At 39.7% G+C, this 72,089-nt stretch overlaps 3 protein-coding genes across 4 annotated transcripts in view; 1 reads left to right on the top strand and 2 right to left on the bottom strand.

Moving 5' to 3' along the window:
• Positions 1 to 14,824: 14,824 nt before the first annotated feature.
• si:ch211-86h15.1 (uncharacterized protein LOC558435 homolog) lies at positions 14,825 to 36,894 on the bottom strand. Of its 2 annotated transcripts, XM_066670183.1 has the most exons (7): positions 36,607 to 36,894; positions 33,912 to 34,360; positions 29,639 to 29,867; positions 28,580 to 29,415; positions 28,370 to 28,436; positions 27,972 to 28,125; positions 27,238 to 27,853 (listed from the first exon to the last, which is right to left on the bottom strand). In XM_066670183.1, the coding sequence occupies exons 1-7, from the start codon at positions 36,785 to 36,787 to the stop codon at positions 27,745 to 27,747; spliced, it is 2,025 nt and encodes a 674-aa protein (XP_066526280.1). In that variant the 5' UTR covers positions 36,788 to 36,894; the 3' UTR covers positions 27,238 to 27,744. The 2 variants fall into 2 exon arrangements, with proteins under 2 accessions (XP_066526281.1, XP_066526280.1); XM_066670184.1 differs by lacking the exons at positions 27,238 to 27,853; positions 27,972 to 28,125; positions 28,370 to 28,436; positions 28,580 to 29,415; positions 29,639 to 29,867 and adding exons at positions 14,825 to 15,356; positions 15,971 to 16,122; positions 24,718 to 24,815.
• Positions 36,895 to 55,633: 18,739 nt separating this feature from the next.
• myog (myogenin) lies at positions 55,634 to 57,209 on the top strand. The gene is made up of 3 exons (XM_066671366.1): positions 55,634 to 56,225; positions 56,889 to 56,994; positions 57,091 to 57,209. The coding sequence occupies exons 1-3, from the start codon at positions 55,689 to 55,691 to the stop codon at positions 57,207 to 57,209; spliced, it is 762 nt and encodes a 253-aa protein (XP_066527463.1). The 5' UTR covers positions 55,634 to 55,688.
• Positions 57,210 to 59,737: 2,528 nt separating this feature from the next.
• Positions 59,738 to 72,089, bottom strand: part of ppfia4 (PTPRF interacting protein alpha 4) — a 139,651-nt gene continuing 127,299 nt past the window's right edge. Inside the window, exons 22-30 of the mRNA XM_066671158.1 lie at positions 71,793 to 71,855; positions 69,598 to 69,624; positions 68,269 to 68,444; positions 67,750 to 67,847; positions 65,779 to 65,954; positions 64,851 to 64,919; positions 64,301 to 64,481; positions 63,038 to 63,128; positions 59,738 to 62,114 (exon numbers count right to left, since the gene is read on the bottom strand). Coding sequence (XP_066527255.1) covers positions 63,070 to 63,128; positions 64,301 to 64,481; positions 64,851 to 64,919; positions 65,779 to 65,954; positions 67,750 to 67,847; positions 68,269 to 68,444; positions 69,598 to 69,624; positions 71,793 to 71,855 — 849 coding nt within the window. The 3' untranslated portion in view covers positions 59,738 to 62,114; positions 63,038 to 63,069. The remainder of the gene's footprint in view (positions 62,115 to 63,037; positions 63,129 to 64,300; positions 64,482 to 64,850; positions 64,920 to 65,778; positions 65,955 to 67,749; positions 67,848 to 68,268; positions 68,445 to 69,597; positions 69,625 to 71,792; positions 71,856 to 72,089) is intronic.

Raw genomic sequence — 72,089 nt, 5'->3', positions numbered from 1 at the left:
CGTCTCTGAAGAACATGCTCTAGATTTACAAATGGAAATTTACAGATGAAACAAAAAACACTCTGGTGAAGCTGCACATGAGCTTAAGCTCACGTCCAATGCCAAACGTGGGCTAGAATGATATAAAGCATCAGTAGAGTTATGAGCTATTGAGCTCCTTCCAATATTTTGAGATGAGTTGGAGTGGTGTTTTTTTATTAGTTGTTTATATAATTGACGCCAAAGGTAGGAACCAGGAGCCATTATTGTACCTGCCAATCTTTTTCGGCCTCAGTCAATGAGATACTACTCTTCTTGTCAGTCATTTGCTAAGCCAGAATGTATGAAGCCAACATTTATTAATCCATCAGGAGTCACTTGCCTGTCATTTTCCAAGCAAAGGAAAAGTCAGTAGCATTTCTGAATAGCAGCAAAGCAGAATATGGCCATGCATTTTGCTGTACTAGCTTTTTTCAGTTTAAAAAAGAAAAAACTGTAGTATTAATTTGTTCAGATGAGATCTCGAGGGAGAGTATCTCACTGATCTTAAAAGTCTAAAATGTTTGCCACATAGGATTCCATTGAATAGTGTTTATGACGGTCCCGAACAAATCATCTGTCGTAATAGACTTGACTCCTGTATGGGTTCAGTACAGAACGGGATGACTGGTAAGCCTACTGGCCACAATCGGGACTGCGCAGATACAGACTCATTTCTAATCATATAAAAAAGCCACACACAACTCACCCCCTGGCAGCCAGCAGCTACAATCGAGTCACACAGCAGCTAGTTTTCACTCACCCCCCTTTGCACCTTTACACAAAGGATGGCTGTGATTGGACAGACTCAGACAAGGGGGCGGGACAATTCTAGTCTTTGAAGCAGAGCAAAAACATTGCTTTATTGTATATTTACAGACTGAAGCAGCCCACATTAAAGTGACTGGGTGGGCTTGTTTCACAGTTTATGGGTGGGAAGGCTCATGCAGTGATAAAGTATTTTTTTTTCATATTACGTCTCATTTAAAGACAGCATAAAAAGAGGAGAACCAGGTTCCAGCGAGTGTTTTTCCACTTTCTGAGCCGTCAGTGTACCACACACTCCACACACACACACACACTCTCAGAGGGACACTTCTTGGCTTTAGCTGTGGTCTGTGTTAGGGGGTCATCTTTAAGTCAGTGGTTGAGTTGGAGAGTATTCATTATCTAGCGCAGTGGTCATGACACACACACACACACACACACACACACACACACAGCTCTGTGTGCTGCAAAAGCCCTTCAGGCTCAAACAGCATACACAGAGCCGGAGTCATTTGGGTCATTTAGGCCAAGCTCAATGAAAATGAAAAATCAGTACGACTCCCTATGACTCCTGCGTTTCTAAGGCGATACACTGCGTTTACGTCTTTTAATATCTGACATACCTCCTCTTATGGGCATAACACCACATAAAACTAAAGTGCATAACATTATAATGCCAGATTTTTCTCAGTGCATATTCACTGGCTGTAATAAGCCATAATATTAAAAACCACCCTTGTCTCTACTCTCATTTTCCATTTGATCAGCTCCATTGACCAAAGAGATGCTCTCTGTAGGCCATCTGTTGCCCTGCATACTTTTTTAGCCTCCTTTACAGGACCACCACAGAGCAGATATGATTTGGGTGGTTGATCATCAGAGGAGTTTTATCTAAGGGTGTTATTTATATTTCTTTTAAACTGCATACTTTCAGTTTATTTTTTTATGTATTTATGAGAATTATCCAACACTCAGATCATACCTGCTCTGTGGTGGTCCTATGGGGGCCCTGGGTGTCTTAGAAAATGGTGAAACGGATCTAACAAAGTATGCGGAGCGACACATGGACTATACACTGTAATATTAGAACTACAAAGTGCTCGGGTAATGATCATGATTTACATGATTCACGGAATCTTTGCAGCTGGTCAAGTCTTAAATAAATGAGAAGAGAAGCCTTGACCTTGGGAAAGTTATGAAGTCTGCATCAATTTTACAGCAACACAAACCTCCGCACATATATCCCACTACACTCTAATAAATAATGCTTATACAATGCAAGATTCGAAATAAGAGTGGTAATCCAGGAGAGATAATGAATGCCCATCTGGAGGGATTTCTTCTCTGCTCGTGAACCATTTGATGAAACTGCTAAAGACCAGCTTGCCATGGCTCTCAAATGCTCCATCTGCTCTGAAGAAAATCAAAGTAAATCAAATAACAAACTATTCATTTTATTCCGTTTAAGGCCCCCCACGTAAACATAAGGCACTGAAGATGGAATGCTTCTGCCCCCTTGTGCTTGCTGCTGGACGCTACAGGAGAATGCTCAGAAGAAATAGATGGAGGCATGTCTAAACGTTGGTAGAGCTATGTTCAGGTGCGTCCAGTGGTGACTCAGATGCTCAGCTGTGTATCTACAGCTTATATATTATCCATAGAGAAGCATCAACTAAAATGGGACACAGAAAATGAGCCTATCACCAAGACAATTGCCAAGCATCAGCTTAGAGGGGTATAGATCTAGCAGCACTGGACTGTGGGGTAGTAGGTGTGTGTGTGCTTCAGTAAACTGAAGTCTTAAAGTCTTGTTTACTGTAATGTCTGCAGCACATTAATGATAAATACAGTACACAGGCATCCATTCACACTGGGACCACTACAGCATCCACAATGTGAAATGATAGGGGGAGAGTTGCGGAATGCCTTTATATAGAAGCTTGGCTATTGTTAGTCTCTTTTAGTGAATGATGTTAAATGACAAAAGTAAAAAATAAATAAACTGATTTTATACATCAATGTACTGATTCACTGCACTGATGTGTTTAATGTAGAACTACTCACAGCAGCAACTAATACAGCCACCAGATTATGAAGTTGTCAGGTTCTTGTTCAGTTTTTCCCTTCCACTTTAAAATGGTGCATTCATTACATTGAACTACAGGGGTTAGACAATGAAACTGAAACCCCTGTCATTGTAGTGTGGGAGGGTTCATGGCTAAATTGGAGCAGCCTGGTGGCCAACCTTCATTAACTGCACACTGCACCAGTAAGACCATGTTCATCCAATGGTTCAAACATTGTGTCCCGAAGGCGGTGCTGTGTATCAGGACGACAATGCACCAATACACACAGCTGGACTGGTGAAAGATTGGTTTGATGACCATGAAAGTGAAGTTGAACATCTCCCATGGCCTGCACAGTCACCAGATCTAAATATTATTGAGACACTTTGGGGTGTTTTGGAGGAACGTGTCAGGAAACGTTTTCCTCCACCAGCATCACATAGCGACCTGGCCACTATCCTGCAAGAAGAATGGCTTCAAATCCCTCTGACCACTGTGCAGGACTTGTGTATGTCATTCCCAAGACGAACTGACGCTGTATTGGCCGCAAAAGGAGGCCCTACACCACACTAATAAATTACTGTGGTCTAAAACCAGGTGTTTCACTTTCATTGTCCAACCCCTGTAGTTCTTGATGAGTTTTATACATTTTTGATTACGTTGTGCAGAAAATACAAATAGTCCACATAAAAATAACCGGCTTCTTATGTGAATGTCCTGTTCCACCTTAAAATCTGACAAATTACGTTTAAAGCACCTGAAACTTGAGTGTCGCCAATGCCAATTTAAGGTGGAACGGTAAAATTTAACATGAACATCTTCAAGTGAGTGATTTACTGAAGGCAATAAAGTGTTTAAAAAAAAATAAAACCTATATAGCTACTTACGCATAATGCCTTCTCTGGCTCTTCAGCTGATACCTTAATGAGGGCGCAATCCACGTGACCAATAACATGCGTGAGGCAGACAGAGGAGAGGTGTATGCTCCAGTGTAGAGATGTTTGAAATTGTATTTCAAGATTATTCCAGGCATGGATATTGTACATTTATTGGAACATTTAACATTAAAGGTAAGAAGGATAATAAAACATAAATGTTTAGACCCCCACACCCCAAACTGTTGCTTTTACCCTATTCTGGGGGTTAGAGTTCAAACCCTGACTATTTCCATTTTCACAATACCTTTATTTACACAGAATTAATAAAACAAAAATGACTTCGAAACATCAATCTAGAAGTGAAAAAAAAAAAAAAAACTTAATAACACAGTTATGACTGATGGAATAACAATAGGCAATGGTCTGATCCAATATTAACTGGAGGTGCACTTTTGCAGTGGTGATAAACACATTTATACCTTCATATACATAATTGTTATTAAAATACCCCCCATGCTTGTCATTTTATTGTAAGTTGTGTAGTAAATGACAGCTTTCATTTTTTTTAATAACCTAAATATGAAATATGAATATGAAGTATCACTACATTTACAATCTCTAAAACATAAACCACCATCTTTAAATCATCAAAACTAAACCCCACATACTTTGGATACAATATTATCCCCAAGAACTGAACACATCGATGCACGTATTTTTGCAGTAATGTTTTCTTGATGGAAATCTACAGATGCCTTGACAAATCCTTCTCGCTTGCCGTTTTCAAAGCACTTCATTTTTTTTTTTTTAAACATGATGACAATTTTCATTGTTCAGTTTACACAACAGTTACTATGAAATGACAAAAGCCAGACAAAGAGACCAGAGAATGTCTGGTGTTACACAATAAAAAATATTTTAAAACTGATTTTTACACCTTTATGTAATTCTTTTTAAACTGTCAATGTTAATTCCTCCCACACGATGTAAGAACACTAAATGGTTTAGGCACTTTTAAAAAACACTAAAACCCTTCTCTTCCATTCAGCTTTGAAACTAACACCAAACTCCTCACAGACAGTGAACATAGATGGGCTTCAAACCCCAGGACCCTGGAGCTGTGTGGCAGTGACACTACCTGCTGCAGCTTCACTTTGTCGCCCAACTCTTTTAGCTGTCACTAATGCCAAGTCATTTTAGTCAATGCACCTGTAACTCGTAGTAAAATTAGGATCTCACATCAGCTGTAAACATCAGTTTTTAGTGTGATCTGGGCATTGTTTCACATTTTGAGTGCTGGTAAGTGCCAGATAATATCCAGACAAATGAATATCCATGTGAGATGGATGTGGCAGCTACACTTTGGGTGGGAGATCTCTTGGTGGAAAACAAACCAGGTACCAGTAACCAAAAAGCGAGTAGAGCCGAGTAGTTTACCATGCAGTGGAAAAGAGTGTTGAACTGGATATGACTAAACCGGAGAGAAAATATCACATGTAATGTAAAAAAAATATATATATGCATGCTTAACCAAATCGCTCACTGCATTGAGAAAGAGGAAAAGCTGTTTCCCTGTTCCTCAACAGCTACCATTTTGGAGATGAGAGGTTTTGTCCCAACAGCGGTGACAGTAGGAGCGCTTGTTAAAAACATCTTGGCTGGAGATATTACACCATAACTGACCATTAATGTGAAATTAACTGTTCTTCACTGCAGGACAATATACTTTCACAGATGCCATTTACACCGCTTTACATGCTTGTTCTTCACACTCTGGTCTTTGAAACGTCTTCCACATTTCGGACAGAAGAAAGGCTTCTCTCCCGTGTGGATCCTCATGTGCGTTTGAAGGTGGCTGTGTTGTTTGAAGGTGTTACCGCAAAAAGAGCACTTGTACGGTCTCTCTCCAGAATGAACCCTGTGGTGGACCTTCATTTGAGATGACGATCTGAAACATTTTCCACACACCAGACAGTGATGTTTCCCTACAGTCTGATTGTTTATCTTAGTCTGAGGACGGTTACTCTTGCACTGGGGTCTTCCTTCATCCATAATCCTCTGTGTAAACAAATGCCTACAAGCAGAGAGAAGAACATCAATAAACATCATTTGAAGATGATTCCAATATAGACTGTCATGACGTTAACAAGCAGCACGATCAATTCCAGTTCCACGCGGTTAGAGCTACAGTTCAGTATGAGCCCAGTATTCCCAACCCCCACTCCACCACATACACACAAACACACACACCTGCCATCTGAAATTCAATGTGTGATTCTAATACAACTTAATTCTTGACCCCTTTTTTCTTCTTGGGTAAAAAAATAATCTGATGAAGTAGAAGAATGAATACAGAGCTGAGTCCGACTTTATCATTTTCAGAATTGTTGGGATGCTATGCAAAGTGTAAATAAAACAATACAATGATGTGCAAACTATTTAAACCTTATATTATATAGAAAGTAGTACAAAGACAATATTTAAAATGTTGAAACTGAGAAAGTAGATGGTTTTTGAAAATTAACAGCACATTTTAGCACCGTTCTATATGATATTAGGTGTACAAGTTATACATTCTCACCCTTTTTTATGGTAAATATTGTGTAGTATTAAAATCAACAATTGTCATTTCTTTCAAAAAATAAAAAAATAAAATTGAAGTATTAATACACTACATTCACAACCTCTAACTCTGAAATCACCATCTTTAAACCGTCTAAACCACAACTCTCTCATACTTTTCGATCCCCAAGAACTTTGATTGAAAATTGATTTTTATATTGAAGTCCAGTTTGATTTTTATATTGAAATGATCTTTTTAATCTTTGCCGTACGTGTTCTAAAAATCCTGCAGTCGCACTGAGGGAGACTCAGCTCTGCGGTGGTCCGTGTTAGAGGGTCAGTTTCGAGTCAATGCTCGAGTAAGAAGAGTATCTATTATCCAGCCCCATGGTCATGACCCACACTGTGTCCAGCACCGTGAGCTACAAAAGCCCTTCAGTCTCAACAACACCCACAGAGTTTAACAGAGGTCGAGTCATTCAGGTCACTCAGGACTACTGTAATGGAAAATCAAACTGACTTTTTCAGGAAGGATTGTAGCCTCAAATAATACTAACCTACGCAGTGGAGCAGAAGGTCCATATTTTAACATTTTTATCTCAAAATGCTGGCTTCCTCTAATGTTTCACTTCAAAATAGTGACTTATTTTCCTAAAGAGGGATTGTAGCCACTGGTCACTATGGATCAGAGATGTGCTCAATTAGTTAGCGTTTAAAGTTTATATGTTGTATTATGAGGCAATCTCTACAATGTCCAAAAAAAGAATCAGCTATTTACAGCAAGAACTACCAGTGACCTTAAACTCCTAAAACCTCTTCTCTAACCATTAAGACAAGCCTGTCCCTAGGTTGACTTGAGTGGGTGCAAGCTGAGCTATATTTTAAAATGATAAATAAATGCAAAAATATTCAGCAGTCTGAAACAAATGCAATCAAATCAGATTCATTTTATAAAGCACTTTTAATAACAAAGCTGATCGAAGTGTTGTACAACTGAGAAAATTTACGAGACAAGAAAATGACAAAACCATGGGACATCCTGATAGTATAACACACTGAATTTGATCACGAATAAAAATATGAAACAATTATATAATTATCACATTATTGTACACAAGTTTAGCACAGTCCTTAGCCAAATTAGTTCAGACTTTAAGTGAACTATTCCTTATCTTTAAATAAAAAATAGTTGAAGGCATAAAGTGGTAAGCAGTTGAATCTTAGTAGATTAGAGAGGCCCTTCAGAGGACAAATCATATAACTTTCACATGTACTGGATTAAAGACAAACTGCCGAACTGAAACAAATATCGAGATGCCATAATCTTATAGATACAGACTTATTTATGCCAGTGAGGAGTTGCAAACAGGACAGAATGTGTTTATTTCCATTTATTGGTCACATAACCAGGATGTGAAGTACTTGTCACACTTGAACAGAAAAGTACAATCAAAGTAAAAAATGGCTTAAAGCCACAGTTACACTTGACATGTGATTTTCACGTTACTAAGTGAAACTGGTGGAGAAAAAGACTGGCGAAGCATGCTGTGCTATTTTTGCTGTTAGCTAAGAAACTAGCAAACTCACTACCTATAAACACGAATAAACAAACATCACATACTATTGAATCCACTTGTTTCCAAAGTAGGGGATACAGAACTGTTGCGTTGGGGTGGTGGGTGGGCAGCAAGGCAAATGAAGGAGAAACACTGTAAAAGTTGTCACTTTATTCTTCTTCTTATTATTATTATTATTATTATTATTATTATTATTATTGTGTTTGTTTTTTTACAAATAGATGTTGCAGTTTTGTATGAATTATCCTCAATTTCAGCTGAGTCTGAAAGCAAAAGTGCAAGCATGTGTTCAAAATGTTGTCATTTACATAAGGGAGGCATGGCTGAAATATTTTAACCACTGATCTAATTGTGCACCAGGCTGCCTCACATCTACATACAATTTTATAATCAGCTGGGACTATTTTTTTTAAAAAGTGTTGTGTATAAACACAGCTATTATTCATTTCCACCCTTTTGGATCTGCATTAGAACAGGATATGTGAATTCTACTGAAAAGAATGAGATTTTTCTTGCAAAAATTCAGCCAACTAAAGTCAAGTGATCATGGTTTACTGCTTTGTGGTCTATGAGAATACTGTTGTATAGAATGCTGCAGTGAGACCAAACCTGAATAAAATCAGGCAATCACTAGTCAAAATAAAAAAAGAAGAAGTTGACACTGAGCAATAGTGCCCCATGAAATGTGACTAAAACTAGTCTAACTTAGACATGAAGACAACCAAGAAAGAGTCACATTCTCCAGAACATTAGGTTACAATATAAGATGTCCAGTGTTAAGAGCTCCCCTTGATAAGAGGATGAAGGGTCATTAAGTAAGGCTGTAGTTTGGTTTTTCGAGATGGTGTGACAGAACAACAGCCAAAGGACTTATGAGGTACTATGATCAGTTCAAGAAGAGAAGGAGACCATGTCAAATCGAGTCAGGAAAGCCAAGCAAAATGGTTACAGGGATAAGGACCGAAAGATATGGCCAAAGGTTTTCATGGGAGGTTTGTCCCATCATTTGACGCGGTAAATGCTTCTACTCTTCTGAGAAGTTATTAGCAGATGTGAGGATTTATTGCATTAAGCCACATGAACATTAGTCAGGGACTGTCAAATTATCCAACGGATGGTCATTTGTTCTGGATTGCCAATGCCATTTGGCAATTGGCATACAATTTGTCACAGGGAGTTTCCTACTTCTATTGGTCAATAGTTTCTATGGAGAACAAACTCAGCATGTACAACTGACAAATTAATGTAGACATGTCTACAAACCTTTGGACATAGATATATCTATTCAACTCAAGGTGTATATTATCTAATTGGCTTTGCTTAGTTCACTAAAGAAATGATTGTATAATCACACCAAAAATCTTAAATATTGCAGAGAATTGCACATGATGAACGCTTAGTAAGAATTCTTAATTAACACGTCAAAGCCTCAAAAAGCCTATAAATTTCTAGTTGGTGCCCTTTGTTAAAGATACTTTTAAACTGGCCAATCCACAACGTTTTACATGCTTGTTCTTCACACTTTGGTCTGTGAAACGTCGTCCACACTTAGGACAAAAGAACGGTTTTTCTCCTGTATGAATCCTCAGGTGCGTTTGAAGGTGACCATTCCGTTGGAAGTTGTTGCCACAAAAATGGCATTGGTACGGCCTCTCTCCGGAATGAATCCTCTGATGAACCTTCACATAGGTAGAAGAGCTGAAACACTTCCCACACACCACACAGAGATTTTTCTTAATTCTCTGATTGTTGGTCTTATTCTGACGAAGGTTACGCTTGCATTGTTGTTTCCCTTCATCCAAAATCCCCTGGGTAAATAAATGCCTACAAGCAGAGAGAAGAGCATCAATAAACATTATGGGAAGGTAATGCAAACACAAATGTGAGAGTAAGTTTTTTTTTTTTTTGTTTTTTTTTTAAACAAGTGTTGCAATCGATTCCATCTCCCCTCAGCTCAAATTCAGCTTGAAATTCAATGTGCAATTCAAATACCACTATGCCGCCATTATGCCACTGTTTCAGACAATTATCTTTTTCTCATCTCCTGGAAGAAAATGGTCTTCAGTGTGAATGTGAGGTGCTAATCATCCTGGTTACTTTTCAGAGGAACAAACACATTTCAACTCAAATTCTAGAACTTTGGACACTGGAACAATGATGGTGGTTGAAACGGCACAAAGGGTTTCTTTGCAATTAGTGTTTTAATTGTGGTTAAGGTATTGAAGATCTACAGAGGTCTGCTGCTGTTCTCAAGACTGAGAACTGAACTGAAGTTGGTATTCTCTTGTTCCATTGCATGTCTGAGTGCCATTGGTGCCAGCAGGTGATAATGTCCTAGTGGTTGTATTATTTGACATAATAATTGCTCCGCAAAAAAAGAGAAAAAATTAAAACCAGTGGTTTTGGTTTCTTCAATATCCAGTTGCTAACAGACTTCAATCAAAATCTGTCCTTGAATTTTCTTTGCATTCTTCTGGTATAATGAAATGGAAGAAGACTTCCAGGAGCATGAACATTTTGCCATGAGGATAGTATGTGGGAGCACTCTTCTAGTCCTTTCTTGACTGAGCAGGCATAACAGCAATGCACAAATGACTACGGTCACGAAAATCTGTCTCAGCGACTTTATGGTTTTACAAACACCAAATAGGCCAACCCATGCTTGCCCAAGAAAAGTCAACACTGTGCTTCATTCTATAGCACCAACAACTGACATTCAACAGTCTGCATCCTAAGTGATCTAACAGGCCATCTCATTCTGACAAACATTCCCAGTCAACCCAGACCAGCTTTTGCTATATCTGAAGAAAGGTCCACATCACTCAATTGCATCTGCCACAGCTCAATATAAGCAGGGTGTTTCTCTTCCTTCAACTTTGTGGTTAGTGCCACTTACTTAGCAAAACGCTACACAAATCTAGCATGCGAACCCACAAAGTCAGGGACTTGGCCAAGGGCATCATCAATGGGCAGAGCACCTTAAATGGAAAGCATATTAAGATTAGGTTTTCCACAGCCAAACTGCAATCTACCATCCTTTTTTAAGCCCAGTCACATCAATTTATTTTGCCAACGGCCGTGCAATCTGCCATTTTTCCTTGAGGAAACAACATGGGAATTTAAATAGGGGTAGCCTTTCCCACATATGTATTACCATCTTTCTCTCTCTCAAAAACAGACTGTGGTTGGTCACTCCATCCATCTTAAGCTCTTCTAGAGTCAGTCCACAGTTCTTCATCAAAAAACTGGAGAAAAGTGGGTAATTCTTCTCTTCAGCTTCCAGACCTAACAGGCCTGGCATTGGTATTCATCGTGTGGAAACTTTTCTCTGCATCAGTTTCCTTTACATTCAAGTTTTTCAGTCTAATTGGATGATCTGGACCATCGTTTTGCCCTTTTGAAGCAGTCTGCCATGGATTTCAAATCGGGCCAAGCTACAACTCACTCGCAGCCGTCCCCCCACCACCTTCGCCATCAGCAGTTTCAAGATAAATTTCAAGCTTGCATCCGTAATACTCCAACCTTCTTGGGCTTTTATACACACGTCTGGCAGAACTCAAGACGGAGACTGTTAGCACTGTGCACTCAAAATCCTAGGGCCTACTTGGCCAAGTACATTTTAAACTTTCTCTGCTACGCATGTACACATGTGTATGTATGGTAGATTTTGTACATCTTGTTAAATGTAGTGTGATGTTCAAAAAAATAGGCAGGGACATGGTAACATGGAAACACATGTTAACAACATAGAAAGGTAACTCCACAGACAGAGACACAGAGAAGGAGAAATGAATCATCTTTAAACATTTCCAGCTAAAACTCTTGCTCGTTTCTAACTTATCAAAATCAACAGGAAATATTTGTGAGAGAGAGAGAGGGATCCGAGAGATAGATCAACAATAACTGTTAAAGATTTTAGATCAATTAAAAATATATATATTTTGCATATGAAATATAGATGCTGAAAATGGTTCTGCTATGAAACTTCTTGCATATTAAGAAATATGGGACTATAAATAGAAGAAAACTTGTTTATTTTCTATGTAAAAAAAAAAAGCAACATCAAAATACAATAAACAGAAATAAAACCAAACCAAAACCAAATTGAATTAAACTAAAAAATGAGGACAAACTTGCAACAAATAAATAAAAAAATAATAACAACCAATAAATTGTAAATAAAAACATGATGGCTGCTCTATTTGCACCTAGTTAATACCTTGACCTTTTTCATGAGTATTCTAAAGCATCACGATCTTGAAGTAAACAAATTTATCATTTCAAAAAATCAGATAACTTACCCGGCACCTTGGACCACAGTACCAAATAGTGTAGTGCAGTAGTCTGAGGTGTACATCTATAACATTAAACCACATCTATATATGTAGTTATCTTACACATGTCGCAACATTAAAATATTTATGCAAATATATCCTTAATAAGGACAGTTGGTCACATTACACAGCTCTGTTTGTGCAATTCTATCAAAAATAATATACGGACAAAAGGTAAGATTGAAAATAAAGTCAAACAAATAAATAAAACTTTAACAAGAGACAAACATCTACACAGACGTATTCCAACAAACAGCAGGTGTCAAAGCACTTCAAAAGATTCAGTTTACTTAAGCAGATTTTGTGAAAATGGACCCTGGTTGAATAAAGTCTTTACAGAAATATATGTTTATGTCAGTTGTAATGAAAGGCTTATGTAAGTGTGATGTACCTTTTTTTTCAAAAACAAGTAGCACACAAATCAATAAATAAACAATTGTTTTGTAATAAACAGAATATATGTGCAAATAGGAGTTAGGAGTGTTGATATAAACAATAGGAGTGTTGATATAAAACAAATAAATAAATAAACAAACAAACAAACAAACACAGGGACCAAGTATTCGCTGGAAGATGAACAATGCGTCAGCATGTGACCTTTCCTGAGATAGAAGCCACACTTTAGGGTTGTTTTTGTAGTGTTTTTAAGGTGGTCCTTGGTGTTCTGGTGTCTCTGTGGAGATGTGAGAGGAAGGAGTAGTGGATGACAGAGACAGCATATAGCACAGAAATCACTCTGGAGTTTCACCCTGGATTCTGACCCAATGTTCAGGACCCCCAGAAAGCAGATATGATTTGGGTGGTGGATTATTCTCAGCACTGCAGTGACACTGACATTGTGGTGATATGGCAGTGTGTGTTGTGCTCTCATGAGGCGATCAGACACAGCAGGGGTGCTGGAGATTTTAACATGTGTAAACTCACTGTCCACAATATTAGATACACCTGTTTTGTTGGTTATAGATATAAAGGCAGAGACAGTAGCTCATCTGTTGCATCACAAATTGTGCTGACTGTCCTCTAGTCCTTCGTCAGTGGACACAGGACACTGTCGGCTGGATGTGACAGGGAGGGGTTGAGCGTAATAGAGAGTAGTTTGAATGCATAATATGAGATGTAACTGACGTATATTTGAGCGCGAACTCATCCCTGAATAACAACCCAATATGGACATAGGTGGTATCACGAGAATCTTAAGAACCTGAACTTTAATAATTATCAAAAAAGTGTGGAACCTTCATTACTGTGTGATTCTAAAGCTGTGCAGTTTTCCTTCGAAACTGCACAAAAACAGCTGTAACTAAAAAATGCTTTAGATATATGTTATGAAAATGCACAAGCTCCTGTCCTATAGGCTTCAGAATATATCTCATCTTGCTGGTACTACATCCCTAGGTGGCGGTGTAACCAAAAAAACCTACACAACCAGTTGCTGTCCAACTGTAGCACCCCCTTTCTGTGCATTTTGGTCACATTTGCCACAAAACTTCAGAGTATTGACATACACACGTATCAAGTTTTGTTAGATTTGGGCTAAGTTTGTTTGAGATATAGTTCAAAGAGTGCATCGAGCCCCGACCATGCATATTTGTTGAATAAGTGCCGCAACAGCATGTCAAAAGTTCAAATTTTTAAAATTTATTTACCTACAGCCTATACTGATTGCAAAAATACCAGTTTATTGATAGGACAAATTTGGCTCCATTTTCACATACCTGACTTTTGTGAATAAACTATGCATTTGACAATAGTTGTTATTGCAAAGTTGTAAGACACTATGCAGAGTACTCAGTACAACAAATTGCCTGTCGATATGTTTAATTTTTGCTGAGATATTTCATATTTCCATTTTGAAATTTTGAATTTCACCCACTAGTGGCTATCATTATGAATATTTCTATGTGCTTAGGAAGTGCTGCCATGGACATGCCATTCAAGTGTCATGATGATTGGACCTTGTTAAGATTGTTAAACAGCTGCTGAAATCTGATTGGCTGATGGTGGCCATGTTTTTTCGATTATGACTTCATCATCATAGAATCATACCGATCGTCATGTCATTCGCACAATCCTGTGAAGGGTAACAGTTATGTTATTGCGCCCCCTAGGCTTGCAGTTGCACAACCAAGTAATCGTAACTTCCAACCCTTATAGGGATCAAACATGTGCAGTATCGTAACATTCGGAGAAAGCATTTGTGAGTTATAGCTGTATTTGTTTGATTTTTGGAACGTGAGCTCCACCCCTGTATTTGGGCAGAGTCTGGATAATTATTAAATGTTCAGGTTCTTAGGATTCAGCTGATACCACATATGTCCATATTGCGTACATTTCCAGGAAATAGTTTGCGCTTAAAAATTTGTGTGATTTTGCATATTATGCAAATTAGCTCAAAATCTAAGCTGGGCAGAGCTTATGGGTTCTTGAGGCTTTTTTGTAGGGTCTGACCTGAGAAGTCAGGGAAAAAAAAAAGAATTTCTTCTCTACGTCACACGGAGTAGGAGATACAAATGTCAACGCGCTTGAGTTAAGTAGATTTTATTTGTTAATAACGACCTTTCATACTACCGCTACAGTAAACAATAATAAAATAAAAATTACACAGTGCAGTCCTTAAAGCTAATCCACATTACATTAGAGTTCTGATGAAAAACACCAGTTTTAAAAGGTCTCAAGTCTAAAAATATGAAAACAGTCAGTAAAAAAAAAAAAAAAAAGTAGAAGCAGATTCTGAATTTCTAAAATCTCAGAAGGTGGGGAATAATGGCTCTCAAAGAGCTGCTTCTATAAAAACACTTTTGAATCCTTATTGTTGAGAATTTTCAACATGAGCCCTAACATGTCTGTTACATGCACTTCCGTCACTGAACCTCTTTCCGCAGGTGGAACAGCTGTATGGTTTTTCTCCTGTATGGATCCTAACGTGCACGTTGAGGTGACTTGATTGCCTGAAGTTTTTGTCACAGAACTTGCAGTGGTATGGCTTCTCTCCCGAATGAACTCTTAGATGAACTTTCAGCAGTCCTCGAGAGGCAAAAGTCCTCCCGCACACTACGCACATATTAGCTCCCACAAGGCTAAGAGCTTGAGGTTGACTTCGGTACATTTCCAAGGTATTCTCCTCAGTCCTGCTCCTCTGGCTTGCCTGGAACTCTTGATCACAAAAAAACGAAACAACATTAACAGCAGTAGCAATGAAGTCTACCGTTCACATTTTATCAAAGTGAATACATCTCTATTTCATTTGTTTCACAGGCCTGGTGTGATCTCATTTTGAGAAAACTTTGTGGTCAGTTTATTAAAGATTTGTGGTTTCCACTGCTACCAAAACAATACCACATCTTAAGCTACAAACTACACTAGTTTTTATCCGTTCATAAAATTACGCCATGGTCTTTTGAAGAGGTTCAATGCTCCTTGGACTCTGGTGGTTAACAGAACACTCCAGCAAGAGCTGGACGGAGCAATAAGTAATAAAATCTCTACAGATCTGTGTGAGCTGGGGCGTGGAGCTGTAACTTGAATATACAATGAGTAAACAACGCTTAACATTACCACTGCCGTTGTTATTATGGCATTTGGCAACATCACTGGCTACAACACAGGGGATGTTTAGTGGAAAACCAACCAGGTACCAAGCGAGTAGAGTAGGTACCATCCAGAGGAAAAAACGACATAACATTTAACTAAATATTCTCATTAAAAGACAACATCTGGCCTTGTGAGACTACATCTGGCCACGAGACCACATCTGCTTTTGTGCTTACGTGTCAGAAGGCTTTCTCCTTCATGCAGCTGCACTCTGCCTGGAAGTCTGTCCTTCCTTCTAAACAGTCTCTGATTTTCGATCTTCTGCTCCATTTTCCTTTCTCTTCCAACTCTTGGTAGTTTGCTTATTCCACGAGCCCTTTTCACATGTCTACAATCGACATTGATTGAAATTTAGCAAAAACTTTTTGCATACATGTTATTTTAAAGTGATGAGATCAGATTTAACCCTTTAACAGCCACTCTTGACATTCAAAGTGCTCTGGAACTGTTCAGTGTTTATAGCTGAAGTTGTAATGTGACTGAATTAAATGATGGGACTGTGACATTTGGAGTAGAGCAAATAATAATGAACATCAATAACCACATCACTGTACAATCCGTGTGAGAAACGAGCTGCGATCACAACTTTATTGCACTGTTTTCTTAAAGACAATATGTTCATATTACACTTCTTATAACTGCAACAGTGTAGTCCCATCTGGCATATAAACACAATACCTGTCTGACAAAAAGACAAGGGCACACCAGGTGGGATCATAAAAGTTTGGGAGTGTTTTGAATGTGTGTTAAGATCAGAATCAACGACACTGCAGAGAACATGAGCTATTAAGTACCTCTATGCAACAGCATAGGAGATAAATCACTTGGAATCACTCTTGTGACTAATATCACCAGGTTTGTTCTCATAAGTGCCTCACTGACCCCACAACAACTCTTTATTCCATGTTCTCTTTACACTTGCAAAGAGCAAAGATAGTCACTGACAGATTTCTGAAAGCCTGCCTCCTCTGAACAGGGATTTATTTGTCACTATGCCATCTCAATTTCACAATTATCACTACAAACTTCACTATCAAAATCTGCAGGGCCATGCAGTAGAGCAAATGCCTTCTTCCTCCTAGAACAGGAAAAGAAACAGACGACAGTGTTTCATTAGAGAAAATCCCAATTCTGAACACACATGATTTAAATTACAAATTGTGACATTTATGCAGAACTATTTTGTAGTGACGTATTTCATAAACTGAAATTTATCATGAACAGATATCACAGATATAAGAAAGCTTTTTATGGGGGAATTTTTATATTTATATTATTAACTTCGCCGCTCGGCATTCAGCCTGCACCGTTCAGCTACAGTATGATCACCTCCATGATTCTGCACTCCAGCGGCACTATTTTGTCTGATCCACTCGTACTGGCACCACACAGTGTCACTACAGAGCTGAGAATGATCCAGGAAAATCATACCTGCTCTGTAGTGGTCCTGTTGGGGTCCGGATCAGATATGGTCAGGGAGATGATTAAATGTTTTGGCTGATTGGTGTATATTATCATCTTCTTAACATGACACTTAATCGTTCCCATCATGCAGCCCTCTATGACATCTGACAATTTACTATTAGAAACCCCTAATGATTTCAAAAGGTATAATTTTAAGGTACAAATTTTGTGTAGTGTTCAGGGACTCCTACTTTTTGAAATGGGTGTTGCTTTTGTTCTTCCAGTGAATACAATTTATTAGATATGAAATCGAATTGTTGTATTAGATTTTCTGCAAGAATCTACAGATTTAAAAAAAATACTATTGAAACTCCCATTTTTCAGTGCATGTGCAGGTTAAAGGGCGGCACGGTGGCGCAGCAGGTAGTGTCACATTCGAGTGTCCGGGTGACTGTCTGTGAGGAGTGTGGTGTGTTCTCCCTTTGTCTGCATGGGTTTCCTCCGGGTGACTGTCTGTGAGGAGTGTGGTGTGTTCTCTCTGTGTCTGCGTGGGTTTCCTCCGGGTGACTGTCTGTGAGGAGTGTGGTGTGTTCTCCCTTTGTCTGCATGGGTTTCCTCCGGGTGACTGTCTGTGAGGAGTGTGGTGTGTTCTCTCTGTGTCTGCGTTGGTTTTCTTCCGGGTTACTGTCTGTGAGGAGTGTGGTGTTTTCTCCCTGTGTCTGCGTGGGTTTCCTCCGAGTGCTCCGGTTTCCTCCCACGCTCCAAAAACACGCATAGGTGGATTGGCGACTCAAAAGTGTCTGTAGGTGTGAGTGTGTGTCGCACTGTGTAGGACTGGTGCCCCCTCCAGGGCGTGTTCCTGCCTTGCGCCCAATTATTCCGGGTAGGCTGCGGACCCTCCGTGACCCTGGATAAGCGATTACGGAGAATAAATGAATGTGCAGATACCCTTCCATTCCACAAACTGTGAAATAAGACCATCCGGTCAGTTTTAAATGAGCTGCCCAAGTCTGAATCATGGGATAAAATGAGTCGTACTGATTTTGTGCCGCTTCTTATAAAAAGTGAAGTGATTAGTGCACAAAGTCGAAATTTAATGGAGCAAAACAAAACAAGTGAGAAGATTGAATTGCACTAATTAAATAGGGCAAAATCTATAATGGAGAAGAAAAAAGGGAGAACCAAGCCAACACAGCCAAAAATCAGACATTCTGATTCTCAATTTACTCTAAAGGGCTGTTTAGAGAGTGGGAAAACACTGCTGTGGTGTTTAATGCCTGCGTTATTTAGACCAAATCATGTCACAGATAATTCCCTTGTGGAAACGTTTTAGAATACGCTCCATTTAAAAGTTGGAAACTGAACAGATATAAAGATAAATGGCATTTAAAAATTTTGAGTGAAGCTTGTCATGTACCTAGACTGCGGAGCTTAGACGGCTGTTGAGGAAATCAATGCAGTCAATCTGAAGCTCCTTCACTCAGCGTTGACATTTTGAGCAGAAGCACTGCAGCCCCAGACTGGTATTGAAAACTGAAATGAATAAAAGGAACAGCAATTAAATAATCCAAGCCATGTAAATCATAAATGATATATGAATGGATTAATCAATAATAAATATGTCCATCTAAATCTTTAGCTGTGTTCCTCAAAGTTTTTAAACTCCACAAGGCTGAGAAAAGTTTAGAATGACCTGGTTGCTTCTACACTCCATTGATCAGCTTCACTTACCAAACAGGTGCCCTTTGTAATCCTACAACTGGACTATTAACCACCTGTTGCTGTGCATACATTTTCAGCCTCCTTTAACGCTGTCCTTCAGTGGCCAGGACTACCACAGGCTGGACTGAGAATAGTCTCATGCTCACACAATAACACACCAATACCACAACAGTTTCTCTGCACTGTATTGGTCCTGACCACTGAAGAAGAACAGATGGACTGCAGGCTTTAAATGTACAACTACGAACTTCTACTTAAGTGCAACTATACAGACATTTTATAAAGTAAAATGTCATTCCAATATTATGGCTGATCCTGTATATAGATTATGTGCAAAAAAATACATTAAGACTATACAGAGAACATTTTTAAAGGAACATGATTAAAAAGGAATAAATATAAAACAGATCTTACATGCACTGGTGAGGGACGGAGCTTTTCAGTTGACATCGGTGATGCAATTGGCTGGCTGTTCTTTTCTAATTTTTATCATCCAGTACGTAAAATCTCAAGACACTCCCCAGTCCATCCACGTTCAAGGAGGTTTATATAACGTTTACTAATTTCAATAAACAATATTTCTGTTGTTTCTTACTTGTTGACACTGTTCATGAAGATGCCATACTGCTATGTCAATGTACCTCCGACCCACATTTTTGGTCCCTATCACACAATGCTACCAAACTGGGGAAGGGGAAGGCTATCACCTGCTTCCTATGAGACATGTGAAGTCATCATCTCAAAGTTGTCACACTGTTATGCATCACTGTACAGCCCAACACTGGAGGAGAATTCGTCCACACCCACAGAGAGTGAGACTAATTAGGCTCCATACTCTGGGCCACAGATGAACTCGCTCGGAACTGAAGAAACTAAACAGATCAAACTTAGGGTTGTTCAAAACAGATGTTAAGGACATCTGTTTCACTTTGCTATTCTGTCACCTTGCATTCAACATTTAGGATCAGGGTCGTGTGATCCCACTTGACAAAAATGACAAAATGACACAGTTTCCTCAGTGTTTGAAAAAGTGTAATAATTTATTTAATATTGTTATTACAGAATTAGCAAAATAAATTAAAAAAAAAAAAAATCACAAAATAGATCGGCCATGGCAGAGCATATCTGCTTTAAAGTGCAGTGTTCCAGAGACAGTCTTTAACAGGCAAATTTAGACAGCCAGGGTTTCAAATGCCATAAACCAAGATAAGAAAGAACTCCAATCAGCTTGTGGCGTGGGGGTTTAAAGTTAAACGCGAATGGCGTTGGGGTAACTGGAGATGGAGGTGGAGACTAATAGAATATTTGTCTAGTAAATTAATGTGTAGAATTGTAGCTAAACCATTTGTAAGTGATTAGATTTAGGAGTTTGATTTCCTGGACATATGTCATGTCAATGGATGGGTTTAATCAATATCCAAAATCAGACTACAAGGGAATGTGTAAAAATAATAATAATAATAATAAAATAAAACAAATAGCCAAATACAATCTTTCGCTCATATGCTCTCCTGCTTGCTGCATACAGCATGGCGTGTCTGAGACAGAATTGTGGACAGACAAAATTCTGATTGAAATGATTAGGTGGTAAGTTATCACTAATCCACTTAAATCCAATATAATTATAAGTAAATAATCAAAAATTCACCCAGGATCCTACAAAGTCTGAGGTTCGACTTACTGTAATGAGACCAGCTCACCGTTCAACAGTATTCTGTATGAAATTTCAGGAAGCAGTTGCTTTGCCTGGTGAAACAAAGGTGTGCGTTACATTTAACGCACAAAACTTTGGGTATGCCTTTGCACCCAGAAACTTTGCATCTTCCTTTCTTGCTGCTCATTGTCGGCCAGTGTGACTTGCTGTCCATCCGGATGTCTGGGACTGGGGCTGAGGCAGTGCATCCCCTGGTTCTCTTGTAGAGGACTGGCTTCTTTTGGGATTTGAAGGCGTACAGCCTCGTGTTCTCAGTTCTTCTCAATTCACTGTGATCACAGAGTGTCCTGTAGGGGAACCAGCATGTCACCACGACCAAATCCTCCATCCTCCAAATCCACTAAACCTCCACTAATCAAATCTTCCCAAATCTGGCAGAGAACTCCACCAAATCCCTCATCGCCGCTCTGTAATTTCAGCTTGCCAAGAATTTCAAAGTGCAGACACCAAGCTGATGTAAAAAATCTAGCACAAAGTAGGGCTGATGGATTACTGCCTTCTGTCAGTTCACCTTGGTGACGGCCAAAACACAAATATGAAATATGCACAAAAAAGGAAGACCTATTCATGGCAGGAGGTAGTAGTTCTCTGAAGACAAGCTTAAGAAATTTACACACAAAAACAAACACAGGGTCAGAGGGAATTAGCCATTTAACATAAGGCTTGTTAAATGGAAGGTTTATCTTTTAAACATTAAAGGCAAATGCATAGTTATTACAGAAAATGATCAGTGTCCTATGCTTTATGGTAGTGTTCTCAACCTGAGTGTGTTTACAGCTCATGTGTAATTCAAAATATTAATTTCATTAGACAACATGAGTTAAATGCCTAAACCTAGTGACAGAACCAGGCATTAAAACCCATCTGTATCTAAGGGAATGATGAATAGCTTTTGTTGAATCAATTGTTGAATATTTCACAAAAACTACAAAAATGTCATATTGGAAAATGTGGAAAAAGGTAAAATTTTGTTGGTAGAAGTGTAAGTTTTGACTTAAAACCCATTATTAGCTCCACTTCATTAGCAATGTCAAAAGGCATCTGTTTCTTTAACATTTTCAATACTGATGCTCAAGGATACTCTCAAGGTTACATATTCAGTACCTTTAGAACTGTACATAACTGTACTTTATTATGTTGTAACTGTGGATTTTACAACTCTGTCGATTTCATCTCCACAACTTGGTTTATTATTTGATTCATTGTCTGTAATCGCTTATTCAGTTTAGGGTCGTGGTGAGTGCAGAGTTTCTACACATTTCTATAATAAAATCACACAAATATCCACTGCTCAAAATAACGCAATGTAACTTTAGGGAATACAACTACACTTTAAAACCACTGTTATACCTTTAAAAGGTACATTTACACTGTTTTTACATTTTAGTGACAATAACACACTTTCACTAGTGTTGAAGTATTGAGAGAGATAACTTTGGTATCAAACCAACGTATATCATACTGGCTATTAACTAAATGTTCTTGAACATGATCACTGCGGAGCTAGAGAAACTATAAGAACATTTCCAAAGCAGATTATGTGATAAGACTGCAGTCTTAAATGCTCAGTAGAATACTGAAATACTAAATATGAGTCCAGATTTCTTGCTCAGTTAAACCAAAATCTTTCTTCAAAGCACAGAATGCTAATGTCACATTTAGCTCCAAACCAAATTAGACCACTGACGCTACAGTCTGTCTATTCATTAATCATGTCAATCTATCCAGATCATATCGGATATCATATGGATTCATATGGAAGTATGGAAAAGCACATTGCCAAGCAATAAATAACATGACTGATATACAATTCAGAAAAATTGTAAATTGAGTACCTTTACAAGCAACAAAGTGACCTCAGGATCTGATGTGGTTTTACAGTTGGATAATATCAAATATGCCATTAAAAATTTACATAAGCTTCTTGAATTTGGAAATATATATTTGTCTAAATTTTCAAGCATTGAGTCAGACCCTGAACATTAATGCACTGCCCTCCTGTAGGCATTGTTCCCCTAGATTCCAATTAAGGACAGGCTGTGCTTTAACATTTCATTGTTTTATACATGATTATATATATATTATATTACATATACACCCCCCCCCCCCCCGAGAATTCAGTACATGTGAAAATAAAACAGAAGGATACACTCAGCTGAAAGAAAACATGGCCATTCTTTGCATCATTAGAACCCTAAAACAAGGTTTAACACAGCGCCACCCCTCCTTCACCTACTGCTACAAGCACAGGGACCCACTGTGGCCTGCTCTCAGTGCCACTCTATTTTCACCTGTAGCCTGTTAAAGCACATAACTGATATTAAATTTTAAATGTTCTCATAAATGTATTACTGTGTTTAAAACATTCAATTTAGACCTATAGTTATTTGTATTTTCTATATATTTTTGTAATTATTTTTAGCCTCATTATGCAAAAATTCAAGCAAGATTTTGCCTTATGCCCCTGGAACCGAGGGAGAACCAGGGGCCACATGTTTCTGTGGTAAAAATCATAGATGGTGGAGGTTTCGGTTTCATAACGGATGGTACTTCATCTAAAAAGACTGATAACCACTGTGTTCTAAATTATAAAAAATTATGTTCCAGTGGAGGATTAAATGTACACAAGTTTTTTGTTTGTTTGTTTTCTTTGTTATAGGTACAACTTAATTTACCTTACTATATATATTAATAAATAACTAAATATATTAATTAATATTTAGGTTTATGATAATTCTTTTCATAGAAAACACTTTAACTGAGCCAAACACATGCATACAACTTTACATTTGATATGAATTCACCAAACACCCAAATGCAGATCATTCATTCATTCATTATCTGTAACCACTTATTCAGTCCAATTTTTTTAATTGTTTGTTATAAAAACTAAACTTTAAATGTCTAAATCCTTAATTATTGAATTTTGGCAGTGCTTTAAATACTAATTTCAGAGGGTGCTTTCATCTATTTTAATCTGACCAAACATTGAACCGTTTTATTATTTATAACTCAACACATTTCTTAATTCTTCCTAAAACAATTAATTATTTCTGAAGTCAATTCCCACTATCAGTCAGGTTGCACTATAAACGTCGGGCACATTTGTGGATCTGGAACCTTTCTGGTTTAGTGTAGGAAGCAAATAAAAAGATGATGATAATAATAATAAGAAAATGAAAAATTAGGAAAATTAGAAGTATTTTTGGAGCCTGTGTGCATGTGGTGCAAATGCATAAAGACAATTGACCGTTCTGAGTTCTGAATGAATATTTAGGCTTTACAGGGCAACTCACAGAAATGACGCTATTTTTAGCAGATGTTTTTTTCCCCCTTGTTTCAGTTATAAAACATTGCAGCTTTAGGAAAAGCAAATATGTTAATTTAAACAAAACACCTTATTTAAATGCATAGCTGTATTCAAGCACCTGTTTAGCATCGCAAACGGCATGTGCTGCATGCAAAGTATACACAGCATGTGTGAGATGTATTAGTAAATAGGTCACCTTACTTGACAACTTGCTATTTTTCCAAAGTGAAGCTCTAGTTTGTTATTATAAGACGTTGAATGCGCAGGAACTGCATATGACTGATAGTGATTGTATGGTTATGTCCACCATATGTAACTCTGTAATGTGTACAGTAGCACATTAGCATAAGGTCACTGGGCCAATATCCTATAGTCAGTTTAAAACCCATCCTAGAAGTGTATAATGTTGGATTTGATGCAGGATTACTACATTTCCCCCAAAGATATTTCCACAAACCTTTGGCCATATAACGTCATCTACCTACACAACAACAACAACAAAAAAAAAAACATAAAGCTCAAACTGTAAACTTGTGCTGCATGCATGAATGTGCAATTTAAAAAATAATAAATGTGAAAACTTAAAATCCAGAACCTAAAAACTGATGCACATTGCACACCCACTTTTCAGGAAGTAAGTAACGACCTATTGATATAATCTCTTCTTTAGTTCCAAATCATGCACAATATTCAATATAAAACCTACTATGCAAATGAGTGGACAGTTAAAGGGTTAAATAAACGAATAAACACATAAATCAATCAAAACATACCTTTCTCTCCGCTGGGGGAGATCTTTGTCCTGTCCCAGTGGATCGTAATTATTAAATCTCCTGTGGCGGGCTGATCTGGCTCTGCTGGGTAATGAAAACTGTAAAGGAAGATGTGAAAAAACAATTACACTTAGATTTTAACCCACAGTAGTCAGTTATCTGTGAAAACTGAAGCATGGGGTAATGCAAATGTTAATTATTTTAGTCAAACAAGCCAAAACAAATTCACTATATAATTTTTTTTGGGCTATGTATCTATTTACATTTGGCTACATTAGTTACTGCTTGTCATTGAAACAAACTAAAATGTGGCATCACACATCTCCAGGGTCCTGGTGTTGGTACAAATCCTGCCTCGAGTCACTGTCTATCAGGAGTTTGGTGTTTTCTCCAGGTGCTCTGGTTTCCACCCATAGTCCAAACACACATGTTGGTAGGTGGAATGACATTTCAAAAAAGTGTCTATGGGTGTAAGTGCGTGATGCCCTGTGATGAACTTTCGACTCATCCAGGGTGTGTTCCTTCCTTGCGTCCAATAATTCTGGATAGGCTCCAGACCCTCTAAAACACTGAACGGAAATACAGTACCAGTAATAGAAAATGAATTAACATTATTAAATAAATTAAGCATTTAATATAAAAGTTATCAATACAATTACACTGGAACACTAAAGCAAACCAAATCAACTACCAAGCTCCAAGAAACACGGTATCTGACGCAAATCTTCTAGGAATTAACTGCTTCCAGAATGTTATTAAGCAAAGATGTATGGTCTATAGTTATGTGGTTGGCACACTCAGCTAAATAGCACCTGTCCTGTCTTTATTGAGTAATAAGATTACTATAGTTTTGTCTATCATTAGAGTCTGGCACCTTTTATTCCTGAATGTTGCAAAGATTATTGACAGGAAAAGAGCCCCCTAACAGGCAAAATGACCTGATAATATGTTTCAGTTACAGAGCCATTTTCACACTCAAGTCATTTCCAGGTCAAAACACAACGCAAAGAAAGAAGCAGAATCATGGAGTATAAGTACATTGCGATTAAATGGAAAGCAATGAGGAAACAGTGACAGATAAGATTAGAGAGACCTCGAGAGAGATTTGTTTTTAAGTTTGAGCCGAGGACATTCTGAAATGCACTTTGATGAAGTAGTTTGGGAACCTATGGAGGGGCAAGTCCATGACTGTCTTTGAAAGTTATGAGGAATAACTTTCATTGAATATGGAAAGGGTCAGGAAACAAGGCCAGTTTGAGGAGAATAAACAAGGACTGTTGTTGATATGATATTCAAATGACAGCGAGGAATCAAATGAGATACCGTTTTTACAGTTTTTGAGGAATATCATACAAATAAAAGCACTTTTGGAACAGAGGTGCTAGAGCGGATATAGCTGATGTGTGTCAGTGTCAAAACGAAAACCATGCAGATGAATAATAAAACTTACTATAAACAAACTTTTTGGCTACATATATAGGCCAGCAATTACTAAAATGTTTAGAAAAAAAAAATTCATGTGTCCAAAAACAAAGGCTTTTTTAGCCTTTGAGATTTCCCTGTGAATACGCAAGTTATTCAGATATTATTCCAACTTCTTAAAACATCAATTCTGACAGCAACTATTTGTTCTACTGCTGTTTGGCAGTGGCTGAGAGCCAATCAGAATTCAACTGACAAAATTCCAATAGTTCTTTTATGCACTGGTTATGGGGAGAGTATTCCACAAAGCAGGGATTCTCAGTTCAGGCAGATAGCCTCCAGTCAAATGTGTCCAACAGGAAAACAGATGAGGTTGCAGTCATACAAGACATTCCTTAGCGGTGGGTTTAATTTCTCTAGCTCATAAATAACTTATAAATTCTGCTTTGTGGAACATTCCCAGAAATGTGGCATGATGTGGAATGACAATAAAACACAAGAAACAATCTGAATGAAAGTATGACATTTTTAAAGCATCTAATAGAATTTAGATTTTCTGTTCAAGAACTTGCCGATCAGAGTGACAAAAAAGAGATTGCACTACAGTTTACTGTTGAGCTAAACAGAGAAAGCCTGCTTTTTCAATGGCCCCTGGGACTTTCCAGTAATAAACATGTAACTTGAAACTCTGTCAGGTTTTCTCAGTTTATTTCAGCTGTTCAAGAAAGAACTCTTGACAGCCATCATCTGGAAGCCTTGTGGCAGGAGTAAAAGGAAGTCCCCAGCCACAGAATATCAATGTGAATGACAAAACTACATGGTGAACAGGTCATATGCCAAATACACTCAACATCATATGAATGTGTTATTGTATTTTTCTGCTGTTATTGTCTGAGATTTTCACAGGGCTCTTTCCAGTCCAGGGGTGTACAACGCCATTCATCCTTATCCTAGTATTTATTTACTTAAAATGGAATCCATATTTAGTTTAAAATAAAAAAAAATAAATAAATAAATAAATTTTAAAAAATTAAATAAAGGAGAAAAAATTCTGTATGATTTTAAAATCATTTTTGATTTAATGCATAAAACGTACAGTATTAAGCAGAAGTCAGTACTTTTCATTATTTCATTGTAAATAAATGGCAATCACTACTGTAAATTAACTAAACAAATGTTGGTCTTTTGCATAATATAGAGATGAATAATTCATAGACTACATTAGTAACTTAATTGGCGCTGTCCAAAAAAAACACATCTCCATTTCTGCCAGTTTATAGTTTACCATGTCATCTGAACTCCCGCTAAATTGTGTGAAATTTTTACAAAGAATGGACCAATATAAACGCTCCAAAATAACATGGAATAAAGTAATTTTTTTTACATTAAATTTCAGTAGTAAGTTTCCCCCATCTCTTGTAAACATACTATTTTGGAGATACATTTTTTCTTCTTTGGACAGGGTCGCTATGCCTAAAACATGACATCACTAAATCAAAGTATGTGATGTTTGTACAGCACTACCCAAACATGTAGTGTGATTTCCAACCAAGAGAACATACACACTTCAGTTTGCAAAGATTGTTCGAATGTCCAAGTGTCCGGCTAATCACAAAGTTCTGAAAGGAAATTCAGCAACTTAGAATATGGATAGTTATTTCTTCTTTCACTCTCCACGTTGATTCCGTGTCCAGGAGAGATTCCCAGGACAATTCTGTTGCACAGAAACAGACAAAGATATAAAAATATATAATATTAACGTCTCTAGAATGTGTCTATACCAGAAAAGAGTCAGTATAACTTGTACAAACAAGAAACGTCAGAAAACTAACCTCTGAATAAAGTCAAGTGATAATGCTGCATCCTTTGGATACTGAATATTGAGCACAAAGAAGAGACTAAATAAATAGCTCAGTGCTGTCAACGGGCAGCTTACATGGTCGTTGACAACTGTCTGGTCTACAACCATCTTATAGCATTCATTACCTGAAACAAGAACACACAAACACGCCTTTGGCAGTTTGCTAGTTAAAGCGCTGATAACACACACTCACTGCAAACTTAAACTCACATATTACAGGTTTACAACTACTGACACTTTTGCTGCTGTATAATTTCTTTGCCCATACATAAGCGGTGATAACAGGACCACGTTCAAATCAAAAGACCATGCACAACTGCTTGAAAGTCAACTCTCTTGTCTTGTGCTATGAGAATATAACTTCCTTACCAAAAATTATGACACATGGAGTGATTGGTAATCTCAGATTTGGGTCCATTTTTTTTTCGATCATTCCCTAAAGCATTAAAACATACGTACAATATTAAACAAGAACTTTACAAAACAAGCTAAAACACATACAATGAATTTGATTTTGAATCTGACATTGTTGACACTAGCTTACCATTACAATAATACAAGCATAATGATGATCGTCACCTGTTGTTTTATCAGTAGCACCCCCATACTGTCACCAAGATATCTCCCAACGCAGGACAGTAGCTCCAGCGGGTTTTTAAGTGTGTCCTCTGCAAACTGAGTTGCTTTCATTTGCACCAGATAGTTCAGTATCTTCTTCCCTTTTTTGGACAGTTCCTCCCCCAGCTTCTTTAAAACAGGGACACCAAGCAGTCTTTCCGTGTGATCAAAGAAATAAGTCGTCTCAAACAAGTAGGGCCATTCATTTTTCAACTCAATTACAGTTTTATAATCTCTGTTAATTGAGGAGCGTTGCATGGAGTACGTTTCAGCCATTAGCTTTTTGATACGAGCCTCTGGAAGCGTTTTTAGTGCATATGAATCCTGAAGCTCTGCTTTTTTGTCTGCTAAAGCTGACTCATCCTCAGTGTCTGGAAGATCTGGCTGCTGCGCACAGTCATACCTACTATGATGTTTGGATTTCCTAGCACCAGCATCTCCATCTGCTGGCCTTTTTAACTTCTTTGTCATGCGCCTTGTAGAGTTATCCACTCTGTTTTTCATTTGTTGCAGTAAAAAGTCATATCCATTGGTAGCAGTGCTGTTTACAGATATATCAGAAAAAGATTTGGGGTATTTTTTAACAATCTCTTGGGCGATTTGGTGAAGAATCTTTCTTGGTCTCTTATTTCCGAGGGCAAGCAAGTCACTGATAATAACACGCACCATTGCTCGCCTTAATGATGGACACGGGCGTTTTTCCTCTGTCATAGCTTTTGTAAGTTCTGCAGGAAATTTTTCCCATGGAATCTGAAAGTATCCAGAGGTTTCACTTAATGAAAATCCTTTCGAAAAGCCTTTCCCAAAAAAAAAAAAAAAAAAAAAAAAACAGAGGAAACAAATTTAATTTGCATGTCATTAAAATATTCAGTAAATTAAAAAATGTCTTCATCAATTATCTTTAAAACAAATTGTCATAAAAACATATTACGAAAAGCTCATTCTCATCTCCTCTGAGGATCCACCATACACAAGTCAGTAGCACACAGATCAATTAATACAAAATTACTTTAAATTTACCTGCCCTAAACGCCCTGATCAGTTTTCTTTGGTGCAACGGCTGTAGAATCCCTTTCAAGTCATCGGAGGTTACCAGGCTGAGATCCTCAGTTCTAGAAACTCCAATGAACTCCAGCCGCTCCATTAATGATTGAAGACGGACCTCGGGTAACGATGGAAGGACGGTCTTAATCAGTGATAAGGCCTCCATTAAGGCAGGTCCTTGAGAGGGAAGAGCAACATTCCACCTCTGTGGTAAAATTTCAGAGGGGTACAATTATCAGTGTCATGTAATGTACGCATCGCTACAAGCAGTGCTCTCAACTTCAAACATGCGGCTCAGAAACATGTTCAGTAGAGGTGTGCATCTCTCCGATAAATGACGAGCCGATACGTATCTCAGTTTGATATTTTATATAGTTTTGATATTTTAAGTTGTACCGATCCGGTTCGATTGAGTGGGATACTGATACGATTCAGTTCACTATAATAGAGTGCGAAATCATTTTACATTATGATTCATAAGTTAATGCTAAAAATATGTTTTTGCTTGCATTCAAATAGATTAATGAAATACTAGAGAACAAGTACAGTGCTGTATTAGACATGTGAATTCAGAAAAGTGTCTTGTTTATTAATGTAACACATTGCACTGAAAGAACTTTATAGAGCCTCTTTGACATTGAAAAACAAACAATATTCCAGTTCACTATAGGCACAAATTAGGGTTAAGCCTAAAACTTTCAGAGGTCTGTCTAGCATCAGATCAAAGAACAATGAGCTACTGAGGTAGAACACAGAAAAAACGAAAATGGCAAATTGTAAATATTCATATACAATGTTCACCAAGGGAGTGTTGAGGCCAGAGAAGCACATAAACACCAAACTGAATGACAACTGTTAAATCTGGCCATTGGCCCGTTCATGCTACAAATAGATCGATTCTGAGGTTTGTGTACCGATGTATTCGGATCATTTAAGTCAAAACTGGTTCAGATCAGTTTTATATTTTTTTTTTGTAGCATCCCCACCATCAACTCAAAGGGAAGCCTACTCATTTAATTATTACTTATGATAATATGTTCAAGTATAACTAAGGAAAATTATAATTAAAATATACAACAGCAAAAACTACCTCATTTTTACCAGAGGGTTTTCCTCATTCTCAGAGATAATTCTGACGTGGTCCTGTGCAACCAACCCACAATGAAACCTTAAATATTAATACCAAAAACAAAGAATTCCAAAGGTATGTTTATTTGAGGTATAATTTTGTGGAATGCCGACGATGTATTTAAAAAGGTAAAAGATGCTGTAAAATGAAATATGAAATGATAATTAGTAAAACCATTGACACTTTGTGAGCCCTGGAGAGAGGTCTGTACCACATTCATTTATTTGGTTTTTCCTATTAATTATATTACTGTTTTATTATCAGACACTGATTTTAGCTTCATAATTATAAATAAAATAAATAAACGTTGTCAACACAAAAAGCCAATGAATGACATCAGAGAAAATTATTTAAAAACTGTGGTAGCAACTGCGATATATGAAGAGTTAATGTTAAAGCGGCCTGTGTTAAAGGTTAAGTTGTCGCCCAACAGTGTGAAATTTTGAAAGCCTGAATATATGATTTTGTTCTCTACAGGGACTAAATATAAGGTTGTGGTAAGTATGACAGACAAACCTCTGCTTTCAATAATGCTGTTTATTAGCTGTAAACCACAATATTTACTGCGCACTCCTCTATAAAAGTCAAAAACATTTATTACTGCAGGTCCAAAAGGATGTGTTGTCAAGTCAAAATCTGTCTCTGCTCCAGGTTTTGGAAATTCGTCCTCATCCTTTGTATTGTCCAGCTGCAAATACATATGTACAAAATATTAAATTTTTAAAAAATGTACTACCTGGTTTTAATTTTTTTAACCCTATATATGCCACTGCATTTCTTTTAAACAACACCTACATTGTAGCTGGAACATCGTCCTCAAGAATTCCTTCCAAGACTTTGTCATGAGATGCGTGTCTCTAACTAAAGCTGCCCTGAAACCCTCAGCAAGATCTTGGGCCTCTCCCTTCGTCAGTGCACTAAAGATTGTGACCTTGGTTTTGGGTTTTTTGGGCTGCTGCAAGAATTCTTTTGGGAGACATCTTCCAACCTATAAAAACATTTTGAGAGTTATCCAATTCTTGAAAAGCCCCCATTATATACAATATTTAAACTTTATAACTAGCCCTTAACATAATTAACTTAACTTAAAAAATACTATTAAACTGGTAGTTAGGGTTAACCCTGAGCTGAAAACTACTTCTGAGCAAGAAAGGTTTTGGACAGGAATATACCTCACCTTTTATCACAACAACTATGTGTTATTTAATTACATCAACACTACCCCTCTATACAGTTCACCATCAGCCATATTTGGTTGCCTTTAAATATACACGTCTATTGAATTTGACACAGGCAATTTCTTCTGTTCCTTTTTTGTATATGGAAGGGGAGATTTACAATTACAATTTATTATTACAAAATTACAATATTATAGGCATAAGATCGTTTGAAATCCAGAATTACCGTAAATTACCAAATAATGATGCTGCTGTCATGCAAAGTCAGAGTATTTACATCAGACAGAAAATGAAGAGAACAAAAGTTCTGTGGCATATACTTTTACTGTGATTAACTGTTTAACAATAAATTATAAAAATTATATAAAATAAACCATAAGTGACTGTAATAAATCAGCAAAAACACCTGACCACCTCACGCTCACAAGTCTAGCATGGTTCAGTCCTCTCCTCAAATCGGACTAATCTCACGTGAGTTGACAGTCATTTCAAGTCTCTCACAACACTCACTCAGAGTAAAACCACACACACATTCAGATTCTCAGGGGCTTTAAGTAATTTCCAAACAATATATAATTAATTATAATGCATTTACATTGGAAACCAGTCCTGAGAGGTCAATATCATAGTTTATTTATCAATAATAATCTTTACATATTCCACAAAGTGCTCTCATTTATTCTGTAGAACACAGTCAGGTTCAAAAGTGACATGATTTAAATTATTCTACCTCCTTTGCTCCTTTCAAATTTTGGAATTTCATGACGATCCCAGCACAAAGCTCTTTGCCACAGCGGATTTCTGTGCAGCTCCTTGATGTTCTGAAAAGGCTTTTATTCTTCTACTTACTGAAAAGAGGAAAAGTAAGGCTGAATTTTTACAATCAACACAGACAACATTTTCCAGAATTAGGACCAGATTCACTATCCCTCTCTTATTTGTAAAACAATGTTATAAACTGTGTACTGGCTGTGTGTGTGTAGCACTGTGTTTGTATACAATTATCTACCATATTAAACATACTTTCAAAACATGTCAGAAATCTTACTGATTTTTGAGTGTCAGCAATTATAATGGAATAACATTAAGCATATAATATATGCTTATAATATTAATAAATAGATTTTTATTATTTAATTAAACTGTAAATATATTATTTTCCCATCATTACTTTTATAATTAACCTCAGTGACAAAACAAATGTGCAATCAGTACAAATTTAGACATTAGAGAGAGGAGGGGGGAAAAATAATTAGAAATAAAAGTCAAACAATCAAAGATTTATTCATTTTTCCCCCAAAGGAAGTAGACATTTCTAATAAAGCTTTACCATAAAGAGACAATTTAAAGGCATGTATTTTGAAACTTATTTTACCCTTATTAGACTTGTATAGAGTTATATAATTACACTCATCATAACTTCTGAAATTATAATATCCTGGTTTAAAGGGAAACAAATAAGACAAATTAAAAAATTACAAAAAATGTTTACCTTTGAACATTTCACCAAAAACAATCCCGGTGTTCACTGGTTTACACTCGTTGTTGACTTCCACTATCGATGAGAACTGAAAAGGCATACTATTGAAACACACAGTGGAGACTAATGTACCTCTGCCCACTGGGAGCGAGGGCACAATCAGGTCCAAACCTTCAATAAGAACATGACTGAAAATATACTCTACCAAAAATCTGAGCAGGAAATTAAGGAACATTCTGAACTAAAGCCTCATTTAAGTTTTGATAATAAATGATATACCACTGTATAACTTCAAAAATAAAAAGAAAACATAAAAATATAAATACAATTAAAAGAGCCTGGTGCTAAGCAGGTTATGGTAGAACTTTTTCAGCCGCATGATTTAAAATTCCAATGACAGCCAGCGAAAATATTACAGAACTCTCCAAGAGAGCCGATAATTTACTGAATGTAGTAACTTGCCTTAGGCTGCACAGCCTTGTGCACTGACGATAGTCTGTGGCTGTCCAGCTCATCTTCAACCCCGCTTACATGACTTGATGCAATAACGCTGCATGGATCTGTAGCAATGCTGGGTTCACAAAATGTGTCTGATCTCAAATCAGGCACTGGCTCACTGGGTTCTTCTTTAATCTGCATGAAAGGACCAGCAGGAATTAAAACATCCAAACTGCTTTCTGAAGTCTGTGCATGGAACATTTCTTCCATTTTCTGTTCACTCTGCTGGCATGGCTTTGGAGAGGTGGGTTCTTTAGCCAAGGTTATTTGAGGCTGAGATCGTTGGGCGTCTTCCTGTGCAGCACTGAGCTCCAGCTTCACCTGAATTTCCTCACTCTGCTGATGCCATGGGTGTTCAGAAACTGGCTGACTAACACTGGACTCGTCTTCATGTATGATAGGGAGGCTCTGCTCTGAAAGAGGATAATAAACATTGTCTCGTTTATCATATTAAACCCATGTTAAACACATTTTAAACAAAATAATCCAGTTCCCTTGGTTCTTAATGAAACATTGGTGGCTTGATTTAGTGAAAACACAAATTCCTCTTTGTGCCAGTGGCATAAAATATACTGCTTACTTTCATAATGAGGAGGAAAAGGCCATTGTATTGTTAGCCATATAAGAATTATCGTCATGGAGAATCCAATCTAAAAAGCACTTTAGCCACCAGTGCATTTCTCTGCTTGTGACATGTGCTTTCATTCATACACAGGTCATTTACTAGCTTCAGTAATCGTGTTATATCACTTGTGTATTGTTTCAGCATACAAAAGACTACAAGCACAAGTTTATATTATTTTGCCTCGTTCTTCTCACCCTGATTACCAAATACATAATCTGACCACGCTGACCCTGCGCTAATAGATTGTTGAAGGCTTATCTTATATCGTAATTGTTTCAAAATTCTCTCTCTGGTTTGGCTTCAACCAGATTTAAGCAGTTTTGGTCTGAAAATGTGAGCTGATTACAGACCACAATGAATCAAACCAACTGCTTCAAGTGTATCCCAAAAAAAAAAAAAACAAGACCCAAACTGCCCTCGTTAGGGTGGTTAATGACCTGATCAGGGCTGATGTATTTACTTATCTTATTAGATATTACAGCCGCTTTTGACACATTCTGCCATAGTCTACTACTAGCTTCTCTTGGTAATTGGATTGGCATCAGTTTCCTTGACTGAGGGTTATAGATCTGTCTCATACTCGCTGTTATGTGATGCCCCTCATGGCTCAGTCTTTGGGCCAATGCTCTTTTATTTAATGATTATACTCCCCCTTAGTGACATCAGGTGGCTTGGGTTGCAGTTTTGTTGTTTTGCAGATGTGTAAAAAGATTTACATACATCCACTAAACCTTCACATAGATGACCACCCATGGTTATGATTCATTATTTAACTAATTTGAGGACATAGATGAAGGAGAACTTCCTGAGCCTGAATAGTCACAAGACTGAGGTCATAGTAAATGACTGGGAACTTTGGGCTTTCTATACTGGGTTTGAATTGCCTCCTCTTAAACCCAGATTAGGAATCTGGGATTTAAATTGGACTCCACGCAGTCTTTTGAATCTCATACCTGAGATTACTTTCCCCTTTTAAAGAGCCTTACTAAGACCCATCACTTTCTTTCCTTTGTTGCTGCTGAGACTATTATTCATGCTTTTGTAGCACACCCAAAACTGGTTACTGCAAAGCTCTACTACATGGAGTCCCTGCTTGTGTTTTGAACAGGTGAGGGTTCTGGTTCTGTGTAGGGAGTATGGTGCTCTACAAGATTACAAAATGTGACACCAATAAACGGTCCAGGGTTTTTATAAGTTTAACCTTTAAATGGCCACATTGGCCTACACTTTGAGGAAATGCCGACGGAAGGTCTGGATTTGCATGTTCTGATGTGCAGGTGCTCTGGCCGCTGGCAGCTCACTGTAGAGGCGTAGTCTGGGGAATTTACACTGAAGCTGATCTAGATGGCTGAGTTTTGTTGACAAATGTGACAGTTATAATTTTTTTTTTTTAAACGGGCCTCTGCTAGTCGTGTTTACACTGAAAACCTGTGGTGTTAAACCCTCGCAGGTGACTGTACCTGTAACTGTGCTGTTGTGTTTGTTTATGTGATACGTCAGAACAAGATTCCAGAAAACCGGCTTAGGACAAAACCAAAAACTGTCCTGACTTTCTAGACGTCCATAAATTACGTTTATGTCCTAAAGAAGCAAAAGAGCAGTGTTCATTGGCCACATTTATCATTATGTCTATGGAAATATGAATATTGGAACCAACATATGTACGTGCGTGTGTGTGTTTGTGTGTGTTGCTTTTTTATGTTTTGTTGGAGGTGGGGGGTTTACACAAACGCCATATTGGATGCAATTGAGGATGGTGGGCTAATAAACTGGCCTTTAACCATTAGCTATGTAATTAAACAATTACTTCGTCGCCTTTTTCTAGAGAGAAAAAGCTTTGTATTAAAGCTGTATAAATACTTTACAATGCACACTACCACGTCGTCTTTTACAGTTTGTGATGAATGCCAGTCTTGCTTCTTTTGTTTACTTGGACTCCCACAGCTAACACACCGCTAAAAACAATCCCCCTGTCGCCTTAAATTTCTCCAGTTCACATAAACCAGGATTTACCCCAGTGTTTAGAAGACCGACCTGAGTAGAAGTCGATTCCCGCCTCCAGCAGCCTTCTCTTCAGGAGCTCGTTCTCGTGTCTGGAGCGGGAAATCTCTTCTTGGTACTCGGTAACGGTCACCTCCACCGCTTTAAAGATTTCCTGAGCGGCCAGCGTTAACCGCTCCGTCACGAAAACGCTTAACGTCTGTAGGTTTGCCATGATATCCCCCCAGTTTTATTATTGTTCTTATTAAACAGACAAAGCTAACAAGGCTAAACTAATCCTCTTAGCAAAGACTACAGTGTTTCCATCTACTGCCGCGTTGTTCTTCGTTTTGTAGCTGTGAAGGAGAAGCCCTCTTCAGCGACATCTACTGAGCCGGTGAACAAAAGAAACAAACCCTTCAGTGCAGATCAAAATACAGACCAAATGCTTAAAAAGAATTCAAATCTTCGCTATAATTGATCACTTTATTCAGTAGGTTGATTCTAGAGTTGATGTATAATTCAGACACTGAACGTTTTAGACATTAAGCTTTATTTTTTTTAATATTTTTATTTATTTTATTTATATTATTATTATTATTATTAGTAGTAGTAGTAGTAGTAGTATTTATTTATTTATTTATTTATTTATTTATTTTTAACTAACCTGCTTGGACATATGTCTCTACCACTTTCTGCGATGCCTGATTTTGTCTCCAGGATGGTGTAGTGTGAAATTATTTTCTGTGATAATCTTTTTGTGAAAAACCCTATCCAGAGTTGCAGGTATTCCAGTGTTATTTCAGAGTGGTTCTCAAACTTTTAGACCAAGTACCACCCATTACACGTGTCGTCTCTCTGGGATATGCATTGTTTTACACCCTTTTGGTACCTATGGCTCAGATATGGGCCTCATTTGGGCTTTATTCTAATCTGGGTTTTATTTAAACTGAATTGTGAAACCTCTGAAAAAGTTTAAATTTACACAAGAAAATGTTTGATTTTCAATTATTCGATAACATCTTTTTCAGTAATGTTGTTACCTGGCGTACACCTCAGGATGCTGCTCATACCACAGCTGAGAACCATTTTGGAATGTTTCATCCTTGTGAATGGTGCTAATGTAGCTGCAAACTTGTGCTACTTGCCATAAGGCGCTTTGTGCCAGTGCATGTTAACCATATTAAAAATTAAGGATTTTTATCATGAATACTTTAAATGTAGCTAGCAGAAAACATGCTAAACTCCTCATCCACAATGCAAAACCTTGGGCTACTCCAGTGTGTTTAAATCCAAGAAGCTATTAGCTGTAGAGCCTGTGAGGTGTTTCAATGAGGGACATATTTGTGCAAGCCCCACAAAGATCAGGAAAGGCTTCATTTTTGGCAGAACAGTTCTATTTTAACAAACTAGGAAGTGAATTTCTGGAGATGTAGCTCACACTGACATTTGGTTAATTTTGTTTTGTTACATACAAGCGATGCTACGCTCCGGTTTCCTCCCACAGTCCAAAAACACACGTTGCAGGTGGATTGGCGACTCGAAAGTGTCCGTGGGTGTGAGTGTGTGAGTGAATGTGTGTGTGTCTGTGTTGCCCTGTGAAGGACTGGCGTCCCCTCCAGGGTGTATTCCCGCCTTGCGCCCGATGATTCCAGGTAGGCTCTGGACCCCCCGCGGCCCTAAATTGGATAAGCGGTTACAGATAATGGATGGATGGAAGCGATGCTACAAATAAAAATTCCAATTATATGACTCTATGGTGTGTGTTAGCTTGCTAACAATGTACAAGTTGGGAGTGTACCATTTTGTGATCTGTGTATTCAGTCTGTGATTGTATTTTTAAATAGTGATATACACGTTAACATAGCTAGGAAAGTAGCAATATCCCTAACCTAATGTAAACATGAGTTAATTTACCTGCATTTTAACTAGCTAGCTACCATCCACCTAACCAGCCTTGGCCAGGCCTGCAGACTTTCCTGCAAGTATACACACTATATATACACTACAGGTTTGAACTTTAAAATAATATTAATAAAAGCAAGTTTTATAACTAGTAAAACATTCTCTCTGCATACAACATTAGCATTTTATCCCTCTCTCTGTAAACATTATTTTTGTATACAGACATGGATAGAAACATCATATACTGATCAATTTAACTCCAAATAGGTACACATTTTACACACACACACACACACACACACACACACATGGTTGTTGATACAGTATTAGTGTGGCTGGGTGCATGGTGTACAGTGGTGAGTATTTGAATGGTGAAGAATAAGTCATTGTTTGACAGGCCCAGCTGTCCTCTCTGCTCTTCCTCACGACAGGGCCTGCTCAGCCACCTGCCCTCCATTCTCCAAGTATGGTAACAAACTCGCTCTCCAGCCTACCTCACATTACTGCCAAAACACATTACTATATTGCTAATTGCCACTATGCCCAGTACAGCATTTCAAAAAAAAATCCCTTCTTCTAACGTTGTCGACTACAGTGGTAAAGGTAATAAAAGACCACCAAGAGACTCCAGCTTTCACTGTGCTGTCAGCAGCAGGGCTGTTCCTTCTTATAAAAGTAGTATTCCACCAGAAACCTTTTTGTTGGAATTATTCTTATACAAAATGAGGTGTTTGGAGAAGTGGGGAATCCCATGTAAGATATTCCTTAGAGCCTCCAAATGTTAAGGAACAGCCCTGACCCTGAATGAGTTGCCAGTTGAACCAATAACATTTAAACAATGTAATGGATGCCAGACTCTGGGTTGGTCTGTGAACTCACAAGGGAAAATCCCAGCCTGCACCACAGACTCACCCGTTTGTTGTTTGGGGGGGTATGTTATTGTTATTTGTTGTTATGTGTGGGTAAGGGGTGTTGTTGTGTATATTGTTATTTGTTGTTTTGTCTTTGTGTATATTGTTATGTCTATAATGAAGGTGTACAGTGTTTGTTCTTGTCATTATCCCCCAAACAGTGCAACACATCAGATATTTTCCTAGACAACACTGAGATCAGATAGAGAAACAAAGGAGACTTAGCATAAGTCTCCTACTGCTCAAATGTGTGAGATAAAGACCTCATGTGTCTTTGAAAACAAATGTGTCATGTGTCCAGCGAAAACTAGGCTCAGATTTGCCAGATGAACTCAACCCTACTCTCCTTTATCTCCTTTGACTGCTCTCTCGTGTCTCACGTCTGCTGAGCCATTACAGAGCAACCTATGAGCAATACTTTGTTTCCTCTAGGACTTTACCGTTCTATATGAGGGGATTTAGCATCCACTGAAGAAGAATCACCTTTATTATCCCCCTGTGAAATTTTTTCTCTGCATTCCACATATCTATGGTAGTGAACACACAAACACACACTCGTGAGCAATTGTTCACACTCACTAGGTCCAGTAAATACACACAAAATCAGAGCAGTGGGCTGCCAACGCCTTCAGTGCCCAGGGAGCAGTTTAGAAGTGCTCTAACTTTAAGGTCATGGCTGCCCCCAATTTTGATTTTCCCAGGTCCTGGAGCCAGACCTCAATGGATACCTACAGATGAGAGCACATGGAAACAGTGCTTCACAGAAGTGTATAAATCAATGAATTAACTGCCCTGGCCTGTAGGACATCCCACACAATGGTGTGAAGTGCATTAATTTTACACTACCTACCAATGTACCGAGTTTCATGTGTAAATCATATGAAGTTAAACAACTGAGTACAAAGAAGGTGCTTTGTTCCTGGGCATATAGGAAATTTCGCAAAGTTTTCATATTTTTATATGAAAGCCTTTACCCTGTTTTTGAGAAATACTACATGAACATGCTCTCTGAATTCAGATGGCCTTGGAAGATATATGGCAATGACACTGTGTTATAGGGGTATTACAGTATGAATATCCTTTATGCAGTTCAGGGCATGGTCAGTTATTTAAAACCCTGACCCTGGTGAGAGTGGAAAAACAGATTAGTAGACTAATGGTGACGTAGCAGACGCCACAGTACTGGTATGAACATGCCACAGACATGTCAGCACAGCTACGGCATGACTGCCATTTCTATGCCATCTCAACACTCCAGGAAAACACCCAGCCGCATGCCACTCCCTCATTTGCTCCTAGACATGCTTTTAGAATCTCTTGAGAAATCTACAGTAATGCATTTTTTAAGCTATGTTTAATTCATGACACTATTCTATAATAGGCCAAGAGTGACAAAAATGTGTGGAGTGATACATATCTCTCTCCCTCATGAACCCTTCAGTGGATGGTTCAGTTATTTGTAAATGAGTTGGCCATAGGTGGATTCCACCTGTTTTAGAGGTCCATAAGTTGAACTATACAAGTCATTTTTAATCCTACAGGTCCATACGCTCAAGATGTAAACATTACGGGTTTGGTGTGTTGAACCTGGCGGATCTTCAGCATCTGTCCTAGATAATAGTAGCATAGACGCTATTTCCTAGAGTCATACGTCCAAGCCAAGAGCCACTTAGAAACCTTTATGTTTAAGAGTGTGCAAAGTGATACTGTTTGTGAGTTTCATTCCTGGAGGTCAGTGGCCCTGAGCTGTTTACATTCGGTTCAGTTCCTGTCTCCTCAACTTAGTAACCATATCTTCAGAAGCGTGAACATTCTCACCCCCATTTCAATGTTGTCAGACTATTTGGTCTCTCCAGAAACCGGAGCACTAAATTTGTCCCCCTTGCTGACATGGGAGAAGGTCAGCGGAGCCGGAGGCCAGATTTAAACACAGAAAAGCCAAGGAGAGAAGCTGGACGGACGTATTTTTGTTCAGCCGGTAAAGCCTGGGAGGAGGCTCAGCTTTCGTCAGTGTCCCATCCGGAATCTGGACTTGGACGACGAACAAAATCTAGGCCATCGCAACCATAGTTTCCTCCAAACAATCGGACGCCATCCCTCCAGGGCCTCACCCCTACTGTAAAATGGAGAGCATGCTTATGAATATGAAGGCGAGTCCCAGATGTGTAAAGTCATAACTGTATTGATTTCCAAGCACTCCAAATATGCCTAAGTTGGAATTCAGTGTCACTGCTGGGAATGAAAAACGTCTCTTGAAAGCCAGGGCAGGATAGCAACACATCTCTGTAATTCCCTATGTGAATCCCTCACGCTATACTTAGCAACACTGTAAAATAATAAAAGCAGTTTCCAGTCTCTGATCATAGATTCATAGACCTATTTGTGGATCTGAGTTCAGTTCATCCAGTTATGAATTACACGGCTCACAGAGCAACAAAATGGCAGTGTTACTGACAAGGATGGTGAAACCATGTGAAATCTCTGCTCAATCAAGAGCACTATGACTGTTGGATTATGAAGTGTATTGTGGCGGCACGGTGGCGCAGCAGGTAGTGTCACACAGCTCTAGGGACCTAGAGGTTGTGGGTTCGATTCCTGTTCCGGGTGACTGTCTGTGAGGAGTTGGTGTGTTCTCCCTGTGTCTGTGTAGGTTTCCTCCGGGTGACTGTCTGTGAGGAGTGTGGTGTGTTCTCCCTGTGTCTGCGTGGGTTTCCTCCGGGTGACTGTCTGTGAGGAGTGTGGTGTGTTCTCCCTGTGTCTGCGTGGGTTTCCTCCGGGTGCTCCGGTTTCCTCCCAATCTCCAAAAACACACATTGGTAGGGTGACTCAAAAGTGACCGTAGGTGTCAGTGTGAATGTATGTGTGCGTGTGTGTGTTGCCCTGTGAAGGACTGCCGCCCCCTCCAGGGTGTATTCCCGCCTTGTGCCCAATGATTCCAGGTAGGTTCTGGACCCACCGCGACCCTGAATTGGATAAGCGCTTACAGATAATGAATGAATGAAGTGAATTGTACTGTTAATTGATAAGTACTTCAGTAATTACGTTAAATACTGCATGTTTCTGAAAAGAACCAAAATATTTTCCTGTTTTTGTTTTTGATTTGTTTTTGCTAAGATGGTTAACTTACCTCAAATGGTAGGTGTATTATCTAGAAAACTGATGCTTGCAATGTAGTAGGACTCAGAAACAGCGTTGTTATTGTTATTTCTAATAACGAGCTGCCATACATATTCAAAAATTACAAAATAAAACTGTAAAAGAGCACAGCTATGTTTAGCTTATTATCCAGTTATACACAATGTAGCTGTATATTGCAGCTGGCAACAGTTCACGCAGCTTTTCCATTGAAATACATTGTGTTAATAGAGAAATTTTCTCTTCAGTCGTAAAATTTTTGAAAATGTTATTGTGTTCAGCAACAAGAGAATCAATAACGTCAGGTCTGTTGTTGCTTAGCAGTAGGCAATGACTAATCATAGGTGAAATGCATCCAAAACTATCCTTCCTTCCTTTTTAGCTGAATGCCATTAGATCCTCACAGAACTGTAGCGTGAAACTTTCTCAGAACAGTTGAGGCTATTGCTGCAGTGAAACTATATTTTTGTGAAGTTATCTCCCCTAAGCTTTAACTTTGAACAGCTCTGGTCATATAACCATAGGGGGCCTAACATTAGCTGGTCTATTGAATACAACAAAAAATGCTGAGGCACTTTTTTCCCGGGGAGCTAATGGGCTGTTATGGGGGTCTGTCAGCTGTCCTCTAGTGCCGGACCTCACAGTGTCAAGAGTCCCTTTAACGAGCTTTCCACATGGACGCTGACCATTATGGCCCACTCATATAGTGATGGGTGGTTGACAGTAAGTACAGCCTCAGCAAATGAGCTGTGAGAGGCCACAGGGCGACTGTGTTTCACTCTTAATGTGATGCAGAGATTGTTCCTTTACCTGCTCCATTACAGAGTGTAATTCCAACTATTTATTACAAGATCTATTTGCTACAAGTCTCAACGACTTCCCAGTACGATTTGGATGAAATCTATAAAGGGATTTTAAATATAAGGGATGAGACCACTTTCAAGACTTTAAAAACAACAACATAAAATCATATACTCTGCGTTGTTGGCACTGGGCTTTACACATCCAACAAATATCAGTCATTTTCAAGTAAAAAAATAAAAACTCATCATGTCCTCAATGGTTGCATGTGGATATACAGCTTTATCTCTTTAATATATCAGTATTAGTTTTTAAAATGAGTGGATTCAGCTACTTTAATGTGCACCGTTAACACAGACATTTGCTTAAGGCCACCATACCCAATGCCAAGTGGGGGTAAAGGTGTAAGAAGACCCCTCAACACTACTTTTGGGTGTTTAGGGAACCTGATCATAACTTAATTGTGGTTATTGGTGTCAAGACAGGAACAAAAGAATTTGAAAAAGGATTTCTTAAAGTAGGGTACCAATGACATACTCTTGATGAGGGCACCACCCCATAAATAGTTTCAGTTAAGTTTTTGTTAAGATTTGAAATGACACCACAATATTTCAATCCTTTCGTTAAAGTGATTCGTCCTGTGAATTTGGAAAGTTTGTTATTTTAACTCATACCTTCCACAGAATTATATTAGTATCATTGCTGTATAGCCTCAGGGTCATGGGGGCCTGGGTTCGAGCTTTGCCTTGGTTCATAGTCCGTGTAGAGTTCTGTGTGTTCTCCCTGCCTCTGCTACCCAGCCACTGAGATTATGCTTGGGGTCTCAAGTCAGGGTGAAACAGGAAGGCTGCTTCAGGAAGGGCATCTGGTATTAAAAACCCTGTAGGGTCTATGGGGCACATTGGCAGGTGTTCTGCTGCAGCAACCATTTGCAGGAACAGCCATACAACAACAACAACATTTATATTAGTTAGCTTGGGTTACATTAGCTTGGACGAGCTGAATTTTATTGTCCGCAAAGAAATTTGGCTAGGGATAATAACACTGGGGCTACATCAGTAAGAATAATATTACACTGTCGAATACATGCAAATCACATACTCTATTTCTGTATAGTTATTACTAATGTATTAGAAATAAAACTGCTGTATTGCCATGCCCTGAACTTATCACAACAACAGAAATGGTGGTAGACACAGCATATTTGATATTTACATTCCCAGCTTGGAAGTAACACCATACAACAACAATGAGAGTCAATGGCAACATTTCATCCACCTATAACTGTAAGTTCATTCATTATCTGTAACTGCTTTTCCAGTTCAGGGTCACGGTGGGTCCAGAGCCTACCTGGAATCATTGGGCGCAAGTCAGAAATACACCCTGGAGGGGGTGCCAGTCCTTCACAGGGCAACACACACACACACACTCACACCTACGGACACTTTTGAGTCTCCAATCCAAATTTGGAGTGTGGGAGGAAACCGGAACACCCAGAGGAAACCCACACAGACACAGGGAGAACACACAACACTCCTCACAGACAGTCACCCGGAGGAAACCCACACAGACACAGAGAGAACACACCACACTCCTCACAGACAGTCACCCGGAGGAAACCCACACAGACACAGAGAGAACACACCACACTCCTCACAGACAGTCACCCGGAGGAAACCCACGCAGACACAGGGAGAACACACCACACTCCTCACAGACAGTCACCCGGAGGAAACCCACACAGACACAGGGAGAACACACCACACTCCTCACAGACAGTCACCTGGAGGAAACCCACGCAGACACAGGGAGAACACACCACACTCCTTACAGTCACCCGGAGGAAACCCACGCAGACACAGGGAGAACACACCACACTCCTTACAGACAGTCACCCGGAGGAAACCCACGCAGACACAGAAAGAACACACCACACTCCTCACAGACAGTCACCCGGAGGAAACCCACGCAGACACAGGAAGAACACACCACACTCCTCACAGACAGTCACCCGGAGGAAACCCACGCAGACACAGGGAGAACACACCACACTCCTCACAGACAGTCACCCGGAGGAAACCCACGCAGACACAGGGAGAACACACCACACTCCTCACAGACAGTCACCCGGAGGAAACCCACGCAGACACAGGGAGAACACACCACACTCCTCACAGACAGTCACCCGGAGGAAACCCACACAGACACAGGGAGAACACACCACACTCCTCACAGACAGTCACCTGGAGGAAACCCACGCAGACACAGGGAGAACACACCACACTCCTTACAGTCACCCGGAGGAAACCCACGCAGACACAGGGAGAACACACCACACTCCTTACAGACAGTCACCCGGAGGAAACCCACGCAGACACAGAAAGAACACACCACACTCCTCACAGACAGTCACCCGGAGGAAACCCACGCAGACACAGGAAGAACACACCACACTCCTCACAGACAGTCACCCGGAGGAAACCCACGCAGACACAGGGAGAACACACCACACTCCTCACAGACAGTCACCCGGAGGAAACCCACGCAGACACAGGGAGAACACACCACACTCCTCACAGACAGTCACCCGGAGGAAACCCACGCAGACACAGGGAGAACACACCACACTCCTCACAGACAGTCACCCGGAGGAAACCCACGCAGACACAGGAAGAACACACCACACTCCTCACAGACAGTCACCCGGAGGAAACCCACGCAGACACAGGGAGAACACACCACACTCCTCACAGACAGTCACCCGGAGGAAACCCACGCAGACACAGGGAGAACACACCACAGTCCTCACAGACAGTCACCCAGAGCGGGAATCAAACCCACAACCTCCAGATCCCTGGAGCTGTGTGATTGTGACACTACCTGCTGTGCCACCATGCGGCCCACTAACTGTAAGTTGCTCTGGATTAATGTTTGTTATATTGGCATACATTAAAACTAAGTTAGCATTCCTCTTCTTCTTTAAATATATAATAAATAATAAAGAGATGATGTTTTATACACAAAGACTACGTAGTATGTACATAGTTCCATACAGTCAATAACAAGAAGAGTATGCCAGACCTTTCCTCTCTGACCCAAAATGGCTGACGTGTAAGCAGTCAGATGGCTAGCAGCATGTTGCTAACAGTGAGTAGAATGCCAGTGTGGGGAGAGGCAGGCAGGCTGAGGGGAGCTGGGATCATTCTTGTGACTTAACCTGACACCACTTGCACTAAGACTCAGACAGCTGCACATGTGCATGCCTTCCATTCTGTTTGTTGTAGGGGATTATTAGCTGATAAAAGGACCCAGTGACTGTGGTATTGCAGAACCCTGCACTGTCTACTGTTTATTCCAGACTTAAAAGCCTTCTCACAAGACCTTCTGAATATTAACAGTACCCAGGTGCCTCTGGTCATTTGGAAGAATGACTCAATGATGAGTGTTTAGATGATGACCATAAAGGAAACTGACAGAAAGCAGTGTAGTAAAAAGCTCTACTCATAGAATACCACAGCCTTAAAATGATAATAAGACAGGAGTCCTGCCCTTCCATTCAGTCCTGGTTTTCACAAGCACTCGTACTTGACCTTGCCATTTCTCCTTGAGGGGAATAGCTGACACTATCTTAAAGGTGAGGTTCATGAATTGAATCAAAAACACTCATGTGCCCCAATGTCAGTAAATGGTAAACGGTAATGATAGGCTTCTCTCTCCCACTGAATTTGAGTTTCTGTTGTAACTCAAACCGTGAATAAAAACTTACAGACAAGTTACACTTATCAGCCACGTAAAAACAACAGCTGCTTTTTCCCTTCAGTACCATTCCACTTTAAAAGACGTGGAGCTTCTGAATGTAAACAAACCAGAAAACAGCTACAATCATAGCCCACAATCGTAGACATTACCTTTAAACGCTGTTTTATTGCTCTAAAACCTCTTTGGTATCTCAGGAAAAAAAATTAAAGCAAATAATTAAAGGAAGATGTACATAAAGAAAACATGACAAAAGAAAATGGGAATCCTAACAACCATGAAAAAAAAGAAATTGAGAATACTATTTCAGAGAATATCAGGCTCTAGTTTCAGATTTGAAATACTCCATAGTTGTTTGTGTCGATCCTCCCACTGTCAGAAGACTGTTACTGAGAAAAAACATTTTCAGAAAATAAGAAAACTAAATAAAGAAGCAAAAACTGCAATAACCAAGACTCAACACTGGATTTGAGGAAGCGTGTATCTGAAAGTCAATCTACAATATGTATTAATAAAGGCAAAAGATTCTTTACTCTTGTGTCACACAGACTTTATTTGTACACTGAAATGAGAATAAGGAGTTTGGGGTGTTCTCCCTGTGTCTGCACGGGTTTCCTCCGAGCTCCGGTTTCCTCCGACCAATCAACAACTGGATAGCGGTTACAGACAACGAATGAATGAATGAAATGAGAATAGTGGCGAGTGTTTTTCCTCTTTCTACGAGTGAAGCAAATACGCAGATTGAACCTGAGAGTGGATCTTAAGTGTCTCATGATGAACTGAACCGGTGATCCAGTCAGTACAGACAGAGTAGAAAGACCTATGAGTGTCTCTACTGACAGACCAGACTAGGTCTCTACTGACAGACCAGAATTCAAAGTGGGAGATTAACATTATCACAGCTTTAGAACATGCAGCTTACTCATAAGTTGCATCACTCTATCATTAAATACATTTCACATGAGCTCTTCAGGGTGTATTATAAAGGCTCTGGAGTCCTAGGGGTCTGTTTTCATGAACACAGAAATAAAAAGTGTAACACAGTCGTACAAGCACGTGTGGGTGTGGCAGAAATGTTGTTTGCTATTTTTGTGATAAGTGCAGAGGTTCTAATTTGGCATGACACAACAATATCCAATCACATTAAGTCCTCTCATTCCCTTTAAAAGCTGAGCAGCAAGAAAATAATAATAATAATAATAATAATAATAAAAATAATAATAATAATAATAATAATAATAATAATTCAGGTATTTTTAATCAATTTCAAGGTTCCCTTTAATGAGAATAATAATAAGATTGATTTTAACATAATTATGTATTTGAAATGAAATTCATAATCAAGAGCAATGACATGCAAACTGTCTGACTTACATTTAATAGTCAAAATAAAATTGTTTTCCTTATGAAAAGATATTTAAACCCGCTGTATTTAGTTTGTAAATATCAGTAATAGAACTATATATTTTAGACCTTTTACATTCGTGATTAGAACAGGTCAGAGGAGGAGAAGGTGCAACGGGATCCAACTTGCATTTCAATGTCATGGATGAACTGAATTATGATCAAATAAAATAGCTTCAAGGAGAACTGGCTTTGATTTTAAACCTTGAGTTTTACACAACCACTGAAAATAGTCAAACGAGCCTCACTCTGAAACACAGTGTCCCAAACTCCTCTCTCTGATCATAAGTTCTTAAAGGAATAGCTTCCAAACGAAATACCACCTTCATCAGTGAATGGAAGCCATTTCCCATTTAGCTGTTTTTTTACACAACTGCTACTTTTCATGGATAGTTAGCAACATTAGCTTTCAGTAAAATTACTCCTTTAATTCGAATGGTCTGTGAGGGTGACATAGTAGTTTAAGATTTCAGTTTCTCACTCTCATAGCTCTTACATGTCAATTTCATAGTGATTACTCATCATTTTTATAGTTAGTAAAAAATCAGATGAATAACGGGGGAACAGTGCTGCTCTACTTTTGATGAACCAGGCGTAGAAAGGGATTCCAGGCCTGTTTACATGGGGACATGCATTTGTCCCAAACATATTATATACAAGGGTGTGGGTTTTTTATTTTATTAATTTAATGTCTGTGGCACAGTGGTGCAGCAAGTAGTGTTTCTGTCACAGCTCCAGGGTCCTGAAGGTTGTGGGTTCGTGTCCCGCTCCGGGTGAATTTCTTTGAGGAGTGTGGTGTGTTCTCCCTGTGTCTGCGTGGGTTTCCTCTGGGTGACTGTCTGTGAGGAGTGTGATGTGTTCTCCCTGTGTCTGTGTGGGTTTCCTCTGGGTGACTGTCTGTGAGGAGTGTGGTGTGTTCTCCCTGTGTCTGTGTGGGTTTCCTCCGACTGACTGTCTTTGAGGAGTGTGGTGTGTTCTCCCTATGTCTGTGTGGGCTTCCTCCGAGTGACTGTCTGTGAGGAGTGTGGTGTGTTCTCTCTGTGTCTGCGTGGGCTTTCTCCGGGTGACTGTCTGTGAGGAGTGTGGTGTGTTCTCCCTGTGTCTGCGTGGGTTTTCTCCGGGTGACTGTCTGTGAAGAGTGTGGTGTGTTCACCCTGTGTCTGCGTGGATTTCCTCTGGGTGACTGTCTGTGAGGAGTGTGGTGTGTTCTCCCTGTGTCTGTGTGGGTTTCCTCCGAGTGACTGTCTGTGAGGAGTGTGGCGTGTTCTCTCTGTGTCTGCGTGGGCTTTCTCCGGGTGACTGTCTGTGAGGAGTGTGGTGTGTTCTCCCTGTGTCTGCGTGGGTTTTCTCCGGGTGACTGTCTGTGAGGAGTGTGGTGTGTTCTCCCTGTGTCTGCGTGGGTTTTCTCCGGGTGACTGTCTGTGAGGAGTGTGGTGTGTTCACCCTGTGTCTGCGTGGACTTCCTCCGGATGACTGTCTGTGAGGAGTGTGGTGTGTTCTCTCTGTGTCTGTTTGGGTTTCCTCCGGGTGACTGTCTGTGAGGAGTGTGGTGTGTTCTCTCTGTGTCTGTGTGGGTTTCCTCCGGGTGACTGTCTGTGAGGAGTGTGGTGTGTTCTGGCTCTGGACCCACTGTGAACCTGGACTGGATAAGGGTTACAGATAATGAATGAATGCTGTCCAGTTTGTTTTTTTGTTGTTGTTGTTGTTTTTGTTTTTTTTTGTAGCAATATCTTATCAGTAAAATGCATGATGAATAAGGACATCAAAGTGGAATCAACCAATCACATTTTGATTTTGAAGTTAGCATAATGGTTGTTGTTGGTGTAGCATTGATGGTAATACTGCTGCCAAATTCCTCAGCCTGTGTAAGACAAACAAACAAAAAAGAGTCCTTGGACAAGACTCCCAATGTTAAGTTTGCTTCCTTGTAGTGTAGGTTTTTCTCTGGTTGTCAAACTACATACTCAACCAGTCCTCAATACAGTACACATTCTCTTCTTACTGCTGAGTAGCCAAAGCAGAGGAGCTGAAACAGCGTCTGATCAGAGCAGTGAACCTGCAGCAGGCCTTCTCTAAAGCTCTAAAGAGGCCGAGCATCTGTTGCAGTCACTACAGGCACGGGGCTCTCAGTCTGAGGAATAACGGGGTCTTAATCTTTTTTTTCTCTGGGCCCGAGGGCCAGGCCTGAGAGGAGAGTGAACATTCCGTGGCTAATGCGGCCACGTTCTGGGCATTTCTTCACGAGAGGCCAGTCCCCCTCCTCCCCACAGCAGCTGTCACGCAATGTGCTGCTGCTCGTCACTGAGGAAGAGTACAACAGTGTTTCATTGTGGCAGCACAACACAGCATGTCCCTTCACACCTAAACCCCACTGAAACCTCCTAAACCCCCCCTAAAACCTCCTAAAACCCAATCAAATGCACACTTCATCTGTCCCTCTCACCCCTGACTTCACTCACTGAAGTACATCACTAGACACGGACACTCCACCTGGAGAGACAGCTATTGGATTGACAGACAGACACACACATAGATACATACACTGATCAGCCAAAACATTAAAACCTCCTTCGTCCTTAAAACGATCCACCAGCCAAATAATACCTGCTCTTTGAACAGGGTGAAAGGGGGCATAAAAGTATGTGGCATTTGTTTTCTGTAACTCTAGAACTACAAATAGCACTTTTATGGACAGCAAAAGTGGTAAAATAGTGAAAACACACAGTGTGATTAAAATAAAATGTATAAATAAACTAAAGTGGTATGGGTGAGTGAGTGAGTGAGTGAGTGAGTGAGTGAAACTGCCCATAGGTGTGATCATTTGAGTGAGTGAGTGAGTGAGTGAGTGAGATTGTGAAATTGCCCACAGATGTGAGTGAGTGAGTGAGTGAGATTGTGAAATTGCCCACATATGTGAGTGAGCGAGTGAGTGAGTGAGTGAGATTGTGAAATTGCCCACATATGTGAGTGAGCGAGTGAGTGAGTGAGTGAGATTGTGAAATTGCCCACAGATGTGAGTGAGTGAGTGAGTGAGTGAGATTGTGAAATTGCCCACAGATGTGAGTGAGTGAGTGAGTGAGTGAGATTGTGAAATTGCCCACAGATGTGAGTGAGTGAGTGAGTGAGTGAGTGAGTGAGTGAGTGAGTGAGTGAGTGAGTGAGATTGTGAAATTGCCCACAGATGTGAGTGAGTGAGTGAGTGAGTGAGATTGTGAAATTGCCCACAGATGTGAGTGAGTGAGTGAGTGAGTGAGTGAAACTGCCCATAGGTGTGAACATTTGAGTGAGTGAGTGAGTGAGTGAGTGAGTGAGTGAGTGAAACTGCCCATAGGTGTGAACATTTGAGTGAGTGAGTGTATGAGTGTATGAGTGAGTGAGTGAGTGAGTGAGTGAGATTGTAAAATTGCCCACAGATGTGAGTGAGTGAGTGAGTGAGTGAAACTGCCCATAGGTGTGATCATTTGAGTGAGTGAGTGAGTGAGTGAGATTGTGAATGATTGTGATTGTGAGTGAGTGAGTGAAATTGCCCACAGGTATGAATGACTGGGTGAGTGTGTGACCTATTATTTGCCAAATAGTGAACCCACATCCATCTACTGTTGAACCTAAGATCTTGCCAAATACTGACCTCACAGTGTCGCCTCCATCAGTCGACATTAACCCTCTCAGCTCCAGCACATATTTGTTAATAGGTTAACCATTTAACCACCAACAGAGTATTTTTTATAAAAAAAAAAACATTGATGATAATGTGGTGCATCTTTACGTATGAAATGACTACGTTCACTTTTTCACTTTAACTTCGTATTTTCAGTAAGTTTTCTGAACACAGTATTCTACAAAACGAGGTCGCTGTCGTCTTTTCTAACTCTGGGTTACAAATAATTTTTAATGGCTTTTAAGGTGTTTGCAACCTCATTAATTACCATGTTATAAGCATGCTCATTAAGCCGTTTAGAAATGTTTATAACTGTAGTATTATTTTAAACTGGTACCTTATACAGTATAATATCCCAGAAATGAAATCTGAACACAAAGCATTACAACCCAAGCACATGGGGAGGTAAACACAGAGAAAACGACGAGTAAGAATTAGTTGGAATACATTATAACAGATGGACAACCTCCACAAAACGCTGAGGAAGGGCTTTTCTCATCTATAGGGGGTCTGATGATGATGGTTGGAGTGTGTGTGTTTGTGTGTGTGTGTGTGTAGCATGCGGCTGTCACACTGCGATCTGGGGCTAGGCTTGTGCTGACAATGGGGTTAAAAGGAGGCAGGGGTGAGTGAGTGTGACATGGTGCTGCATCCAGCTCGAAAGTTACAGAGCCCCCATTGTGCTCCTGCAGCCATCAGTGACCATCCATCACATTTTAACCTGACAGCCAACTGCACAGCCTCCTAATCCTGCCAGGCCCCGAGAGCTAGAGTTACTGCAGCCAGAGAGCCACCACCTCCACCCAGTCTTGTACCCAGAAACTGGTGACCAGAAGATGGTGATTAAGGTCCGGACTTCATCAGCTGGTCCGGTGTTCGGAGGTCTTGCAAAAGCATATTTCAAGTGAATTGGCCTGAGGTTTCCCGGTGCCCAGGGAGCAGCTGGGGATTAGGTGTCTTGGATTTTGAGGGAGGAGAATGCATTGCTCCTTCCTGTGAATAGAAGTGGCAGTGTTTCAGTCCCAAATTAAGATAAGGAATTGGGTGCAGTTAGAATGCTAGCTACATTTCTAAGCATAAACATCATATTATTATTATTATTATTACTCTGATTCCTTCCTACAATCCAAAAACAATCTTTGGTAGGTTGACTAGCTATGCCCACAGGTCCACAGGAGTGGGTGTGTGAGTGACTGGGTGAGTGTATTAGTGTTGCCCTGTGATGGTGGGACTCCTCTCCACTGATGTAGCTGATGTATGGTGAGCGTACCTGTACTCCAGGTGGATGCTGCACATTTGTAGTGATTGAGGACACTCCCTAATGTTCCACACATTGACTTGGGAGTTGAGAGATGGTTTACAGTAGAAAACATAATTCTCTCAGCCACTTTCTCTGGCCATTAGTAATTACACTAGTGTCTCGATACTATGGGTTTCTGTGGTAAACATATTTCACATGCTCTTAGACTGGTTATGCACTATGAAACCTTTAAGTGCAACTGTTCACTTAAGAAATTAAGTTCATCTACTCCAATGATTCTTCTTCATCTTATAAAACACACTTCCCTGGCCCCTTCATGGATGCATCTTATTTAGGGTCCTAAAATCTGATTGGCTGAGCCACTTTCAAACCTGTTGAAAAAGACACAATATACACACACCTATGGCCACCTCACAACACCCAGGTTCCATTAAACTCAGTTGTTTTTATTCAATTTTCTTCGAAACAGGGATTTTGTTAGAGATGTATATGTAGAGGACGGGGCTGGGTTTACAGTAACGCCAATGGGACAGATACTAGGCCGTCCTAAAACACCCTCAGTGCCTATAGGGGCCTGCTTCTTAAGCTTAAAGATAAAAACACAGGCCCAGACGAGCACTTCCTGAAATTTCTCCTTTACAGGAAGTGATGAAACCACAGTAATGCATAGCCACTCATGGCTTATTGCTTTATTAAACATGGCCACACCTTCATGTGAGACCCTCTGGAACACAAAGTGGCTCATTCAGGGAATCTTCGTCTCCCCCGAGTTGTATTTAATAAATAAATAAATAATAATAATAATAATAATAGAAACCGATTTAATTTTCAACTTTGAGTTGATAGAAATGACTGACTGCTCTTCAGCGTGAGATATTTAAGACCTTCCAATCCAGTGGTCAATGGTATGCAGAGCTAACACTTGATAATGTGTGAGAACACAAACACAGTCTCGGATGAGCAATGAAACGTCGTCCTGCACTGATACCTGACAGCGCGAAGACGGAGAGGGCCCGAATCGTGCCAGACTCGAATGGTGAAAAACCCCTTCACCGTGTATTACGCCCGGCTCATGTAGCTGTGGCAGTGTCAGGAGCCATAAATAAACCTGTGTGCTTCATTAGAGGTCCCAAACGGAAGCTTATCAGAATTAGCATGTGAGCTATGAGGCCAGGCAGGTCCATTAGGGATTTCCAGCCTCCGGACGGGCTAACTCCCTGCCCTGGGTCAGGGACACGGAAGGTCCAAGTCAGGATGGTGAAATAAATACAAGTAAACATTCTGTAAGACATCCACATGTTTCTCTCTATTGATTTTCCACTGTGAGAAATCAACTCAGCCGTGGGGTCTGAAAGGATGTGTAACAGTCAAGAACATAAGGGATTTGAGACCAGGCTCATCATCCCTGAAGCTGTCGGAAACTTGAACTGCTGACAATGGTCTCTGATTGTAATATACATAGGTCTAGAATGTTAATGTCACGTCTGTGTGTTTTAGTCACAATACCACAAGGATCAAACAACACAGCACTTTCCCCGTGTCTAAACAACCCTGTTCAGAACGACCAGTTTCAAGACATGGCTCAGTTCAGTGAGAGTGCCCAGGTGGTTATTTATATATATACAATATTTATGGAATAAATATACAGAGTTTCTTCAGTGGTATTGTTCCAAAGAGCCCTATTTAGAACATATATATATATATATATAATGAATATAATAATAATTAAATGTACTTTATACTGTGATATATACTGTAAACAATAACAGTTAACCATGTGCTTCATGGTGAAGGGTGGTGTCATTTACTTAAGGCAACTTCCAGATCGTTCATTTCAAATCTCTCATGATCCGTTTGATTTTCCTTGGCACCAAGATCATGTTGCCGGACTTTCAACAGTGGCCTGACGCCGTTCCTTAAACATAACTGGCCCCCAAATCCCCAGGAGATGTGTGTGTGTGTGTGTGTGTGTGTGTGTGTGTGTGTATGGGGGGGGGGTGGACAGATATGTAAAGTTTAGATGTGCTGCAACAGCTAAACGCAGTGTCGGGTTTCTGTGGGCCCTCTGCTATATTTAACCTAGTGATCTAACACAAGGCAGAGGGTTTAAATGCCACCCCTGCAGTTGGTGTTGGAGCAGTTGTCGCCCACAGATCTTCCTCGGCACGAGCTCAGGGATACAGCAGTAGAAGGCAGGACCTAGACCCATAGAGACCAGAGCAAGCTTGAGAGAGGAGCCCAGACCAGGACAAGGCAGAGAAGAGGACAAGCAGCTGTGGGAATCTGCGTTAAGTCGAGCCTCAGGATGGAACTTTTCGAGACCAACCCTTATTTCTTCCCAGACCAGAGGTTTTACGAAGGGGGTGACAACTTCTTCACAGGTTCCCGACTCCCCGGGGGATTTGATCAAGCAGGATACCAAGACAGGAGCTCCATGATGGGGCTTTGCGGGGATGGCAGACTGCTCTCTGGCACCGTGGGTCTGGAGGACAAGCCGTCTCCGACGTCCACCCTTGGCCTTTCCCTCTCGCCCGGCCAAGATCAGCAGCACTGCCCGGGTCAGTGCTTACCGTGGGCCTGCAAGGTCTGCAAGCGCAAGTCTGTGACCATGGACCGGCGGCGGGCAGCCACCCTGCGAGAGAAGCGCCGCCTTAAGAAGGTGAACGAGGCCTTTGAGGCGCTCAAGCGCAGCACACTGATGAACCCCAACCAGAGGCTGCCCAAGGTGGAGATCCTGAGAAGTGCCATCCAGTATATTGAGAGGCTCCAAGCACTGGTCACCTCCCTCAATCAGCAGGAACATGAGGCCGGGCTACACTACAGGGGCTCAGCCCCACAGAGGGTCAGTACAGCCATGACTGACTGAGGGGAAAGGGGCGTGTCAGGGGCAGATCTAGAGTGATGCTAGAGTGGATGCTAAGTTAATACAATGGTTTTTTTTTTTTTTTTTTTGACATTTTCATTCACTAGTGCTTGTGCACATTCAATATATTCTAGGAAACAAATACAGCTGTGTGTTAAATGTTTGGCACCCTTGGTCAAATGACATGCTCTAGATAAGTAGACATCCTCCACATGGAAGACACTTCACACAATGTAATGCAGAATTGATTCTGAATTTAAAATATTGGAAAAATAAGGAAACAAGGCAATGTGGTCAACATTTACAGCTTATTTATATATATTCCAGCTTATTAAACTCAGAAAATGAATATAAATTACAATTCCAAGGAAGGCTGTTGCCTGTAGCTTGTGTTACTCGTCACAAGGAGTTTCCAAACTTTGTGCAACTGTCCATCAATTAAGAAGAAATCATCTTGAAAATGTTTTAGAATCATAGTTGTCTATCTATAATCCTATACTGAACTCAGCTGTATTTACGATGTCTATACATCAGATGATGATTGTTTTTACATCAAACTCTTACTGAGAGCTGACTTACCATTGGCTGTATCCTGGCCTGGCGGGTCTGATCTGTGATTAAGCACAATGTTTATGTCTAAAGGTGTCCTCCTCCAGTGAGCAAGGGTCTGGCAGCACCTGCTGTAGCAGTCCAGAATGGAGTAGTGCATCCGAACACTGTGGCAACACCTACAACTCCACCCACGAAGGTAAGGGCACTATACACTTAAACTTACACAGTCCAAATAAAAGAACCCTCATCGTCAAACCGAGCAGACTGTAACATGCTCCTCTACATCCTTCAGATCTCCTCAGCGAAGACTCTTCGGAGCAAGCCAACCTGAGATCCTTGACGTCCATCGTGGACAGCATCACAGGCACAGATGCTGCGCCGGTCTCTTACACAGTGGACATTACAAAATGAAGATGTGTGGCAAAAGGGTCCTGGAAACCTGTAAAACAGCAGCACTACTGGTCCCACGTCACAACTGTGTAATAACACATTAATAATACATGATACAACAGTGTAGTTACTTATGTGGTGTTCTCTGTTACAGCTGGATTACAGTAATATTCATGCTTACGTAAATGTAATTACATGTAAAAAGAACTGGAGGTAAAATGAGATTCATCTTCAACAGTGAATACATCACAAGTCGTTACATTGTTGTAGCGTGTATTAATCATGAGTTATTACATGGATATTATTGGGACTATACTACCTACTACACTGAACCCGAGTGACAAGGAAGCCACAAGAAAACAAACAAACAAACAACCCCCTGGGGTTCTATTTCCAAGCAAAATTTAGTGGTCCATAACAACCATTTCCATTTGTTTCTTATATGTGGAAGGATGTCGGCTAGCGAGTCTAGACTTAATACAGGAGAGCAAGAATGTTGAACCCTTTCCACGATTGTTCTTGTTATTTTTGCATTCTGTTTTCATTTTGCGTGTGTGTTATGCTTTTACCAACAAATATTCATTTGTGGGGCCAATATTTTATGAACGTTTTGACCAATATTTGCTTAATTTAAACTAGTTCTGAAATGCCATGTAAATATGTTCCTATTTTCTACAGAGTGTTGTTTTTTTTTGGGTTTTTATTATTTTGTGTTTGTTTGTTTTGTTTGGGATAATTTATTTTAAACTTTTATAATAAAGATTGTCGTGTATTTCTACAAAAGTGTTGGATACTTTTTTAAAAATAGTTCTTGAGTGAAAAGATTTTTCAAAAAACAGGCCCCCCCACCCCTACCCAAAAAAAAGGATCAGTAAATGATTACATAGTTAAATATTTATTTCAAATATTTATATATATCATTTTTTCCCTTGTGACAGTTTTATACATTTACAGTGAAAGAAAAGAAGAGGCTAACATAACCTCCACAGCACCTACTGAAAAAACTAACAAACAAAATAAAAACTCCCTCCGAAAAGCAAGAACAGAACTCTCACTTTAACAGACTTAAGCCACATGCCTCATGTGAAATCTGAAGGAAATACTGTATACATCGGTCTGTACACACATGACTATTTACACTGACACTAAACCTACACACACATGCACACAGAGTGGAGAGAGAGAGAGAGAGAGAGAGAGAGCTGCACCTGTCTTACACTTCACATTTCTGTCAAGGAGTAAAAAAAAAAACGGTGGGGTGTAAAATGCTACCAATCACAGGAGAACACACTGCAAAGCAGATGGCTTCAGTTTACTGTCAGTTCAAACCTCACACACTTCTCTTCTGAAGGAATAAGGGACCACCTCGCTGCTGCTGACTGCACACAGGGGCCAGTGCAGGTCAAGAATGAACGATTCAAAATCTCAGTCTGTCATCATGAAGGTCTCACTATGAAGGTGTATTTTGGTAAAGAGAGAGAAACAGGAGCTGCAGGAGAGAAAGACTGAGCAAATGATGCCTTGAACTGACTTGAATTTAATGTGTACTTCACGTTAAAGCAGTGAATACCCACATAATGTAAGGACCCTCAAGCCATAAGCCACTATTGCCTAGTTTATAGTGTATTTTTCTCAGCCAGGATACGCTATCACCTTAGGACACTAACATCTGCCCTTCACAATCGGTGACATGAACCTTCACACGCATTCACAGAGGGCTACTCTGATGGGCACCTGCTACTTTCGCCATATTCACCTCAGTAAGTGCTATGACAGATAATCATTGTTAAAATAAACCCGTATAAATATCTTTATTATATAAATATATGATGTCATGTTGTATGTAATATGTTTCAGTGTTAGTTTCACTGTGAAAATGTTGCATAACTGTGTTAATTGTATTTATTTTAGAGCGTGTGAGCGTGTGAGTGTGTGAGTGAATGTGTGAGTGTGTGTCGCTCTGTGAAGGACTAGCGCCCCCTCAAGGGTGTGTTCCTGCCTTGTGCCCAGTGATTCCGGGTAGACTCCGGACCCACCGCGACCCTGAACTGGATAAGAGTTACAGACAATGAATGAATGTATATTTAATATTTTATATATTACAAATAAAAGTGTATATTTTATTTATGTTTTTAACTCTTTACAGCTGATTAGATTTATTTTATTATTTTCTGATTTCATATCATCATTTATTGTATGTAATTTTCTAAAATTTCAACTTCTATTTTTATATATTTTATTATTATTATTTTTATCTACTGTATTTATTGCTGCCTTATTATTTAGATGTGTACTGGTGGTTAATTCCATTTTAACATCTTGTATCAATCCCTTGTACAGCACACAGAACTACAGTTAAACTAGTTTGAAATGTGCTAGTTTTAATATATTTATATATTTATTATTTGACCCAAAGTTTCTAAACACCACACCTAATGATGAAGTTTAAATCAAACTTGCTGCTGATGTGTAAAAAGTCAACCACATGAACAGTGCAGTTTGTGGCTGACTAAAATTTATATTTATATATTTATAAAATGGTCTGGGACAGTTTTTCAGAGTCTTGTAGTAGGCTCTTTAGTTCATGTGAGGGGTAAACAAACAGAATAATAATAGCATAAAAATGCATTTCACAAGTGTGCTTCCTTTAAACATTTATCAAGAATTAAGTCTGTATTTCAGTGTTATTTTTTATTATTATAATTTGTCTGTCTTGAGCGGAGTTTATATATATATATTGGAGCCGGGTGGAAATGAAGTACACATTTGAACTGAAAGTCAGTACATTGCAGCACTTCTTAGGGCATTTGTGTTGAGTTCATTCAGGCACAATTAGCAGACATAGAGGTAAAAAAAGAGCAGCACACCACAGGAGTTTTCAAGTTTACGTGTTCAACTGATGGATTCCACAGCTGTATATATGATGACTGAGAGAGAGAGAGAGAGAGAGAGAGAGAGAGAGAGAGAGAGAGAGAGAGAGAGAGAGAGCTGTGAGGCAATATAGGCGACAGATGATTGTCAGAGTTTTTTGTGGCATGCATGCTCCAACATATCCCTCTCCTGCCAATAGTGTCCTACCCAGAAAAACAGATATTCTAAAATAACTATTCACTCACACTCAGAATGATATGGACATCAATGGATATCAAGTATTACTCACCGTCTGGGTGCCGTGTATTTGTTCTGATTTGATATTTGGGGCACAGTGACCTGTTTAACCTTAGACCAAACTCACTGCGATTTCTAATGTTGTAATAAATAGCACTTTTTTTAAGTAAACAAACATAAAAAGGCTTGAGATCTCAGCATATAGTGTTACACTTGGCATAAAATACATATACATATACTTACATACATACAGATACGTAAATAAGTAAAATAGCTGCCACTGTGGCACATTGTACGTCTCTTGAAATGTAATTCAAACACTGTCTGTAAAAAAAGGGAAAGAATAAAACATAAAATGGAACCAAAAACAATGCAAAGAGAAAAACACCAACAGGTCGTTATGCATTTTCAACATCTCTACAGTTCGACTGATGGACGCCAGTAGGAAATAGAAATGGAATTAAGACCACGCTCACCAGTGGCTACTGTTCGCAACACTAGCGGCCTTTATTTTCATTAGTGGAACTTTCCTGAAGGTTTGAGAGCAATTTTTGGTACATATTTATATATTTTTTAGACATGTGAACGAAGACACTGATGTTGTTGTGATCTTTGTCGCGGCATATTTCTATTGGGGGGCATTTTTGTGAAATTGCTGAAGATATTCTAGTGTTTCTCAGTGTATCTGCAGCAGCCTTGCCCTGCCAACTTCTTTTATATATGAGTTTTCTGTTTGATTTTGTACTATTTTATTATAAAGCCAGGTGAAGCACCACTACGTCGCGACATGGCCAGTTCAACACGCTTGGAGGAGAACCCTAAGCTCCATTGACTCGTATGGGGCTGAGTGATTGGGAAGAGTGAAGGGTTTCCTACACACCCAGAGATTTCAAGTGAAATTAAACACTTCTGGACTGTTGGTCATCTCTGAACTTTGAGGTTTTCTGCCTGGAAACATCAAAATACTGCTCACAGCTGTGAATCGAAAGCAGCAGAAGCAGCAGATAGATTTGGCTGAGCATTTCTTTAAGTCCCGGACTCTTATTTCGGAATGAACTCACATGCGAATGAGTACTGCTGAGTTGACGGGGTAAACACACACCATCTCAGAAAAACCAACCCATGCTACTGGAACAGTGAGCCCTTTTACCCTCATCTGGGACCAGCTCATGTCTGCCCAGAGCTTTAAGAGCAATAGCAAAAAAAGAAAAAACTGGTCTCAGGTCAGCACAAACACATCCAAAACAGTGGCTACAGATCTAGCACAGATCTATCAGACAGAGAGTCCCAAACGACCCCAAACAGTCACAACTGAGACAGATTTACAGTTTTCATACAATAATGATATAGTCTTCTCCATATACAATTCCAATATATATATATATTTCTATAAAAAACATATTATAATCCATTTTATATACAGAAAGAGACACTGATTAATACCTTGCATAACCGGAGGGGGGGAAAACCTTACATAGTAAATTGCCATCAACACACCCAAGGAATTAGACTAGAACTGACAAACTAGGGGCCAAGTACACCAGTTGAAAACGACCAGCACAATGACTAAATAACTTGGGGTTACTAGGAAGTGACTGACGTGACGAGGAATCTCCTTTTAAGAGCAGCTGCGCAACAAAAGCGCTCAAGAGTCCAATGTTCAGGTTTTTATTTCCCCTATTGCACCATTTCCACGAAAGCACTGGTTTCGTTCAAGAAGGGGGGGAGAAATCGAGCCTCCTAAAATTTCGCCCCGAAATTTGGCATATCACTCTCGAAAGGCCGCAAGCATGTGTCCATACAGGTAGTGGGAATGCACTGTGAGGACAGAGCAGAAAACAGAGCATCAGAGTATTACTGGGAAGAAAAGAATAGTAGGTAAAGCGATATCATCACTACTGGGTCAAAATCTCACAACTTTGCATAAGAAGAAATAAACCTTTCTAAATTTACACGTAGGGATGTTAAATGCTTGCTTTTAAGCAATTTCAGGAAATCGTTTGTAAATTGTGGACATTTTCACACATTTTACAGACGTGCTGTGGTATATTCTCAAATCAGGTCAACAAATGATGATAGAAAGGGTTAAAGGTTTTGCTCCAGCAGTGACAATAGCCTCCTTTAAAAGCCATGCGTGCAAATAATTGGTATCTTTTATCATTACTAAATATAATGTTTTTAACATGCTTTGGTCAAAACACCACTAGGATTAAACAACACAGCGCCATTCTCTCTCTGTCTAGGACCTGTTGCTTTAAATGATAATGAGCCACTTTTACTCAAGCCCAAGTGCACAGGACTGAGAAGCAAAGCATGTCCACAGTTTTAGAGATATTTACTTGGTTCTTTTTGTCTCCATTCTTGTTTTTTTTAAAAAAACAGTTTGTTTTAAAGTTGTCTTTGCGCTCTCACGTGAACGCGGGTCCAGTGCTGTGACTCACATGAGGAGGCAAGATGATCCTAAGTTCTCTTTTTTATAAGGAATTAGGTGAGGAAATGTTCTTATTCTTATTTTTAAATAATATTATGACTTTATTACTTTTAAATGCAACAAACCTCAAGGAAATGGCTTGTGACATTTTCAGTTAGCAAGTCAAGGTGAAGCTACTCACTGCTCCACAAGGGGATGCTATTCAGTGCTTTGCATCATAGACACTTGGGCCCTTGTGAGACTGTAACATGGCCATTCAAATACAGGTCACACAGTGATAGCAATAATAAAGCTTCTGAGAGCAGCTTACCTGGTAGCATGAGTGCAGTTAGTAAAGCAGAGTTAGCAGGAGTAAGTCCTGATGACAGAGGGGTCAAGCCTCTGAGGTGGTGGGGGTCCAGCTGTGGCACCACAGGGACAGAGGGGAGACAACATGCAGTGAGAAAGCAAGCAAGCAGCAAGAAGACCCCTTATTACTGAATGCTGGATCTTCAGATTATCTAAATAACTAACAGGACAATGATTTCTAGCTACAGTCCAGCTCCTATCAATCCCTATGGGCAAATTTAGATACACTGTATGGCCAAAGGTTTGTGGACACTTGCTCAGGCAACATTTCTTCTAAAACAAAGTGTACTATTAGAGATATATATATAGAAAGGGTCCCTATGCTGTTCAGTACAGAAGAGGGGTGTGTTATGGTGCTTTTCCACTGCTTGGTACCTACACTGTTCTACTAGACTCTACTCTGCTTTGTAGCTTTTCCATAAGGTAAACATGGTACCTGGAAGCTTAAAGTGCCTGCTCACTCATGGTTCCAAGCGACTAGTAGGGACTTTAAGTGATGTGTAAACTTAGCAGGGCGTTGATTGGCTAGAGAGAGTTGTCAATCCGGATTAAATGTAGATCAGATCCAGCACAAACTATTTGCCATTTGTAAAAATTTCCAAGCTACAATAGAGATCACGTTTGTTTTTATCCGACGCATATCAGCAGCTTGTAAAATTACACTGTGGTCTTTTGAAGAGGTAAAGTTTCCTTGGATTAATGGCCAACAAATAATCGAGCGAGAGCTAGTCTGTGAAACAATTCTGATCCATCTGAACTGATGTGTGGCGAAGCTGTTTTCTGTCCCCTGAAAAAAACAACAAATACATAAAGAGTAAACAGCTTTTAATGTTACCGCTGTTGTAGCAAGTAAAGCAGAGTACAGCCAAGTAGGGTAGGTTCCCTGTAGTGGAAAAGCACCATTAGTTAGCCCACTGGATACATGGCTAACGGCCTGGGTCCAGGTCTGCGGTGTAATAGTGAACATTAGTGGAGATATAACTTGTAAGATTAGTCTTGCTCAGTTGAATAAGGATACAGCCTTAACACTGGATAAACAGCAATGCAATATTTTAAGCCATTCCCAAAATGCTCAGAGCACATCCACATATCTGTAGCAGACACTTTTACCACCATGGCATTCACTGTGAAAAAGTTAGCATAGAGAAATCTCATAAGCACTTTTAACACTGAAAAACAAAGCAGAAAGGAAGCAAGATTGCAGAGCTCAGGAATGGGGTACTACCTTCAGGCTGCAGCTGTTTCTTGGGTACAACAGCCATGGAGGAGGGTATAGACATGGTGGTGAGGCGGAAGCCAGCAGGTAGAGTCTCGATAGAGCCAGGCATCATGCCCAGCCCCTGGCCCTCCCTCGGTCTGAAGCGCTTCCTCCAAGAGGGGGACCTTCGGAAAGACTTGTCGTCGCACTATTGGAAACATTTGGGAAGATGAGATGAAGACATATGACAGCACTAAAGATGATTATCAGGAATTGGAGCTTTCTGTGCGCTGATGGTTTCCTATCACTGTATAAAAGATGCATACTGCCTTTATTGTTGGATGCACTGCGGGTTTCTGAATCAAAATATCACAAAATCAGAATGAAACGGCTGTAGTTAAGGTTATTTATTACTGGTGTATAATAATCAGAATAATGTTTGTTTAAATGGTGTGTTTTATTTATTTATTTATTTATTTATTTATTTATTTATTTATTTATTTATGTCTTGTTATTACAATTTTTTTTTCTCTAATGCAATCAAGGCTGTAATTTAAATCTAATGGTGCCCACTTACCTCCTCCAGACGTCTGTCTGTCCCCAAGGCTAAGAGATTGTTGAACTCCCGTTCCAGGATCTGTCTGGCCTGAGTTATAACAAAAAAGAGATGAGTTAGAAAGACTATAAACATAAACACGTCTGAATTATAACCCATTAGTACATATTTACCTATGTGTAGTGATCTTGTTAAATATATACATTTATTTTATACATTTTACATTTTATACATTGTCATATTCATACATTTGTATGTTTGTATTCATATTTATTGCACATTCTTGCTCTTGCACTCTTCTGTCTTTGCGTAATGCTACTATCTGCAGTTCTGGTAGATGTTAACTACATTTCATTGCTTTGTACTTCCAAGTCTAAGTGAATTAGACAGCTTTTTTTCAGAGCAAATGAGAAAAAACACATATATTATGTGGGCAACAGTGATGCACTGAAAACACTTGAATTAAATTAATTTAAAGCTTCACTGAGTCAGGAGAGAAACAAAATGAGTGGTGTTTCTATGCTGTTGAGAGTCACTTTGTAAAGCCGAATGTAGTCAGTGTAAAGTCAGAGTTGTGGGCTCAGAGTTTTCCTGATCATGTCACAGCTCAAAAGGTGTGGCTTGATGAGGGACACAAATGCAAATCAACATTATACTGATGAAGATATGACGACAATAGAAGAAAACAGAATACATCCTCAGGAGACACGCACTTCACCACGTTTCTCTTTAGAAAACTCCTCCAGCAAATTAATCTTCTCAAAGAAAGAGTCCACAGCACAGTCCACATTATGAAATGTTCTTCCACATATCACACAGTGCAGCTTTAATAAAATCTCATACATCAATACTCTAAAAACCATAATTTCATTTTGAAAAACCAACTCATTCAGTTCACCACAGTGTCAGTATATTGGGCTCTCTCTGTTTTCCCTTGACTCTCCTGTACCTGGGTGTTCTGCATGGGGATCTGCAGGATCAGGGCCAGGCTGCTGAAGTCGAAGGTTTCGTCCAGAGCGATGAGGGCCCCGTGGACGCCGCTCTCCAGCAGGTTATTGCTGTACTCCTTCAGCCCAATGGTCTGCACCCAGTGCATCACATGGTCATTGGTCCACACCAGAGTGTCTGTGGGGTGTTAAAAGTACAGGTGGTCCACTACGGCCCTCAGTAATCCTTCATAATACTCTGCAGTTTATAACACTGGCCTTAATTTTATCCTAAACAACAATTACTTGACATTAAATGTGACATATTTGTGAAAACAGCTCTGGTTTCAGCGCCTGTTCCTTTAAATGAGAATGAGCCACAGCTCAGTTCAGCGCGAGACCCCAGGTGTGAGGAGCTTTGTCTCTTTATTCTCCGTTCTCATTTTTGCCGCATCTTCCCACACGCAGAAGAAGAGGCAGATTTAACTCTCCCTCAAAACACCAACATAAAACATCAGAATCTCTGTAGAAAAGTGTGTAATGAAAAGGGATGCTTTGGAGTAGTTGGAGTAGTTGCACATGAGCCTATAGTCACCTTGACCAATCCCAAGAGTCCGGAGGGGTGTAAATCTATTTCAGTGAGGCACAATACATTAGGCCAATCAGGACAAAGATATACATATCGCTGTCCAATAAAAAAACATCTGTGAGATAGTAACTTTACAGGAGAAGGAAATATCTTTAAAGTCTCAATGAAGCATTTCTATTGGTCCAACTTTTCACATGATGATGGACATAAGTGTTTTTCACTGAACAGCAATGTTAATTATAAACAGTTATAAACAGACGTAATAAACGGGCCTTGTGAAGAACGTTATGCCTGTTGTTGTTGTATATATTTAAGGACAGTGTGAGGTATATTCGTATCTAATATAAATACAGCAAATTTAATACTGAAAATGTAGAGGAGTCAGAACATATGGACCCTGTTGGATCGCAAAGGAATATCATTTAAAAATATAAGCTACTTGATAGCAGAATGAAAACCTGTTGAGTTATGGTGTATAGCAGCTGCTGAGGAGAATGAGATTGTGTGCACTCGTAGTAACTGTATGCCAACAACACGTGTGTATTCCTATTGATATTTTTGCACAGCTGGCCAAGTTTTAAAGAACAAAGCATGAAAACACGTGCCTGCTTTAGAGTGCGTATGTGATCTAAGTGTGTGCATGTGTGTGTGCGTGTGTGTGTGTGTGTGTGTGTGTGTGTGGTACATGTTGATAGCAAGGCACATGAAAGGCCGTGGCAGCTGTGTCAAGTTCATGTGTTATGCTCAAGTTCAGCAGGGCGCCGGGTCTTTAAATGGATTTGACACTACAAGCCTCAGCTGTTGACCTCCCTACCTTCCACACTCAGTTACCACTCCACGGCCACTAGATGATGCTGTTTCCCAAGAGAATTGAATAGTAACGTATAGTAGACTCTTGGGCCAAAGGTTTGTAAACACAGGCTAATTCAATATTTCTTCTGAAATTATTGCCATTTATAAGGAGCCTGTCCTCTTTTTATGTGAGTGACATCCTCTGCTCTTTTGAGAAGGCTTTACATTCTGATTGGGGGAGCAGGGGTGGGGTGGGGTAATAGAGCATGACGACTTTAGGCTCATGTGCAGCTGCTGCAAAGTGTCCCATTTCATTTCAAGTTTTACTATTCAGAATATACCTATACACTCGATGTGTACAACTGAACATCTGTGTCCACAATGAGCGCAGAATTAAATTCACCCTTTAGAAGGGGTTCTTATAAAACCTTTGGAGGTATGGTGTGCACTTACTATTCCAGGTTAAAATTTGGAAATTGGGAGCGAACTAACAAATATAGCAACAGTTTATATTTAAGGAAAACAGTAGAAGGGAATTAGAAGAGTCAGAGCTGTGGATTGGCAAAGTACCACAGGGCTGCCATAGAGTTTCTGCAGTAATGACGTACTGTACCTTTTATTTCATTTTGGCAATCCTCTCTCCTCCTGTCCAGCTCCTTCCTGTCATAGTTGAGTCTCTTCAGACACATGATGCCATACTGTAAGCTCGCTCTGGTGAAAACCAACAGACAGTTGGTCACTTTGCCTTGACTGATTTCATAAGTTTGAATGGTTTTATGCATTATTATAATATATATACATATATATTTCAGTGGACATTGATGCAGCTTTAATTTATTACATTCTGGAATATTTTTGTTTATAATGCAATTAACAAGAAAATTCCAAATTATGCCAAAAAATTTAATACAATAAAAAAATAAAATGAAAGCTCTGTCTAAAATGGGAATTTTAATTATTATTATATTAAATATTATACATTTTCATTGAATTACGATATACATAGAACTGACATTAATCAGCACAGTACCACAAGATACCAACAGTCTTCAGTAAAGTGTAGAGCAGTGTCGGTTTCTGACACCCGGAGTCCAAATGAATGATAGCAGTGTGTAAATAACACCTCACGTACCTGTGAAAGCTGTCCACCATTTTGAGGTGTGCACGCAGGTCCTTCTTGGTCAGGTGGTCCAGCATGCGGGCGTCCACCAGGCACTCCATGAAGTAGCTGCGATACTGAGGCAGGCCCAGACTCGGTAGCCACTCATTCCCTATCCATTCGTGATTCATGTCTCCGTACGCAAGCGTCTGAAGACGACAGAAGATTGCGGTCTTTTCTCTGTTCTTAGCATTGTTTCATGAGTTTACTTTTTAAAAGAAAAATAAATAAATAAATAAATAAATAAGAATAAATAAGAAAGATGGAATTGACTTGCTTTAAATGTGTGCGTTTTTCCACTTTAAGAAAATATAAAAACAAATGTCTAAAGTATATGAATAAAGTTATATCCAAAATTATAACACTGTGAAAATGTGATATACGCATTTTCTTAGCAACAAACATTAGTTACTGAGTTGTACGAGTGGTACGTGAACCTTTTCCTTTTTCCTGAATTGTAGCACCATACTCAAAGTGTAGAATTGTTAAAAACACTATTATGAAACTTCAAGCCATACCCACGATGTATAATGTACACCACGATACTGAAATGTGAAACAAATAAGACTCTCCCTGTGTCTGAAATGGTTCCCTATTCACTTCATTACTCACCATACAGTGCACTATAATAGGGAACTGAATTCAGGAGGTTAGTGAACGATTTCAGACACTAACTCATACAGGTTTTTACCAAATGACCCAGTGCATCGTGGGATTGTTTGACTGCACTGAAAACTGTCCACTGTGTTTTTGCGACACTACAAAATGGCAGAACCCCAAAATAGTGCACTATATAGTGAACAGGGCACAGGATCAGACCTAGTGTAAGTGAGTTTGTCCTACATCATATTTGTACCTTACAGAAACAGCATGTCGTGACTGAAATGGTGCTCAAATAAAATTCATGAAATAAAATAATAATGGGAATATATGAAGGTTAGATTTCAACTTCTTTACAAACAATTGTAAAAATAAATATAAAATGCATAATGCCATTTCGCCCAGCTTTACTAGTCCCCCATCATTGTTATTTAGCCCATCCACAAACCAGAACCTCATTGAGGCTAGGATAAAATGGCACTGTTTTTCTTTTTTTCTTCCCCCACAGATCCAGAAGGCATGTCAGAATAAATGAGGAAAGACATGGAGTGGCACTGCAAGGCTTTTCTGTTGGTTAATGATCTGCTATGACACATTCTCTCTCTCTCTCTCTCTCTCTCTCTCTCTCTCTCTCTCTCTCTCTCTCTCTCTCTCTCTCTCTCTCTCTCTCTCTCTCTCTCTCTCTCTCTCTCTCTCTCTCACCTGAGCCCAGCTCCCCTCCTCGTTCTCCTATCCGTCAAACCCGAATGTGACAGCGTGTTAATGCAGCAACAGAGACAGAGTCAGTCCACAGCATTTTCAAGCAGAGTGTGGTTAGCTGAGCACTCTAGTGCCAGGCTCAAGGCAAACAGAAGCTGTGCGAAGCCAGCGGCAAACAGAGATTTATCAGATAAACCACACGAAGAGACATGACACTTCCCACTATCCCCAAGGCTTACAGTTTGTAGCAAAAGGCTGTTAAGTGATGATATAGAACTAAGCTTGGACCTTGTTTGGGAATCTGAAACTGCATGTAACTAATGGCACTTCAAATTATTTAAGAACGTTTGTGAAAAATATATTTCAGCGCGGAATGTTCACAGAGTGTTTATTGAAAAAGCCCAGAACTTTAAATGTTCCTTTAAATGAGAACGAGCCACAGCTCAGTTCAGTTTGAGAGCCCAGGAGGGAATAGCGAGGAGCAGAAGCTCTGGTTCTTATCCATTTTGACTTGGTTCTCTTTCTTCTTTATTCTCGTTGTCACTATATTTAATCAGTACTATCCTCTGTGATTGATGTGTATGTTTTGCTCTGTTTAATTATGTTTTGTTCTCTCACATAAACGTGGCTTCAGCGCTGTGAATGATCAGACCCAGATAGGGACCATTCTAAAGTATCTGCACTTGATGTAGGACACAAAGCAAAATAATAACAAATTCTTTAATCCCATGTTTTCAGATTTAGGCACCCACTAAACTTACTAGGTGTGGTAAGTTGTCCAGATTTGAATGTGCACATGAGCTGATAAAGCATCAGTTTTGATGATATGTCCCCTTTAAGTTGGAGGATTTGTATTACAGTAATAATACTACTGAACACATATATGTTTACTCAACTACAATGCACTGATAATGTTCAATTACTTAAATATAGATTCACTGTATTCTCTGAGTTAATAACATACACAACACAGACAAACAAAATCATCCATTAAATGGAATATAACATTACAGTACGCAACAACACACATTCACACACACAGAGTTTGTTTCCCAGATTCAGATTAAGCCTAAATTTAATGTGATGACCTTAATTTAACTGGATTCAATTTTGTAGAACACTATATTATGAAAATTATACATGAATTAATTTTCCAATTCAGCTTATTTTCTTTGGGTAATATTTATGTTAATGTAATAAAATAAAAAAAAATAATAAAATTAAATTAAAAAAGGGGCACGGAGGCGCAGCAGGTAGTGTCTCTGTCACAGCTCCAGGGTCCTGAAGGTTGTGGGTTCGAGTCCCGCTCCGGGTGACTGTCTGTGAGGAGTGTGGTGTGTTCTCCCTGTGCCTGCGTGGGTTTCCTCCGGGTGACTGTCTGTGAGGAGTGTGGTGTGTTCTCCCTGTGTCTGCGTGGGTTTCCTCCGGGTGACTGTGAGGAGTGTGGTGTGTTCTCCCTGTGTCTGCGTGGGTTTCCTCCGGGTGACTGTCTGTGAGGAGTGTGGTGTGTTCTCCCTGTGTCTGCGTGGGTTTCCTCCGGGTGACTGTCTGTGAGGAGTGTGGTGTGTTCTCCCTGTGTCTGCGTGGGTTTCCTCCGGATGACTGCCTGTGGGGAGTGTGGTGTGTTCACTTTGTGTCTGTGTGGGTTTCCTCCGGGTGACTGCCTGTGGGGAGTGTGGTGTGTTCTCCTTGTGTCTGCGTGGGTTCCCTCCAGGTGCTCCGGTTTCATCCCACGCCCCAAAAACGCACGTTGGTAGGTGGATTGACGACTCAAAAGTGTCTGTAGGTGTGAGTGTGGGAGTGAATGTGTGTGTGTCAGCCTGTGAAGGACTGGCACCCCCTCCAGGGTATGTTCCTGCCTTGCGCCCAGTGATTCCGGGTAGGCTCTGGATCCACCGCCTCACTGAGCTGGATTAGTACAGAAAATGAATGAATGAATAAAACAAATAAAATTAAATAAATATATAAACAAAGGTATTTTTCAACACAGTGTTTTTGCTTAACCTTTACCTGGAAAACAAGTCAGAATTCACAGTTAGAGGCATGCTCCATGCAGGTTTGGGGTTTTTTCTTAGTTAGAGGAGGATTGGGGGAGTGGTGGAGTACTAGGGGCGATAAGGAGGGGTCAGAAGGGGGCTACGGAAGCATGGCATATGCTCGGCTCTGCAGGGGCAGGGGTCCCACCCAGATGGACTAACCGCTTTGGTGGAGGCTGCCATGTTCTCCATCTCCTCGTGAGTCACCCACACATTTCCGGAGGACTGCGCAGAGAGGGAGAGCACATATACACACACACACACACTGATCATCAGTCATCCAGAGTGAGAAACGATTGTGATGGGCTCTATACAGGACATGTTTGTTTATAACCTTGATTATTAAAAGCCATGTTTAACCTCTGATGCTACATTCTAAATTAGCTAAGGTTTATATATGAAATAGTTTTACTGTGGTTTAGTTTCTGAATATAGAAAACATTTTTAATATAATTCTGG

Source organism: Hoplias malabaricus, chromosome 5 (genome assembly GCF_029633855.1).
Source record: "Hoplias malabaricus isolate fHopMal1 chromosome 5, fHopMal1.hap1, whole genome shotgun sequence".
In the NCBI taxonomy this organism is placed as follows: Eukaryota; Metazoa; Chordata; class Actinopteri; order Characiformes; family Erythrinidae; genus Hoplias; species Hoplias malabaricus.
Note: the sequence above shows the minus strand (reverse complement) of the source record. Positions and strands in the feature narration are given on the sequence as shown.

Excerpts from the sequence above, each read along its gene's own strand:
- myog (XM_066671366.1), top strand. The coding sequence starts at position 55,689 with ATGGAACTTTTCGAGACCAACCCTTATTTCTTCCCAGACCAGAGGTTT. Across the intron at positions 56,226-56,888 it reads GGGGCTCAGCCCCACAGAGG|GTGTCCTCCTCCAGTGAGCA; the intron begins GTCAGTACAGCC and ends TTATGTCTAAAG. Across the intron at positions 56,995-57,090 it reads CTACAACTCCACCCACGAAG|ATCTCCTCAGCGAAGACTCT; the intron begins GTAAGGGCACTA and ends TACATCCTTCAG.
- si:ch211-86h15.1 (XM_066670183.1), bottom strand. The coding sequence starts at position 36,787 with ATGGCAAACCTACAGACGTTAAGCGTTTTCGTGACGGAGCGGTTAACG. Across the intron at positions 34,361-36,606 it reads GGGAATCGACTTCTACTCAG|AGCAGAGCCTCCCTATCATA; the intron begins GTCGGTCTTCTA and ends ATCCTCTTTCAG. Across the intron at positions 28,126-28,369 it reads TCCATGTGTCATAATTTTTG|GTAATGAATGCTATAAGATG; the intron begins GTAAGGAAGTTA and ends TTCTTGTTTCAG.